Source organism: Pygocentrus nattereri, chromosome 2 (assembly GCF_015220715.1).
Source record: "Pygocentrus nattereri isolate fPygNat1 chromosome 2, fPygNat1.pri, whole genome shotgun sequence".
NCBI classification, from domain to species: domain Eukaryota; kingdom Metazoa; phylum Chordata; class Actinopteri; order Characiformes; family Serrasalmidae; genus Pygocentrus; species Pygocentrus nattereri.
In genome coordinates, this window is record NC_051212.1 from 5812202 (window position 1) to 5884290 (window position 72089).

The following is a 72089-nucleotide window of genomic DNA, read 5'->3' on the forward strand; positions in this document are numbered from 1 at the left end:
GTGACTAAGTGATAAAAATCACATTAAGTTGAATATCATTCTTCCTAATTAATAAATAAAGAGATTAATAGCAGCATTAATAAAGGATGAGGGTGGAAACTTACAGCACTCCAGCTCTTGGACAATCAGCACTCGTTTCTTCATACTGAATAATGAAAGCTGCAGGGATTGGTCTGGTGTAGAAATTGAAACAGCATCCACGTACTTTTGCATCTGTGTAATAATAATAACAGTAACAAGAAGAAGAAGAAGAATTAAGAATTAGAAGTATTAAAAAGAAAACATAGACGTCCAGTGCTTGGTTGGAACGTACAGAGTGAATATGTGCTCAGTGCAGTCTAACCTCAAATAGACCTGTCATTATTCTTTTATTTTCTTCTTGATTGGCCAGATTTATGAATTCTTTAGCCAGAGTCTTTTGTGATTGGTTCCCATGTAGAGAGGCAGGAGAATTTGAGTGTGTGAGAAAATAGAGATCATATAGGGAAAGAGGGCTCAAGGATGGCAGGAGAACAATGGAAAATAAATAGTTACTTCCAGGTATTTGGAGTAAAATAGACTTACTGCCCACAGTAAGCGTTGGCTAGATAACTTCTTATGCTGTGTAGTTTCATTCCTGCAGTGCATTTTCAAGTTAATGGCCTTGCTTTCAGTTTGGAGGTTGGCAGGCCCAGAGTGGTCTTGAAGCCAGGTTTCATTTAATGTGTTGCGTCAGCCTGGCGGGCTCAGATTGCAAGTTCCACCATACACTACCAGAGAGAATCGGTTGTGCCAGAGCAGAGGGTTTTAGCCAGTGAGTGTCACATGTAACACCCGCCTTTGCCACCAGATGTCAGCCTCACCTGAATACTGACGTACTTCCTAGTTAATACCTGACACCTCTCACCTGCAGCTCATTTAACTAACTATTTAGATAGATAGATAGATAGATAGATAGATAGATAGATAGATAGATAGATAGATAGATAGATAGATAGATAGATAGATAGATAGATAGATAGATAGATAGATACTCTGTTGATCCCAAAGGAAATTTGAGCACCTTTAGTACACTGGCTCATTGTGAAGTATCGCCAGTTCTTTCTGCATAGCAAGTCTTGCTTCTTCACTGTTGATGACTTTGGATTATCTTGGCCTTTTCTGTATTTTTGGATCTCCCTTTGGTGCTTTTGCTGTTTAGTGAACTTTTCTGGTGTTTTGACCTTTGGACTGTTTTGACTGTGATTCTGGTTTTTGTGTGTTGGATTAAAACAGGTACATGGATTCCAATCAGTCTGGAGAGTCTTCCCTACAGTGTGACTGAAACTGAGAACTCTACCCAGCTTAACAAGGCGGGACGAGTGAGACATTGAGCAGGTGTATGAGGTACTGTAACACTACTCATTTGTTTTCTTTTATTTTGTTTCTTCTGAAGAGAAGTGGTTTGTGCAATCATTGTTTTATGGCTTTTCTCAAGCATGGGAACAGGCCTGCAATGGGGGTGAAGACTAAACAATCAGAGTTGAGCTTTGTTGTTACGGAGTGCATACCTGGCAGCATAATTATCCACGCTCACACCACAACCACAACAAGTTCTTGATCTGTGTGGGAGCAATTCATTGGTTTGATTTAGGACTTTTGGTTATTTTGTACATGTTTCCAAGGAAATATCAATAAACGTGTGCATCTTAAAATGGTATAAATGCGTGCAATTCTAACTTGTACTGTAGTCTAATTTATTTGTGCTATTAATCTGTCGGGGGCACATTCGTCAATAGATCACAAACACATAAAACAAGCACCTCAGGCAGATGTTCTAGCAAAGGTACCAGGGCCCTGTCCTTATTACCAGTGTGTAGCTTTAAAAATTCACTTTAAAGGGTTAGGGGCGTTACACTACCACAGTGTTGTGCTCTAGCTAACCAATCCATGAGAGACAGATTTCTTCAGCAATGCAAATGCAGACTACATTACATGGACAAAAGTATGTGGACACACCTTCTAATTATTGAGTTCAGATGTGTCAGTTACATTCATTGCTAACAGGTGGATAAAATCAAGTACATAACCTTGCAGTCTCCATAGACAAACACTGGCAGTAGAATGTCTTACTGATGAATTCAGTGACTTTAAATGTGGCTCTGTCATAGGATGCCACCTCTGACACAATTTTTGCGCTGCTAACTCTGCCCGTGTCAACTGTACGTGCTATTATTGTGAAAAAGAAGCCTCTAGGAGCAACAACAGCTCAGCCATGAAGCACTAGATCATGCAAACTCGCAGAATGGGGCTGCTGAGTGCTGAAGGGCACAGTGCCCATCCTCTGTTGAGTCACTAAAGAGCTCCAAATTGCTTCTAGATGCAACATCAGCAAAATAACTGTGTTAAGAACTTCACAAAATGGCTTTCTGTAGCAGAAGCAGCTATACACAAGACTAAGATCAAAATGCACAATGCCAAGTGTTGGGAATGAGAAGTCTGGGTTTGGAGAATGCCAGGAGAACATTACCTGCCTGACTGCACTGTTCCAGCTGTAAAGTTTGGTGGAGGAGGAATAATGATATGGGGCTGTTTTTCAGGGGTTGGTCTAGAAGCTTTAGGTCTGGTGAAGGGAAATCTTAATACTTCAGCAGACCAAAAATTGTACAACTGTACACTTCCAGCTCTATGGGAAAAGTTGGGGGAAGAACCTTTTCTGTTCCTGCATGACATGCATGACCTGCATGAGTCCCAGCGCACAAAGCAGCTCCATAAAGTCATGGCTGGGTGAGTTTGGTGTGGAAGAATTTGACTGGTTGGCACAGAGTCCTGACCTCAACCCCACCTCCTTTGGGAAGATCTTAGTACAGAGATTGTGAGCCAGGCCTTCTCGTCCAACATCAGTGTCTGACCTCACAAATGCTCTTCTGGATGAATGGACTACAGTCCCCACAGACGCACTACAAAATCTTGTAGAAACCCTTTCCAAAAGAGTGGAAGCTGTTTGCGCTGCAAAGGAGGACCAACTCCATTATAACGCCTATGAATTTAGAATAGGATGTCATAAAAAAACCCTGTTAGTGTAAGTGTCCCAATAATTCTTTCCATGTACACTCACCAGCCACTTTATTAGATACACCTTGCTAGTAAAAGGTTGGACCCCCTTTCACCTTCAGAACTGCCTTAATTCTTCATGGCAGACTTTCAACAAGGTGTTGGAAACGTTCCTCAGATATTTTGGTTGGTTATTTGAGTTCCTGTTGTCTTTCTATCATCTGGAACCAGTCTGCCCGTTCTCCTCTGACCTCTCACATCAACAAGGAATTTCCGTCCACACAACTGACCGCTCACTGGATATTTCCTCTTTTTCTGACCGTTCTCTGTAACCCTAGAGATGGTTGTGTGTGAAAATCCCAGTAGATCAGCAGTTTCTGAAATACTCAGACCAGCCCGTCTGGCACCAACAACCACGCCACGTTCAAAGTCCCTTAAATCCCCTTTCTTCCCCGTTCTGATGCTTGTTCTGCACTTCAGCAGGTTGTCTTGACCACCTCTACAGGCCTAAATGCAGTGAGTTGCAGCCGTTTCAGAATAAATGAAGCAGAGAGTCCTCATGTCTAAGTCTGTGCCTGAGTAGCAGGAGTTACGAGAGGGGGGAAAAAACACGTCAGCTTCATTCTCTGTTAGTTGTGAGCTGAGAAGTGTTTAAACGTCATTTATTTGACTACAGTAAAGACATGTGAATCCCCAGTAATGGGTCAGCAGAAAGAAAGAGGCAAAAACTCGAGGATGACTGTTAACTTACTTTGTCCCACTGCACAGGACTGAAGGTAGAGGATGATGAGCAGAGCCAGGAGGAGAGAACGAGGACTGACGCTCATGACTGCAGCTTCAGCTCCAGGAGATGATCGTCAGTGATCTGAACAGCCTGTAATGAGGTGATTTCATCTTTCCCTTGGTTGTATTAGTAGATGGGAGGTTCGGGGGTGGTGGTTAGCATGTAGCTTAACCACTAAAAGAAGAGAGCCCTGCTTCTTCCAAAAACACACCTGTGGTTAACACCTAAAGTGAATCTACTTGTGCACAGACAAAGAGCATGAGTCATTACCAAGAACTGGACAAGGCCAATAATACAGAAACCACACAATAAATGAAGATGAGAATCTACAGCTTTATTTCTGGCCCTATAATTCTGTACATCCTACAAGTCATCTGTGAAATGTTAATGTTAAATTTGCTATGACTAAACACCAGTACATCAGTATACCAGAAACGCCATAACTTTGGGGTAATTTAGCCCTATTAGTGCTGTATAGAGTGCTATATAGAGTAAATACATATTTATAGAACCAGCAGTATTACAAAATAACGTTGATTAACTATGATTGAATTGATTGTTCACTGGATAATGCTGGTTATCAAATGCAGGTCCACATAAAGACGACATCTACCTCAAGCCAGAGATTTCTGAAAATATTCCTTACATTAACAGTGTGTCATCGACTGTCACGGTTGGCTCCTCCCACTACTCCATGTGCTCCTTTGTTTTGATCTTCCATGTGCTTCTTTGTTTTGGTATCCATAGTCCTGCCCCTCGTTTCATGTCTCCGTCCATGATTGTTTTCACCTGTCCCTGTGTATTTAAGGCCTGTGTTTGGCCCTTGTGTTTACTGGTCTTTGTCTCTTTTGTCTCTATTGTTGAATCTTGGAATCTCTGAATCTCTGAATCTCTGTTTGGTGTATGTTGGTTGTGTTGCTTGAATCTCTGTCTGTGTTGACTGAATTGTTATCTGCTTTGTTGGTTATTCTGGTTTATTCTGTCATGTCTGTGCATCATTCTGTCCGTATTGGCTCTATGACCCTGGTGACCCAGCTTTGGTGAGAAGACTAAAGGGAGATTTCCATGTGACTGCAGTGAAACTGGAGTGAGATCATCAGTCTGACACACATGCTCACATATCCGTTAATAGAGCGCTTAACTCATTTACACCACAACTCAGCCTTTAGCATGAAGACTTGAGGTCCTCAAACCAGTTCAACACAGCCTACATCGCACAGTAGTGGCTCAACACATCCTACACTGCCCTCCACAAATATTGGCACCCCTGGTAACCATGAGCAAAACAGGCTGTAAAAACATTCTTTATAGCTGATCCTTTTCAGCTTTAATTCAAAATATTAACAATATTTTAACAGCATAGCAAAGGATCTGAACCCATTCCTCCACACACTGTTACATATAAAGGTTCTGTTCAGGTACATTTTTGGTTCATTAAGGTAGAATCAGTGTGAATGTTCCCTCAAAGCTCCAGCAGTGGTTTTAAGGTCTGATTGTGAAAAGTTCCTGGTGAAAAGTTGGTATTTGTTCCTTTTCCTCACCGAATGTTTTAAAACAGAACAGTAGAATAAAAGCCTGGAGGCGAGGCAGGGTGTGTGGAGTCAGTACAGCTTAGAACAGATAATTTCAGTGGATTATGGTTCAGTTACGATCCCTGACTGAAGGTACTGAGATGGACCCCTGAGGGTCCCACCCTACTGACAGAAGGGCAACTGTCCCAGAGACAGTTCAGTACCTTTATTTCTGAGAGTGTGCAGAACCGCTCCAGCTCCCTCAGATTCTGAGCTCCACCCTGTGGACATCCCACACGTTTTCTATAGGGTTGAGGTCAGGGGGCTGGGGTGGCCACGGCAAAACCTTAATTCTGTGGTTAGTGAACCATTTTTGTGATCATTTTGAGGCGTGTTTTGGATCATTGTCCTGCTAGTAGATCCGACCATGGCCCAGTTTAAGCTCGCTGGCTGAGGCAGTCAGGTTTTGATTTTATTCCAGCTGGTTCTGGATGGAGTTTGTGAAAACATGTATCTGAATAAACTGTCCTGGGCCTTTGGAGATCCAGCACCATAGTTCTCTGTGAGGATGAGGTACTTTTCTGCATGGCTGTCTCCAAACTCACCTCTGGTGTCTGTTGCCAAAAATATCTATTTGGGTCTCATCTGATCACAGAACACAGTCACTGAGAGCTCTGTAATATCTATCAAACTGTAGGTGCTTGAGTTTGTTGGTTCATGACAGCAGAGGCTTTCTTAAAGCAACCCCACCCCCCCCCACCCCCCCCACCCCCACCCCCAAACAACTTGTGGTTATATAGGTGGTGTTTGATTGGTTTGAGAGACATTCTGACCCCAAGACCTAACTAATGTCTGCAATTTCCTCATCTGTGATCCCTGGAGATTCTTTGTCCACGCTCACCACCCTCCTCACTGTGTGTGGTATCAGTGTAGACATATGTCCTGTTCCCGGCAGGTTCTTAATATCTCCAGTTCTTCTTAATATTTGCCCCTGAAGTTCAGGACTCAAGTTTTCCTCCCCAGGAAAAAAATGAGTAATTTTGACAGGAAAATGAAAAAATACAGTACATTGAGACTAAAAGCTCTTAGACTCATCAGTGTAGAATGATCCTGTACATTGTATCAAATGCAGTATAGTTAAAACTGCACTGCCCTCCTGAGACTTTTCCTTATTTGCCTTATTTGTTACGTTTGTTATTTTACCAAAGTTAAAAGATCAGATCTGATAGAAATCTTATTTTGAGACCCCTCATCAACAATAATCATAAATAGAGATGTTTCTTTAAACTCTAGCTGCTCATCATTTTTGTTCTGTCTGCTAATGGCTGTACTGGCTCATTAGGCTTCCTGTTAGTGTGTCTGTGTGTGTGTCTGTGTATGTCTGTGTGTATTTGAGCACGAGGCTGACTAGCCTGTTGACTTTTAATCACATTTTATTTATTTTGGATGATGCCACTCCAACAACAACCATCAGTGTGAGCTTTCCAGCCATCAACTTCACCCCCGCTCCATCCAAAAAGTCCACCGGGCAGCGGGCCGCACCTGACCTGCAGAACTGTGGTTTAGCTCCGAGGGACATCCCCACCTCCAGAAGACCATCCGGCCAAGCTCCCTCCCAGACCCACACCCTGAGCGATCAGCCTGAACCCCCACGAGAAACTGCCGATCAAACACCACTGATCACCGAGCCGCGACTGCATCATTTACCCCCGCAACAAACCCGCAGGCCTCAACAAACCACCCTCATAGTTGGCGACTCGATCGTCAGGAACATTCAGCATCGCTCAGCTGCTGTCCACTCAGTCTCTGGTGCAAAGGTCTCTGACATTATGCTGCAGCTTCCCAGTCTTTTAAGAAAACACCACTCAGTGGAGAGGATAATAATCCATGTGGGATGTAACGACATCAGAAACCAGAGCACAGAACTGTTAAAAAAGGACTTCACGTGCCTGCTGTCCTCCATACAAAACTGTGGTAAATCTGTTTTTATTTCTGGACCAATTCCTTCACCAGGAAGAGGCTCAGGTCATTTTAGTAGACTTTTAAACCTTCATACCTGGCTTCAGAATACCTGCCTTTCCAAAGGTTTGACTTTTATAGACAATTTTAACCTCTTCTGGAACCGCCCCTCCTTCTATAGATCTGATGGGATTCATCTCAATAGGCTGGGTTCTCAGATTTTAGGACATAATATGTTTTACTCTGTTTTTAATTTGAAATGACAACTCAAGACCTACAATGCAAGTTCAATGACTATACCAGTAGTCATTAATAGTAGGAGACCTAGGACCAGCATTTTTACAAGAAATACCAAGAATCTTCATAATTTTAATGTTTTTATTAATCGTGATAATCTTATCAGCATTAAGCCATATCAAATTACCATAAACCCCCAAGAAAACTGTACTGATAACCCAATGAGTAGTCTTGAGAGTTTTAAGAAAAGAAAAGGTTTAGGTATAATCCATCTGAATATTAGAAGCCTACTACAAAAAGATAGAATGGATCATCTTAAAATCCTGGCTGCACAGTCTGATCCTGATATAATCGTTTTAACAGAGACCTTGCTTAGAAACTGTACCACTGATGAAGATATAGCTTTAAATGATTTTTATCCTCCATAGAAAAGACAGAGTTTCAAGGGGAGGGGGAGTTGCTATTTATACCAGTGTAAATTTACAAGCTAATGTTTTATGTGCAGTATCCAAAGAAAAATGTTAGGAGTTCTCAGCCCTCCAGGTTTCTCTCGGAAACAATAACTCTTTTGTTTTAATTGGGATATACAGGCCTCCCTCTGCCCCACACTCTGCAGTTGAGGAATCAGCAGATCTTTTATCCAAATTTAGTGCTTCTGAATTGCTGGTCCTTGGTGATTTTAACCTCAACTGGCTTTCTAATGCATCCGATGACTTAAAGGAAATATGTGGCAATCTTAACCTAACAGTTAATCAGTGAACCGACTCGCCCAAATCTGAAAGAACCCACCAAGTCAACCCTGATAGATGTAATACTTTCCAATAAAGCTGACAAAATTACTGCCTCAGGAGTTTTTGAACTTGGCATAAGTGATCATTGTCCCATCGGATGTATTAGAAACAGTTGCACAAACAAAACAGGCTCTCGTTGGTGGTTAGAAGAAATTTTAAGCATTTTAATGAGCAAGCTTTCCTTTCTGACTTAGCAATGAGTGAAATCCACCTTACACTAGAAATCTCAGATGTTGATGGGGCACTAAACCACTTCAGTAAAACTTTCCTAACAGTGGTAAACAAACATGCCCCATTCAAAAAGTCAAGAGTCAGAGACAGATCAAGTCCCTGGTTTACGGGTGAGGATTCCTCATTGTTTAAGGCCAGAAATAAAGCTTGGTCAACTGCTAGACGCTCAGGGGAGAGAGACCACTGGCTTAGCTTTAGACAGCTGAGAAATAAATGTACTTCTGCTGTTAGAAAAGCTAAATCAGAATATTACCTCAGCTTAATCACCAGCACTAGAAACCCTCAAAACCTCTGGAAAATAGCAAATTCTCTAAAAAATAATTCCCCCCTTTTTCCAACAAGCGTTTTAGTTGACGATCAGCTGATTTCTTCCCAGAAGGAAATATGTCAAGCCTTTAACTCACATTTTGCTGCAGCCGGCCACATCTTTGATAAGAATAGCACAAACCTATTGAATAAAACTGAACTCAACTCTACTGTTTCTAAAACGCATGGTCTCTTCTCACTCCAGCCATTTTCTCCTTATTTAGTTGCTAATGCCCTGGATAAAATTAATCCACGAAAAGCCACTGGAGAAGATGGGCTGGACCCCTTTTTATTGCGTCTCGCAGCCCCGATTATTTTAGAATTCATTTTATACATTTTTAATCTTTCAGTTTTATCTTGCAGAATTCCCAGTGTCTGGAAAACAGCTCATGTAATTCCTCTGCATAAAGGTGATGAGACAACAGAGTTGATCACACTCTTCTTTTACGGAACTTAGAAAAGATTGGCTTTGATGCAACTGCGCTGGACTGGACCCAAAACTACCTCACTGACAGAAATCAATGCATGACATTGAATAATTATAAATCAGAGTTGGTATCTGTATCTAAAGGTGTACCACAAGGTTCAATTTTGGGTCCAGTCTTATTTAATATCTACATAAATGATATTGCTACCTCTGCTTCAACCTCAGACTGCAAAATTCACCTTTATGCAGATGACATGATTTTATATTGCTCAGCTGATTCTATTCATGCTGCAACAAGAAAATTACAGAGCTCATTTAATGCTCTGCAGGTGGCGCTATATAAGCACAAACTAGTTTTAAATGCCACGAAAACTAAGTTCATGCTGTTTTCCAGATCTTTTAATATTGATTTTAGTACTGTAAATATTACTACCCTGAGAGGATCCACTATTGAGAGAGTCACGGAATATAAATACCTTGGCATATGGCTGGACAATAAACTCAGTTTTAAACCACACATAAATAAGTCAGTAAATGCCGACAGAAGCTGGGTTATTTTTATAGACATAAGTCCTGTTTCCCCACGCATGCCAGAAAAAGACTAGTTGAAGCAACTTTACTATCAGTGCTGGACTTTGGTGACGTTATCTATAAATATGCTCCCTCCAGCTCTCTCAAATTACTGGACCCAGTGTATCACTCTGCCCTGAGGGTCATCACTGGAGATCCGTACAGAACTCACCACTGTGAGCTGTATGCGAAAGTTGGGTGGCCCTCTTTAACGGGACGAAGGGAAAGACATTGGTTGATTTTTATTTATAAGACACTTTCCGGTCATTTGCCAGAATACATCACTTCATTGATGATTACAAATAACAGTAATTATCAGACTCGCTGTAGTAACTGGATCAGCTGCCAGATACCAAGAGTTTTTACTGAACTGGGAAAATCTGCTTTTAGTCACAGCACCAGCTGGAATTCACTACAGGACCCACTAAAACTCGGCTCACTGGCGTCACTCAGTCATTTTATACTTTTAATATCAAACCACCTTCAGAAAGCCTGCACCTGTTTTACTTAATCATATTTATTCGTAACTTTTATTTTTGTGTTAGTTCTCCTTAGTTCTTTATCTCTATTTATTTATTTATTTATTTATTTATTTATTTACTCTCATTTTATTTTAAAGTTTTTTTTATCATTACTTTTTTTTTATTTGTGATATTGTATTATTACCTTACTAATTTCTTATCTTACCTTTCTTATTTCTTACTTTTTATCTTAATTTCTTACCATTTCAATCTAAAATCTTTTATTCACTGTTATTTTAAATTATCTTTTAATTTAAAATGATTAAATGTAGTTATTATTTTCTTTGTCATGTCAATCACTGTTTTTGTAAATGCTCGGCTACATTGAAAATGAGGGTTGCCTTCAATGTACTTCCGAGTCAAAATAAAGGTTGATTGATTGATTTGTGTGTATGAGCCTGTGTGTATATGTGTGTCTGTGTATGTCTGTGTGTATTTGTATGTCTGTGTGTGTGTCTTTGTGTGTGTGTGCGAGTGTGTATGTGAGTGTGCATGTCTGTGTGAGCGAATGTGTATGTGAGTGTCTGCGTGTGTATTTGTGTGTGTGTGTGTGTGTGTGTGTGTGTGTGTGTGCGCGCAAGTGCAGGTTACACAATTAATAATGTCATTAAATACAAATATACTTAGATATACACTAAATATTTAGTTATATACTAAATATAACTTTAGGTTTTTTTTCTTTGTCTGAACAGAGACGATCAAACTAAATTAAACTTCTGTATTATTAAAGGAAATATAGTGTAAAGAGAAGATAAGCCAGTCTCCCAGTAATGTAGAGAGAATTTAACCACACAGTCCAGTTTAGGGAGAAATTTCAAACATCTTTAATATCAGGTCTTAACAGTTTCACAACCCATTTTCTTCATGATCCGCTGCACCCACTTGACACCGGGGTCCACACACACCTGCTTCTTCTTCTTGATGGTAAAACTAGGAGAAAAAAAAGTAAGATAATCCTGTAAAATGTGCCTGATAGAATTAAAATGAAAGTTTAATTAAAGTTCAATAAACTTCTGTTGCAAAAGATCAGGCAGTGAAAGCGTACATCACTCTTGGACAGTCAGGTCCCATTTCTTCACACTTCATAACGGCACTGATAGGGATTGGTCTGGAATAGCAACTCAAACAGCATTTGCATGGTTCAGGTAGACCTGTGAGAACAGAGTAATAATAATAATAATAATAACAATAATAATAATAATAATAATAATAATAATGAGTAATAATAACATTCGTCATCATCATAATAAAACGTTGCTTTCATGATTTCAGTTAGCCTAAATACTGAAGGATCAGGTGACCACTAGTTAAATTATATATTTACAGTATTACTGTATCTATTGAGTTAAAGGTGTTTTTAGTATGAGATTTAAATTTTCTCAGTATCTGAATAAAAAGCAAAAGTGAAATATTAAATCAACAGAAAAGTTTACAAAGGAGAAACAACAAAAAGCGCACAAACTGTTGAAATGTGATGTTAAATAAGTGGGATTTAAATTCTCTATATTTGTTGTCATGGCGACGTCTGGTTCCTATCACCACCACTGTAAAGACATCCGAACCGTTTCATACCGAACCCACTCTGAGTCACTCTGTCTAACAAACAAACTAGGTGTGAAAGAACAAGTAAGACCACACGGACGCTGCAGACTGAAGTCTTTTCTTCATACGTGACACAGATCTGTTTTTGAGTTGTATGGAAAAAATGGAAAAACACACCAAATCCGAATGTTTCAATTCTGATTTGAGCCTCTTTCATACAGTCAGATCCATGAACACTGTGAGGTTTTTAAACACCTCAGTGTCTCTGCTGGACTGAGAACAGTCCACCAACCAAAAACATGCAGCCAGCAGCGTCCTGTGACACTGATGAAGGACTAGAGGATGACCGACACAAACTGTGCAGCAGCAGATGAGCTGTCGTCTCTGACTTTACATCTACAAGGTGGACCGACAAGGTCAGAGTGTCTAATAGAGTGGACAGTGAGTGGACACAGTGTTTAAAAACTCCTGCTGGGTCTGATCCACTCGAACAAGCACAACACACACTAACACACCACCACCACGTCAGCGTTACTGCAGTGATGAGAATGACCCACCACCCAAATAGCACCTACTCTGTGAGGGTCCATGGGGGTCCTGACCACTGAAGAACAGGGTAACAGAGTATCAGAGAAACAGATGGACCACAGTCAACTAAACCACAGTTCACTTGTAAGTGAACCGAGGCCCAACATTTCTGAAGTGCTGTCCTGAGACTTAATACTAATAAATAAAACAATTACAAGTAGCAAATTACATAATCACAGCAGATACAGTCATTCAGGGACTACACAGGATACTCTGTGGTATGAAGGAGCCAAAACCTTGAGGATGGACTTTAACCTACTGTTTCCCAATGCACAGGACTGAAGGTAGAGGATGACCAGCAGACCCAGGAGGAGAGAACGAGGACGGACGATCATGGCTGCAGCTTCAGCTCCAGGAGGTGATGATCTATGATCTGAACTGAACTGTAAAGAGGAGAATACCATCTGACTCTGAGGCTTTTATCTGAGCCAAACATCTCTTGGACTGATGCACAGTACTGATAAAATAAAATGATAGAAAATTGGACGTGGCTCCTTTAAGGCTGTGAGATCATGTGAAAGTTATTACACGCCTACAGTGAAGAAGGAAAAGAGGGAGGAGAAACCACTGGTGAGTCACTTTCACAGCTCACAGGAAGTCGCAGGAAGTTGTAACTACACCCATATTATTGGTTTCTGTATGGAGTTCAAATCTTCACATGACCTCAAGCAAAACTGTATCTCTTAAACTATATTGGTCTGTATGTGACACTTTAATTTCTCACTCTCATCACTACAGAACTTATCTTAGATACCTTAGTTTCAAACTAGTTACAGAATATTTCATAGTAACTTCTGAATTGTTTTTAGTAGTCAATGAATAACTCATAGAAGATACTAAATCATGTAATTGTAGTAACAGTTACTGAGTAATTCATTGTAAATACTAAATAACTTATACTAGATAAAGAATAATTAACAGTACATAATTAATGACTAGAGAATAAGTAGATACAATTGGTCAAAAATTAGTTCCATCCATCCTCAACTGCTTATCTGAATCCGGGTCGCGGGGGCAGCAGCCTAAGCAAAGAAGCCCAGGCCTCCCTCTCCCCCGCCACCTCCTATAGCTCTTCTGGAGGGATACCACAATAAGGCAAGACCTTATTTCCCATTACGAGCCATCACGACTACTCAGATCACAGAGTGCTGGCTTATTAATAGTCCCCAGAATTCCTAAGGCTGCAGCTGGGGGGGAAGAGCTTTTTCTTATAAAGCCCCCAAACTCTGGAACAATCTTCCAGAAACTGTTCGGGACTCAGACACAGTCTCAATCTTTAAGACTAGGCTGAAAACTCACTTGTTCAGTTTAGCTTTTGGTAGCTAATGTTCCCCCTTAGATAAAGGCAGCAGATCCAGGGGTCCATGGACACAGGGAATTATAGTAAACTGAGACGCTGGTGCCGTCGTCCCGCTGCTCGCACGCGGTCACTCAAGTTTGTGGACGGTGGAGTGGAGGGATGCCGAACTGTTTCAGAGTGCTGCCGTGTCTGTGTGTCCTTCTGGTTCTCTCCTTTTAGTTAAGCTGTCATAGTCAGATCTGCCGGAGTCGTTAGCCACACTCTGTAAATGTTTACATCCCCTGTTTATGTACAAGCAGACAGAATAAAACTAATTCCCTCTCCCTGCCTTTTTTCCGAGTATACAATCACCCACATGTCCGGCCGGACACTGATGGATGACTGACTGTCAAGCCCTCCTGCTACCAACTTCAGACCAGCTGCCCACGCCCAGCTACCACCACCTACCTTGGACCAACTGCCCACCCTACACTGATGTTTTCATAGACTCTTGGCTATTACTGCTATTAATACTACTGCTATTACTATTAGTAGTATAATCACTTGTAGGTAGTTTGACCAGAGGAGGATAGATTTGATTTGATTTGATAACGAGGCGTTCCCAAGACAGTCAAGAGATATAATCCCTCCAACGTGTCCTGGGTCTTCCCCGGGGTCTCCTCCCTGTCGGACATGTCTGGAACACCTCCCTAGGGAGGCGTCTAGAGGCCATCCTTACCAGATGCCCGAACCACCTCAACTGGCTTCTCTCAACGTGGAGGAGCAGCGGCTCTACTCCGCGCCTCTCCTGAATCGCCGATCTTCTCACCCTATCTCTAAGAGAGAGCCCAGTGACCCTGCAGAGAAAGCTCATTTCGGCCGTTGTATCCGCGATCTTGTTCTTCCGGTCACTACCCAAAGCTTGTGACCAGAGGTGAGAGTCGGAACGTAGACTGACCGGTAAATTGACAGCTTCGCCTTCTGGCTCAGCTCTCTCTTCACCATGACGGACCGGTATAGGGTCCGCATCACTGCAGACGCCGCACCAATCCGCCTGTCAACCTCTCGCTCCATCCTTCCTTCACTCGTGAACAAAATCATCATTTAACAAAATCAGATTTAGAGGTGATGGGCCAGACAAAAGGTGATCCAAAAACCCCATATGATGAAAAAGAACAGGACCCAGTTTGCCCAGATTAGGTTTACCGGGGCCTCACCCTGGAGCCAGGCCTGGGGGAGGGGCTCCTCGGCGAGCGCCTGGTGGCTAGGCCTTTACCCATGGGTCCTGGCCGGGCTCAGCCCGAAAAAGCAAGCAAACAAACAAAATTTATTTATATAGCGCTTTTTACAACAGGTGTTGTCACAAAGCAGCTTTACAGAACAATCAGTATTACAGAGAGAAGAGAAAAGAAAAGAAAATCCGGGTCAGAGCCCCCATGAGCAAGCCAGCGGCGACGGTGGCAAGGAAAAACTCCCTAAAAGAGGAAGAAACCTTGAGAGGAACCAAGACTCAGAAGGGGAACCCATCCTCCTATGGTCGACACCGGACAGCAAACATTATTAGTATGAAGTATTATAGTAAAGTGGGAAAGAGAAGATCTGAGGGTGAGGACTGCACAGCGCTGTACAGCAAGAAGCTCAGTGGTGGTCAAACCGGTCCAGAAGGCTGGTGAGCAGCGGCACCAATCAAGGCAGTAGAGGCAACAGCATCAGGCGCACAGGATGGGCAGCTGATCAGCTCGGCAGAGAAAGGAAAGAAAAACACAGAGTTAGTACTGTAAAGAGTGGCTGACCAGAGATTACAGTATAACAGAGCAGCAGAGACTCCAGCAGGTCTAGACCAGACAGGGAAAACTAGTCACCAAATGCTTGACTGTACAAGTAAGTTTTTAGCCTAGACTTAAAGACTGAGGCTGTGTCTGATTCCCGAACATTGGCAGGAAGATTATTCCAGAGCTGGGGGGCTTTGTATGAGAAAGCTCTCCCCCCTGATGTAGCTTTATTTATTCTAGGTACCAGTAGTAAGCCAGCACCTTGTGATCTAAGTAGGCGCGATGGTTCATAGTGGGAGAGGAGCTCACTCAGGTACTGAGGGGTGAGCCCGTTTAGAGCTTTATAGTCAGTAATAGAATTTTATAAATCAATGTGAAGTTTAACTGGTAACCAGTGCAGGTTTGATAAAACTGGGCTAATATGGTCGAACTTTCTGGCTCTTGTGAGACTCTAGCTGCAGCATTCTGGACCAGCTGAAGCTTGTTGAGGCTTTTGCTGGGACATCCAGACAGCAGGGCATTACAATAATCTAGCCTTGAAGTAATAAATGCATAAACTAGCTTTTCTGCGTCCTGTAGGGATAATGCATTTCGTAATTTAGCGATATTGCGGAGATGCAGGAAAGCTGTTCTAGTGATATTAGTTATATGTGTGTCGAAGGACAGATCAGCGTCTATCATGACACCAAGATTTTTAACAGATAAGCTTGATGCAGCTGAGAGATTGTTAAGTGTTAAGTTAGACAGTTTGTTTCTAGCTAATTTTGAACAAAGAAGCAGGACCTCTGTTTTATCTGAGTTAAGTAGCAGAAAATTTCTTGACATCCAATCTTTCATGTCTTTTATACAGTCCTCACTCTTAACAAGTTTAATTTTATCATCCGGTTTGCTTGATATATATAACTGGGTGTCATCGGCATAGCAGTGGAAATTTATGCCGAGTTTACTGATAATGGTGCCTAATGGTAGCATATATATTGTGAATAATATAGGTCCTAAAACAGAGCCTTGTGGAACACCTTACATTAGTTTTTCAAGAACAGATGATTCACCCTTTACATTAACAAACTGATAGCGATCAATGAGGTAGGACCTGAACCAGGAAAGAGCTGTTCCTGTTACCCCTACAAGGTTTTCTAGTCTATGTAGTAGGAGAGAGTGGTCTATTGTGTCAAATGCTGCACTAAGGTCAAGGAGGACTAGCAAAGACACATTTCCTTGGTCCGTGAATAATAAAAGATCATTTATAATTTTTACTATTGCTGTTTCTGTACTTATCAGATGTGGCCTAAAACCAGACTGAAATTTTTCATGTAGATTATTCCTATGCAAATAAGAGCTTAATTGTTTGGTTACCACTTTTTCCAGGATCTTAGACATAAAGGGGAGATTTGAGATAGGTCTATAATTTGATAGTTCACAGGGATCAAGGTTAGCTTTCTTAATCAGCAGTCTAATTACTGCAAGTTTAAAAGTTTTTGGGATGTATCCAAGACTAAGACAGGAGTTTATTATTGACATAATAGGCTTGGTTATTTCTGGTAAGATTTCCTTGAGTAGACCTGTAGGAATTGGGTCCAAATTAGAATACTTCGTTTTCTTGAAGTAAGGTAAACGATTCCAGCCTCTCTGCAGTGACTGTAATATTCTCAGGGTCTAGACTGGAATTATAAGCCAGCAGGTTTGTGGAGTTTAACTGTGTGTTCAGAATTTTTTCAGAAGGTCTGGAAGGCCATCTGCGGCGCTGGCGTTCCCAGGGACCAGGTGGGGCTGGGGCTGGCGTGAGAACGGCGTCTCCCGGTGTTCGAAGAGTCGAAGCTGGCGCAACCACAGAGGGGCAAACTTCCCGGGAGGCTTCGAGCTGTGACTTCTGCTGAAGGAGCTCGTCCTGCCTCTTCAGGAGGGTGGTGATCTGCCGGTCCAGCCAGGCCAACTCAGAGCTCAGGGCCTGGAGAGCTCGGTCCTGGCAAGACACCATGTTGAAAGGGCTGAGGAGAACCTGTGTAAGAGAAGAGAAATAGAAAGAGAGAGGGAGAAAACAAAAAGAGGGAAAAGGCGTGAGGGGTTAGCGGTCTGAAAGTGTTAATTAAGTGAAGTGAAGTGAAAGTTGAACGCTGCTCAATCTGAAGTTCTAAGCTGTGGTGCTCTCTGTTGCTCTCTGAAAGTGTTAATTATTGAAGTCTACATGGGACCAGTCTCCCATGGACCCACCACCCGTGGGAGAGGCGCTTATGGGGGCCCTGTGCAGTGTGTATGGGGTGGCGGCCGAAGGCGGGGGCCTTGGCATTCTGATCCTTGGCTACTGAAACTGGCTCTTGGGATGTCATTAAAGCTCCTGTAAATGTAATCCGTAGGTGTTCCAATACTTTTATCCATGTAGTGTATTGTGTATTCTGTGTGCCTTAATGATCATTAATATTTGTCATTTTTATCATTATAGTATCTTTCACTCCCATTTTTTTCTCCAAACCAGAACACAGAACTCTAAATCACAGCCCTAATGTTACTGAGATAGCACTCTCCTTCTCATGTTCTATTGCTGACTTATCTCCCAATAACACTGAAGTTCCCCAAATAGCTGTTTATAAGGATGTGAGATGTCTGGATGTTGTTAACAGTCTGCAGTGTATGTGTCCTCAGTAGGGCAGCTGTGCTCTATTGTAGTCCACTTTACAGGGTGACTGGAATTCACCTATACAGGAGGTGCCTTCATGTTGCCCTCATAGTTCCCTGCAAAATGTAAAGTGCAGATTTAAAGGTATTTTTAGGGTGATTCTAAACCACAGGGAGTATAAAATGTTCCATTGGAAAGGAGCTTCAAACTGCACAGGAAGCAGTGAACAACAAGTCAAGACAAAGTTTATTTATATAGCGTTTTTTACAACAGGCACTGTCACAAAGCAGCTTTAGAGAAAAATCCAGGTCAGAGCCCCCATGAGCATCATTAGTGATGACAATGGCAAGGAAAACTCTCTAAGAACAAGAGGAAGAAACCCTGAGAGGACCCAAGACTCAAAAGGGGAACCTATCCCCCTCTGGTAGACACCAGATATCAAAACAATAACTTAAGAGCAAAAGTATCGTTTGTTTACCATAACAAAGTCAAAACATCATTATGTATGAAATTCAGCAGGCATCTCTTTTGGAGATCCACATCTATTATAAGAGGAGGACATTCTGTCATTTGTGATCTACTGGCTCCATAATGGCATATAATGCTTGGACCCCGGTGATTGCAACATGCCATGTATTTTGTAGAACACGTGTCAGACTCTGGTCCTTGTGTGCCAAAACACTCCAGAGGGAACCCACCCCCTTCTGGTTGACACCAGATAACAAGCAGTAACATGAGCGAAATGAACAGAGAATAAGATTTTAATGTTAGTATAAGATACGGAAAAGAGGTAAAGCAGGAGAAGCAGTGTCTATGATTAAATAGTTCATTATGAGGAGGGTCAGTTCATGCAGGGTGAGCTTTGCACAGCATTATCCCTTTGCAGAAAGCCTCAGGAAAGTTTACCCACCAGTCACTCCATATCTCTTGAAGATGTGAATTGCTTGGTGTTTAATTGTAATTCTGCAGGACATTCCGAAGGAAGGAATTTAGTCACTGTAACTCATATCCCGTCTTCAAGTGTACAGGGAATATAACAGTACTGCTTAGCAACCGTGTGTTGTGGAACATAGCTAGGATGCATAATCTACTTTACTGAAGGAAAATTTGTGTTATCATGGATACCGGATGTCATAATTGGGGTTTCGCATCATTAAAGCTTGTTCTACAGTTATGGTAATGTTGGAATTCAGAATGTCTGTGTCGCGCTTCTAATTCTGCTGCAGGGTCTTTATCTTAAGACCAGCTTCAGACCAGCTGCCCACCCTACACTGATGTTTTCATAGTTTCATAGTAGCTATTCCTACTACTAATACTACTGCTATTAGTATTAGTAGTATAATGATCTGTAGGTAGTCTGACCAGAGGAGGACGGGTCCCCTCTGGTGAGCCTTGGTTCCTCCCAAGGTTTCTCCCTCAGCTCTGAGGGAGGTTCTCCTTGCCACTGTCGCCCCTGGCTTGCTCACCTGGGGGTTATTACATTCTTGTTAAAACTTTGTTTTTACTGGAATTCTGTGAAGCTGCTTTGTGACAACATCGGTTGTAAAAAGCGCTACAAATAAATTTGATTTGATTTGATATCTTTGCTCCCTGGTCTTCACATTGAGGGCTGTTTGTACTTTGTTTACTGTACATTTTAACATTTGCATATCACTTCATATCAAGATAGGAAATGAAGGCAATTCTCTAAGGAAACCTCATTGGGGCTGGAGAGTTAGGGTGGTAATGTTAGCTTGTGCCCTATTCAGAAACGGTAAGCCAGCATGTAGCCTGCTGTCTGTTTGAGGACCAGGTGTGATGAACCTTCTTCATTGTTTAGCTCATGTTACACAGCAGTTTCTAGTTTCTATGGTTTAAGTGTTTTACTATGAAGGTTTTATCACAGATTTATAAACCACAGTGTCAAAGGGCCTTGCATTTGGTCTGTGGTGGACAGTTAGTGTTCAAGTGTTAGCATTAGCTTGTGCCCTGTGCTAGCATTAGCTTGTGCCCTACCAATTGCATGTAGCCTGCTGTCTGCTATTTCACAGATGTTAATCCTTGGCAAGCTAATGTTACACAGCTCTTTCTGTCTTAAACTTTCATTTATTTAGTATTTTTTGTTATAAATTTGTAAACCACATTTCAAACACTACTGAACAATGTGATGTAAAGTTAGCTCGTTAATGGATCAGGGTTGGGAGGGTTACTTTAAATATGTAGTCCAGGACAGATTACTGACTACCTGTTAAAAACTTTATCTGTAATTTGATCCAAAGTATTACTATAATAATAATAATAATAAATTATATTTATATAGCGCCTTTCACAAACCCAAGGTTGCTTCACATAGCAAAAATAAAAAATAAAAAACTATACAGAGGAGGAGGAAGAAAAATGTGCATTAAACAGAAAAGTTAGATTTAAAAGAAGAAAGAGAAGAGCCTCCCTGAAGGATTGAGGACGCCAGAGTTTGGGGGCCATGGCACTAAAGGACGTCCCTCCCAAGGTGGAAAGTCTGGTGCGTGGAACAGCAAGTAAGTTACTGCAAGAAGACCTGAGAGAGCGAGAGGGGGTGTAAGCGGTCAGCAGCTCTCTGAGGCAGGGGGAGCAAGGCTATGCAAAGCTTTGAAAGTGAGAAGTAAGATTTTACTTCTCGGGACGGGACTGGCAGCCGGTGCAGCTGAGAGAGAACGGGGGTGATATGAGCTGAACGCTTAGTGTGGGTGAGAACTCCAGCTGCAGAGCTCTGAATGTACTGTAGCTTTTGGACAGACTTTACAGGGAGACCAACAAAGAGGGAGTTACAATAGTCAATGCAGGACATAATGAAGGAGAGAACCAGAGTTTTGGCATCTTTATCAGACAGGAACGGTCGGAATGCAGGAGAATGCAGTCTTGGTGAGGAACTTGATGTGCAGATCAAAATTAAGTGATGAGTCGAGGAAAACACCAAGATTTCTAACAACAGGTGCAGGCTTAACGAGCAGGCCATCAATACTAACTGAAAAATTGGATGACTTTGATAGTGAAGGTTTAAGGCCAACCAGTAAGACTTCAGTTTTATCAGTGTTTAGCATGAGAAAGTTAGAGCTTTTTACCAGAGACTGGACCAGAGACAGAGAAATCATTCAGACCAGTAGAGCAAATCAAATCAGAGTAAATCAAGAGTATGACCATGATGGTGAGTTGGAAAATCAACATGCTGCATCCAGTTAAAACACCCTAAAACGGAAATGAACTCAGATGTGAAACAACATTCAGTATCAACATGGATACTGAAGTCATCAAGCACAATTACGGCAGAGCAAAGAGATGAGATGATTGTGAGGAGTTCATTAACTTCACACAAGAAGCTTGCAGCAGGTTTGGGAGGGTGATAAACTAACAGGAACAGTAAAGGTGAGGAGGAAACAACCTTCAAGGCAATATATTCAAAGGTTGTAGTACTGAATAGGGAAAGTTCTTTGACCGTTAAACTGGAATGATGAACCACAGCCAGACCACCTCCTCTCCCTTTAAGTCAGGGTTTTGAGAGATAAATGTAGCCTGGGGGCGTCAGCATGTTTAAATGTAGGTAGTCACCGGGTTGTTGCCAGGTTTACGAAAGAAAAAACATATCCACTTTTTTCTAGGTGATGAGGTCGTTGATTAAGGAGGCTTTATTGGTTATGGATCGTGCGTTAAGATGGGCGAGGTTAAAGCAGCGACGGCTGGGAAGAGAAGGTTCAACCAGTTTTGAAAGTGGACGGAGATGGCCATGATTTACTCCACGGATGGCTTTAGTGTCACGCTGGCGAGCACGATTATATGCCCATAAAGGCCAGACCAATGTTTATTAATAAACAAATCTCTATTTGATGTGATGTGTTGGCTTGCATGGCATTATGACCTAAAACTAATGAAGCCTGCATGTTCAATTCCAGAAATGTCAGTGTAGCTCCCTAGAGTCACCAAAGGAGACTGTATCAGAAGCATGAGGTTCTGACCACTGAAAGGTTCCAGAGGAAAAACACTTTAAGAGCATAAGAAAGAATAATTCAAAAGGAAAAAGACCCAAAAGGAAAAATATCCTAACAGCAGGAAGGGGAACCACTGAGGGGAACCAAGTTGCAAAAAGACAAATTCCCTAATAAAATTAAGAAGAACCACTGAGAGGAAATAATATTCAAAGGGAAGAATATCCTAGGAGCATGAGGAAGAAACATTGAGATGAGCCACAAAAAGAAAACCTCCTTAAGAGCATGTAGAAGAACCACTGTTAGAAGCCTCAAAATGGGAACCCATTCTTCTCTGGGCCACATTGGTTAGTGCAGTTAGGATACCAGTAGGACCAGCTTTTAAGGCAAATTAAACAAAGGCTGGAAATATGAGAATACAGGATGGTAGATATGAAATACGTTAAGAAGTTCAGTATGAGTATAAGTAAGGATTACAACATCTAAAAATAGGTTAAGATGCAGCATGAGGTTCATTACAAATCATAGATAGATAGATAGATAGATAGATAGATAGATAGAAGTGGAATACCGTAACCAGCATGCTCAGCTCTGCCACCAGCACACTCTCCATTTAGCCTCTACTTCCCTGGGAGCAGCCACCTGACCAACCACACTGCAGGCACCTGAAGCGTTGCTGTAGGGCCGTGGTCAATGTCACTAAGTCATCATATTATCTGGTTTCCTTTTCTTTCTTCCTCACACAGACATGTAACTCCTGGCTTTTCGGCTGGCTGGACCTGTTGGGGAGGGGGCAGGCATAGCACTCAGTACCCCCTTCCTCCAGGCTATTATTTCTTCGCCATCTGTCTTCAAGTGTGGTGATGCGCTACTTGGCTTCTTCCAATTTCCCTGCCATTTCCCACCTCTGATACCAGTGTAGCAGTGTAGAATAAGACATAGAAAACTGCGCATACTGGCACGATGCTTTTTTTTTCTTCTTTTGAATAGTCTCATCAAGAGTGAGTCTTTACAAAGACCAAAAAAAAGCCCTACCCAGTACTCCCCAAAACAAATTTTGGGAAGGGTGTAACGTGTGGACATGATGCACAAGGAGGACAGACACTTCCAACACACTGTACCCCACCCTGCTCGGTAACAATCACACTAAAAACTTAACTATAGACTATAGCTAAGCCACAAACAACAGCAACAGTCCCTTTTTAAACTGGGATCATGGCACCTCTTGAGAGATAATTTACATAAGCCCCTTACAGCAGCACTGCCTGTAACAGACACCACAATTCTATTCATTAAACTCATTAATTCAGATATTTACTTTATTTATTGCACAAGCTTTTTATTATGAACTTGTCAGCCAAGTGAAGCATATTGAAAATAAGAATTCATGGAACAATGTGTCCATATCTGTGTTGTTCTATGAAATTTTGAGTTTGAGGTTTCAAATTTTGCAGAACCAGTTGGGCTCATTAGAGTCAGGCCTGGAGGTCTCAGGTGTAGGACGGGTTTGAGTTTCAGTCTCACATTCATGTCTAACTGGAGTCGACTCTGGTTTCGAGGACTTGGTTTCAGGTTGGGTTTGGACTTTGGTTTCATGTCCATCTGAAACTGTGGTTGGGTCAGGACTCAAGGTCTCAGATGCAGGCCAGGTTTTGGTTTTAACTTCATGTTTGTGCAGCTTACTGGAACTTTCCAAACGTTTCCGGTCAACTGTGTGCATAATCTGCTGCACCCACATAAGGCCAGGCTCTGCACACATTTGACGACCGTTCAAGGTGGTAAAACTGTGGTAAAGAAAAGTTTCAATATTTAAGATTCTGACAGATAATCCTGTAACATGACAGCCTGATACAATTCAAATTCAGTTAAAGTGCTGTTACAAGATACATTATGTCTAAATGACACCAATCACAGTAATCAGAACAACAATTATAAGTGAATATCATTCTTTCTCCTACAATATTAATAAAGGATGGTGTGGAAACTTACATCACTCCAGCTTTTGGACAGTCATTTGTAGTTTTCTTATACATTGTTACTGCTCTTATAGGAATTTGAGTCTTAATGAAAGTGTAACAGCACGACAGGTAGTATGAATCTGTATGGAAATAATAATAACAATAATAATAATAATAATAATAACAACATTAAATGATGTAGTAAAGACTGAGGAGGTGATGTAGTGTAGTGAACTGTAAATGACAGTGTTATTGAGTGTAATGATGCTACAGCAGGTGTGATCGTCTCTAACTTTACTCTTCTTGTTAATACTGTGAATAAAGCTGCAGTCTGTCTGAATGAGGGAAACAATGTTCCCCCTTCATACTCATATATGCTAGAATAGTGAGCTGTGCAGTAATACAACGTGTAAATCACCACAACAAAACCATGAATTCACAATGACAGGTAAGCAAAGCGAAAGAGCCAAAAACTCGAGGGTAAACTTTAACTTACTGCCAGCCATCAAACAGGACTGAAGGTACAGGAGGATCAGCAGAACCAGGAGGAGAGAACGAGCACACACACTCATGACTGCAGCTTCAGCTCCGGGAGGTGATCGTCGATGATCTGGCCAGTGCTGTAAGGAGGTGATTTCATCTCTTTCAGACAGGCAAAGATAAAGACAAACAGAAAGTAAAGGCTTGCATTCACAAAAAGACTGTCTGTGGTTTAAGAAGAAACAGGCAGACTGCCGGAAACATCTCTGTGGTTTTAACACCTAAAGTGAGTCTGATTGGGCCCAGAAAGAGCACAAGTCATTAGAGAGGACTTAACAAGACCAATCAAAAAAGAATCAAAGTTGGAAGTCTTCAGTTTTATTTCTTACACCATACTTCTATACATCTGCAAATTCACAGTATTTTGTTGAAACTGATATGCGGCATTGTGGACACTGTGTACCAGCACTGCCAAATTAATGCATACAATAATCAACCGGGGTTGATTTCAAAACAAAAAGGAAGTTCTGAAGGGTGTGGTGGGTGAGAGCAAGAATTGGCAACCGCACAAAATTAAAAACATAGTGGTGAAAGTGTCACAAGTCCCTTCTGGCCCCAGCTCACATAAGAACCCCATTTCCCAGAATACTATGGGAGATCACATGACCGTTGGACTTCCACAATCCACCAATCACCATTCACATTCACCTGAATACTGATCTGTTGCATCTGCAGTGTTTGTGATGTGACCAGTCTTAGTTTAGGCTTAAGGTTAGTTACTTAGGTCTTGCTTCTTCCAGTAGAACTCCTGAGCGTTTCCAGATTGTTGTTTAGCCTTTGTTGTTTATTCAAATAGTGATGATGTGAAGGTGATGAAGGACGTGAAGGTGATGAGCCAATGAGCATGCGCGTGAAGCCGGAAATGGGAAAACTAGAGGCCAGCGGCCTCTTCTGTCTCCTTCACATCATGGCAGATTCATGTGGTGTCACTATTACAGCCAGCTGCACTGAGGGGATGCTAGATCTGAAGCAGAAAACAAAGTAGCTGCTACCAAAAGTGAGTAGAACTGAGTCGACTTGACCTGTAGTCCCTTCCAGAGGGCAAGAGGGTGAAGAGGTGGTGACCTGGGTGGGATGTGCCTCTTATAACGAGTGTTGTAGGTGTCCACCAGCACAGGTAGCTGTGTGTTGATGACTTCTTGGCTGATTTGTTGACTCTGTGAAGAGCCTACTAGTCTGCTATGCTTTCTATGGGGCAGCAATGGAAGATCACCAGAAGCTGCTGGGTTAAGTTGGCCTTCTTTAGTGTCCTAAGGAAGTAGAGCAGCTTCTGTGCCTTCTTCACCAGTAAAGTGGTGTCGACAGAGCCACGAGCGCTTTTTCCTCATGTGTGACACAGATGTGTGTCTGTGTGTCAGTGTGAACAGATAAACACACCTGAATCTGATATTTTCTTTTTATTCTTCTTTCTTTTTTATTTGAGGAACCAAACAGATACATCAGACAAGTGGAGAAAACAGGATGATAAACAGTAGAGAAAACAACGAATAGCCTCTAATGGCTTAGTTCACTGGTATGATTACATATACCCTACAACACCACACACACACACACACACATACACACACACATTCGTACACACATTGACACAGCAAAACTTTCCATCCATGCATTCAATCCGGCCGCATAACCTGGAGTGTATCAAAAAACAAAAGAAAACACTTCCATTTAGCATAAAATGCAGCAGTGTTACCCTTTACTGTGAATCTAATCTTCTCCAATTTAGAGTGAAGAGGTGCTGTAGTGAAGGGTGAAGAGGCGATGTAGTGAAGGGTGAAGAGGTGATGTAGTGAAGAGTGAAGAGGTGATATAGTGAAGGGTGAAGAGGTGATGTAGTGAAGAGTGAAGAGGTGATATAGTGAAGGGTGAAGAGGTGATGTAGTGAAGAGTGAAGAGGTGCTGTAGTGAAGAGTGAAGAGGTGCTGTAGTGAAGAGTGAAGAGGTGATGTAGTGAAGGGTGAAGAGGCGATGTAGTGAAGAGTGAAGAGGTGATGTAGTGAAGTGTGAAGAGGTGGTGTAGTGAAGAGTGAAGAGGTGCTGTAGTAAAGAGTGAAGAGGTGCTGTAGTAAAGAGTGAGGAGGTGCTGTAATAAAGAGTGAGGAGGTGCTGTAGTAAAGAGTGAAGAAGTGCTGTAGTAAAGAGTGAGGAGGTGCTGTAGTGAAGAGTGAGGAGGTGCTGTAGTAAAGAGTGAGGAGATGCTGTAGTGAAGAGTGAGGAGGTGCTGTAGTGAAGAGTGAGGAGGTGCTGTAGTAAAGAGTGAGGAGGTGCTGTAGTAAAGAGTGAAGAGGTGCTGTAGTAAAGAGTGAGGAGGTGCTGTAGTAAAGAGTGAAGAGGTGCTGTAGTAAAGAGTGAGGAGGTGCTGTAGTAAAGAGTGAAGAGGTGCTGTAGTAAAGAGTGAGGAGGTGCTGTAGTAAAGAGTGAAGAGGTGATGTAGTAAAGAGTGAAGAGGTGCTGTAGTAAAGAGTGAGGTGGTGCTGTAGTAAAGAGTGAAGAGGTGCTGTAGTAAAGAGTGAAGAGATGCTGTAGTAAAGAGAGGTGGTGCTGTAGTAAAGAGTGAAGAGGTGCTGTAGTAAAGAGTGAGGCGGTGCTGTAGTAAAGAGTGAGGCGGTGCTGTAGTAAAGAGTGAGGAGGTGCTGTAGTAGAGTGAAGAGGTGCTGTAGTGAAGAGTGAGGAGGTGATGTAGTAAAGAGTGAAGAGGTGCTGTAGTAAAGAGTGAAGAGGTGCTGTAGTGAAGAGTGAAGAGGTGCTGTAGTAAAGAGTGAAAATGTGATGTAGTAAAGAGTGAGGAGGTGCTGTAGTAAAGAGTAAAAAGGTGCTGTAGTAAAGAGTGAAGAGGTGCTGTAGTAAAGAGTGAGGCGGTGCTGTAGTAAAGAGTGAAGAGGTGCTGTAGTAAAGAGTGAGGAGGTGCTGTAGTAAAGAGTGAAGAGGTGCTGTAGTAAAGAGTGAGGAGGTGCTGTAGTAAAGAGTGAGGAGGTGCTGTAGTAAAGAGTGAGGCGGTGCTGTAGTAAAGAGTGAGGAGGTGCTGTAGTAAAGAGTGAGGAGGTGCTGTAGTAAAGAGTGAGGAGGTGCTGTAGTAAAGAGTGAGGAGGTGCTGTAGTAAAGAGTGAGGCGGTGCTGTAGTAAAGAGTGAGGAGGTGCTGTAGTAAAGAGTGAGGAGGTGCTGTAGTAAAGAGTGAGGCGGTGCTGTAGTAAAGAGTGAGGAGGTGCTGTAGTAAAGAGTGAGGAGGTGCTGTAGTAAAGAGTGAGGCGGTGCTGTAGTAAAGAGTGAGGCGGTGCTGTAGTAAAGAGTGAGGCGGTGCTGTAGTAAAGAGTGAAGAGGTGCTGTAGTAAAGAGTGAGGAGGTGCTGTAGTGAAGAGTGAGGTGGTGATGTAGTAAAGAGTGAGGAGGTGCTGTAGTAAAGAATGAGGAGGTGCTGTAGTAAAGAGTGAGGTGGTGCTGTAGTAAAGAGTGAGGAGGTGCTGTAGTAAAGAGTGAGGAGGTGCTGTAGTGAACTGTAGATGACAGTGTTAGTGAGTGTAATGGTGCTACAGCAGGTCTGATCGTCTCTAACTTCATTCTTCTTATTAACACTGTGAATGAAGCTGCAGTGCTACAATCTATCAGTTCATCCACACACACAAACACTACAGCCTGAGTGAGGAAATAAAGTGTGTGCCCAGTTTTAACTCATTTATGTTAGTTAGTGAATAAGCCAAGATGTCATTCAATGGATAAATTATTTCCCTACAATAAAGATGTTCATTCCCATAACATGTAAGCAGATGTAACATCTGACACATGTAAAACACACACACACACACACAAACACAAGACTTCAGGTTTTTGTGGTTAATGCAAAGAAAAAGACACAGGGGAAAAAGCTCAGCTTCTACCGGAAATGTCACTGTGGTTTTATCACCAAAAGAGTCTGATTGCGCACAGATAAAGAGCATCAGCCATTACAGAGAACTGTACAAGACCAACAATAAGCAAATGACACAATAAATAATGATGAAAACTTCAGCTTTATTTCTGATATTGTAGTTCTGCACAACCCCATTTCCACAAAAGTCGGGACACTGTGCAAAATGTAAATAAAAACAAAATGCAATGATGTGCAAATCATTTAAACCCTATATTTCATTGTAAATAGTGCAAAGACAACATATTAAATGTTGAAACTAAGAAATGTAGTTTTTTGGAAAAAAAAATTGCCCATTTAGAACTTGATGCCAACAACATGTTCCCAAAACGTTGGGACAGGGGAACAAAAGGCTGGTAAATTTGTGTAATGCTAAAAACAACACCTGGTGTCTCACTGGCAACAGGTCAGTAACATGACATGATGATAAAAGAACATCTCAGAGAGGCGGAGTCTTTAAGAAGTAAAGAAGAGGAGAGATTCAAGTTAATTAATTGTAATACCTTATTACATAATTGGGAATGTATTATATCTATAATACAGTGCAGGCTGCAGATGTAATGTAATGGGAAGAAAAGAGGCAGCATGCAAGCAAAAGTCCTTGTCTTTACTAAAAGCCATGATGAAAGAATCCACAAAGTAACAAAATAATAAGACTGAAGACAAAAGAACACGAAGAGGACTAGAAAACTAACGAAGATAATGAAACCAGGGCCTCAGAACACAAAGCACCGACAAACCAAAAGGACCCAACAAGAGGTATAAATACACAAACCAGAAACACCTGGGAAAAATTAGGGGGTGCGGCTACAGACACAAAGGTAGGAAAGTGGAGGAGACAAAGACCAGAACGACAGGAGCACATGGAACAAGAAAACAAAGACTGAAACAGAGAAAGACAAGGGCACAGAAAGATAAGATGTCACATCAGACCTCTCACAATAGCTACATTAACATGTGGCCTAATAATCTGAATACAGTTTCTATCTGATTGGACAAGGTGGGTTATCCTGTACATATGATAGCCATATAAACGCCTGTATCCAATTACATTCCCTATCGGAAAGTTTAAGTCTGTTCTGCATGTTCGTCACAGTGAAAATTTATATCTGATCTTTAAAAGACGGCGGTGGGACGGACGTCCAGCTTATGTGTCTCAGAACACGACGTCTTCCTCTCGGCCTTCTTTAATAAGGACATGTGAAGGACGTTTTCCTGAGTCTGACATCATTTTAAAGCAGTTAAAAACACAATCACTGCACACTGCTGCTCATCTCACTCTGACTGGACTCACAGGAAGTGTTGCTGGTTGTCAAGGTAACTTCTACACTAAGTGGTTCTCCACGCATGTGCATCGTTTTGGTTCTGATTACTTGTAGTGAGCAGGTAAATGAAGATTTTCTATCAGATTGCTCAGTAGAGTGAGAATAAACACCTCAGTCTTAATCTGTAATCCGAATGTGTTCAATCAAGCTACAATCTTTGCATGTAAACACAGACAATGGAAACATTTATCAGGAAACAGAATTACAAAGACTTAATGCTTTGTTTTGCCATAATATTCTATACTTAAAATATTGTTTCTTGTTTGTTTTTTGCAAGAACAGTTTTATTGAATAAGTATTTAGCTTGAAAAAAGTATATAAAACTGTAGATAAAATGTTCCTCTGTCAGCAGGACATTAGGGAAGAGCTGTGTAGAAGATACTGATGTGGAGAGAGGGAAATTTGAAGCAGACTTTAATAATGACATTGAGGAAACATCTACTTCTTTTTACCCTTTTGTTACAGTGGTTCCCTGGTTTGTTTTCATTTGTTTTATGTGATTGATTATATGAATCACATATAGATATATAGTTATAGACACTCTTTAAAAATCCTCACATTTAATTAAAAAATAACAACAATTAAAAAAAAATCTAGGGGAACGATGTTCCAATGAACTGAGCTGAGTTTCAGATCTTTACATGCCCAGCTGACACCACTACTTTTAGTTATACTGAAAACTAGAAAACTAAAGAATATCAATCAATCAATCAATCAATCAACCTTTATTTTTACTCAGAAGTACATCGAGGGCAACCCTCATTTTCAATGTAGCCGAGCATTTACAAAAACAGGGATTGACATGACAAAGAAAATAATAGCCACATTTAATCATTTTAAATTAAAAGAAAAATTAAAATAACAGTGAATAAAAGATGAAAATAAAAAAAACTTGAGGTTTAAATGATAAGAGAATCATATATCAATATAATATACAGGGAACCCTGACCGGCTCACTAGAGAGCTAAAAGGATAACTAATGTTTTTTACACAGAAAGTATAACTATGAGAAGCTTGAGAGGCCACAGAAACCCTGATAAGCAAATCCCAAAGGGATTAGTGGTTGGATAGTGTAGTGGGTAACACCTCTGCATTCTATGCTGTAGACTGGGGTTCAATCTCCCACCAGGCTAAGCACCCTACACTATACCAATAAGAGTCCTTGGGCAAGACTCCTAACACTACTTTTGTTAAATGATCACATTATAAGTTGCTCTAGATAAGAGTGTCAGCCAAATGCTATAAATGTAAAATGATTAAGTCTGGAGAGTATCAGAACGTCAAGAGACCAGGAGACCAGAGAGTAAACTCAGAGGCTTTCACCAAATTACCTGCCAGTCTGGTAAACACACTCTAAAAGGAAAATGTCAAGACTGAGCACGAAACTGTAGGGCAGCTTCTCTTTAGTAGAGGCAGGATCAGGTACCACTGCTGACCCTACATTACAGAGGATCAGCTCTGTGCCTCCCTCTGGTGGCTGGGGTAGCCTAGCATTACTGCACTTAAAAAATAAGTTTATTAAAGTGTGCCATTAGTATACATCAATTAAACCAAATATGAGGGCATGTACTCTAATTTTACTTTTTATGTATTTATTACAGATATATTATACAAAAATATATGTAAGTATACTTGGTTTATACTTACAAGTACGCAGAAAAGTTTAAGTATATTTGGCCTGTACTTGTACTTATACTTGTATACTCACATACTTGTTTGTGCTGATTCATATACTTGTGGCCTGTACTTGTAATTATACTTATATAATAGAAATTCTAAATCTATAACATGAAATATACTTTCATGAAATAAAAAGTAGGCTAGAAGTATATAACTAGTACCTATAAGCTCACTTATCGGTGCTGTCAACAAAGCCTTGTATGTCCATTTTTGTTGCTTTTTTGTTACTCAATACATCATCTTTAAATTTTATGAAGAATGGTCCAAAAGTAAAGGCCCAAAATTACTTGTATAAATATCTGGTTCCATTGACTTGCATTAAAAGTAAAGTATATTTATTTGAGATCAATGGTGAAAGCTAGATCCGTACCCAGAGACCTTCGTGCTTCAAGTACGGCTCGACTTGACCCACCATCTTGCAGATCACAAGGAAAACATGCCTCCAGACTGTTCTCTGTCCTGGCACCAAGGTGGTGGAATGAACTTCCCCTAAGTGTCCGAACAGCAGAATCACTTGCTGTCTTTAAACGACGTCTGAAGACCCGTCTCTTTACACTACACTTATCTAATCACTAACACCGTCTATTAAAGATCTTCACCTCTTTTATTGTTCACTGTATTTTATTACAAACTTTTTTTTCAGCAGGTTTAGTGTTGTGTAGACTCCGTGTTGAGTTGTAGGTATTTTTCTACTTGTTCTATTTGTTTTAGGTCTCAATGCACAGATAACTTCAGGTAGCAATTTAGAGCAAAGCTCTTTAAAATGATGTCGACCTTTATTAATATGAGATATTCTGAAGTAATGACAAGCACTTTTGTAAGTCGATCTGGATAAGAGCGTCTGCTAAATGCCATAAATGTAAATGTAAATGTAAATATATTTTGTCCTTCTCCTTTAAAGTTACCATTTTGAAGATACAAGGTTTTGTTCTGACAACAGCGATATGCTGTATTTCACAGTATAGTTGAAGTAGTAAATAAAACTTGTGTCCTCAAAGTTTACAACTCTTACACCTAAAGAATACTTAAAAATATACTTTTTTACTGATTGAGTAAAAAAAAAAGAGAAAGTATAAGTACACTACAAGAACATTGATATGTAACATTCAAGTATACTTACTACATAAAGTATATTCAAGAAGTATACTTAAACTTTACTTAAGTTCACTTAATAAACTGAATTTTAAGTATAGCTTTTTTTGTAAACAAAATTATACTTATGTATACTTGGCTTATACTTACAAGTATACAGAAAAGTTTAAGTATATTCAGCCTATACTTTTACTTAATCTTTTGAGTGAGTGGGTAGCACTGTTACCCCACAGCAAGAAAGGTCTGGGCTTGATTCCCAGCTGGGCGACCAGCATCCTTTCTGTGTGGAATTTGCATGTTCTCCCCATGTCTGTGTGGGTTTCCTCCCACAGTCCAAAGACGTGCAGTCAGGGCAATGGTTTTATATATAATTTTACTTGTGGTATATGTCAATCACACATACTTTTATGATTAAAAAGTGGGCCAATTTAGTCCCAACTAGTACTGAAATAGTACACTTACAAGTACATTCACAGGCCACTTTATTATTTCAGTTGCTTGTTAACACAAATAGCTAATCAGCCAATCACAGGGCCGCAACTCAACGCATTTAGGCATGTAGAGGTGATCGAGACAACTTGCTGAAGTGCAGACCGAGCATCAGAACGGGGAAGAAAGGGGATTTAAGGGGCTTTGAACGTGGCGTGGTTGTTGGTGCCAGACGGGCTGGTCTGAGTATTTCAGAAACTGCTGATCTACTGGGATTTTCACGCACAACCATCTCTAGGGTTTACAGAGAACGGTCAGAAAAAGAGGAAATATCCAGTGAGCGGTCAGTTGTGTGGATGAAAATGCCTTGTTGATGTGAGAGGTCAGAGGAGAATGGGCAGACTGGTTCCAGATGATAGAAAGGCGACAGTAACTCAAATAACCAACCAGAATCTCTGAGGAACGTTTCCAACACCTTGTTGAAAGTGTGCCATGAAGAATTAAGGCAGTTCTGAAGGCAAATGGGGGTCCAACATTTTACTAGCATTACTGTACCTAATAAAGTGTCCAGTAAGTGTGTATCACTAGTATATTGGTATTAGTATACTTACTACATAAAGTATTCTTAAGAAAAATACTTGAACTTTACTTAAGTTTAATTTATAAAATAAATTTAAGTATACTTTTTTGTAAGGCAGTATTTCTCAGAATAATTACAGTATTACAACAAAATACTGAAAAAAAAAAACACTTCCAGAATCAGTATAGCAGGACGTGACATCTTTTTTGCATAATGTAATCTGAGAACACGAACCAAAGAAGTGGCCATGGCTGAATAATGTGCACTTTTTATGGCGAACTCGAACACATTTTGGGTGGTGAGCCCAGCTGTCAACCAGCTATTAAGCTCCTGTGATGCTGGCTAAGACCAAACTGAAACTCCAGGAGTGACAAGCATTTGACATCATCTGGACATCATGACTGTTTACCTCTGGACGAGCCGCCTCGTGAAGCTCTGTTCTTTTGCACATGCGGGTCGGTTTAGGAGCTGATCTGTTCAGAATGATGTCGCATACAGATCACATTTAAAAGATACTGTGAACAGCCAAACAAAGAAAATCAGATTTGGTGTGAACAGAATTTCTGTGTGAACGTAGCTTAAATGTAGTTTTTCTTGTCAGCCATGAACACATTTTAACTTACATTCATCGTTTGGTTCTACATTTACTTTTTTATCAATACAGCCCATTTTGCCATTCGCAAATCGGATCTGTTATACACACCAATAAAACCATTAATTTTAAGTACAATAGAAAATCTATAAATAAAGTCACATTTTTGTTTAACTTGTACATAAAATTAAGTTGTATCACATTAAGTGCCTTGATGAAGAATGACAACATCTCAGCCTTCAGAGGAGCAAGGACCAAATGCTGGTAAGTTCTGCTCTTGTTCAGCAGTGCTAATTTTTTGTTAGCTCTCCTCTGAACTGGTCAGCCTGCTCTAACAAGGGCGGAATACCTTCTAACTACAGCAAATGTAGAATATTTTTTAAAAGAGTTATTTATCAGTAACCAGCTGCACTGTCAAGCTCTCACTCGTTTACATTTGAAAGGCGCAGATTTCAAAGCTAACAGCTACACAATGTGTTAGGATCACCTGTGTTTTTGCAACGATTGCTGTTTAGCGTGTAAATAAGGCACAACTGTAGCATAGGCTGTGCTGCTATGTTGAGTTATGAACATCTCATATCATTATCAGGGTATTTACCTTTACATTTTCCTTTCCGATTGAAGGTTTTTCTCTACTCTCTGAACAGGGTTGGGTAGCAATGGAATACATGGTGCTACATGATCAGGATGACTGTATTCTGTTGTATTTACAGTAAAAAGTACAGTAATCAGATTACAGGTACACTGTGAGAACCGGGTGATTATCAGCAGGATTACATTTAAACCACATACACTCAAAAAAATCACCATTTGTAATGGGGAGTGAGGAGGCGGACGCATATGTGGAGATAAGCAACGTTTATTAAGGGCAAATCTTGGGTCAGAGACTAAACGGTCCAGGGTCATAGAGCCAACACGGAGTGATCGGGGTTGGGGGGCGACATGACAGAAACTAGAATCAAACATACAAACAGAACAAACAACAAAGACCAGCGACAACTAGAGGCAAATGCAGGGCTTAAATAATAATAGGGTAAATGAGGAACAAGCTGGAACACAGGTGGAAACAATCAGGGGTGATGTCACGAAACAAGGGGGCTGGACTAAAAAACAAAACAAAGAACACCCAGCTAAACTAAAACACAACACATGGACAGGACTGGGAGGAGCCAATCGTGACACCATTTCAAACAACAAATATGTCTCATAAGTTGTACAGAGATTTTCATTTTGGGAAGCCGGAAAAGGGGAGCCTGCTGCCAGCAGTGAAACTAAGCACAAGCCCTCTCACACAGGGGTTCACACTGTTTTATTCAGCCAATTAATAGCCATTATCATAAGTGTTTTATTTTTATGTGCAGAGCTGAAATGTGCTGTGTTTTTCTATGGATATTTAAATCAGGAGTTCCACCTGATTTTACATAATGCCTGATTCTACAGCAGAAAACTGGAAATAAGTGAGGTGTCTTTACACTCATTTTGTATTTGTTATGTTGTTATATTCATGTTTTCCTTTATATTTGCATATCGGTTATCTTTACGGACTGTTAAGCTCTCTTTTCCTCTATCTTATTCATAGCACTATCTTATTCATTTGAAATAAAGTTGTTCATGTTTAATCCAGATAGTGTCTACAGAGCTTTCGTCTCCCCACCTACACCACTGAGAATCAACAACAGTAGCTTTTTATTGCCACTTAAAGTTCTACAGTTTGACCAGTTCTACATCTAAGTTTTGCTGATGTAGTGAAGCGAGCGAACAATAACTAAGAGGAATAATGTAAAACAGAATAATAAACGTGAGATGAGTCTTTTGAGCGATGGCCAGATAGCAAATAGTAATTAAAGCCATGTTAAATCAACACTAAAGCAACAGTGTTTACTTCAGGGATCGGAACGTCCAAGAAGTAGGATGTTAGCCATATTTTGTTCTAGAGAATATTAGGCTTGTGGTTTTATTTCAGAATAGTTTTTGTAGACACTTTTAGATTCAGTGATGGACTCAATGGCAGAGGGGCGACAAAATAAAAAGGGCACGTACTGCATGACATGGGGCCCCACCAGCATGTGAAAAGCTATGATGCATCATTTATGATGAAATAGTCTTGATTAAGATGAATATTATGATATTAGGCAATACAGTTTATACAGGAAACCTTGTATCTCCATTTTTGTCATTTTTCACTTTTTTACATTATTCAGAAATACATATTGTCCTTTACATTGTGTGTAAATTTCATGAAAAACTGACTAAAAGAACCAGCCCAAAATGACTTGGGAAAAATTCTGGTTCCATTGACTTACATTAAAAGTAAAGTATGTTTTTTCCTTCTCCTGTAAAGTTACCATTTTGGACATACAAGGTTTTGTTACAACAGCGATATGTTTCAAAAACACATGCGCAGAGGTGATAATATCAGTGAGGAAGCTTGGTAATCTGTAGTCACTCTTAAGTTAATTGAAAAAGCAATCACTCCAAACTTTAAAAATGGCAAATGAAAAACGAAATTTGAAAAAAGCTAAAAATTCATGATTTAAATAAATGTTCTACATGAAAGAATGCATTTTTGTTTTGAGCTACTAAAATGAACAAAGAAAATACATTTACAGAAAAGAATTGAACAGAAGATTAAGAGGAATACTGTGATCGAGTATTAATTAAAAACAATATAAAAATATTTATTTTGCTTATAGCACCAAAAGTAATACATGATATTTCACATATCATCTAACAGCAGCCAAGCAGAGAAGTGTAAAAACATGAAAGAAGCTGATTATACATTCAAATTTGGCAGAACCAGATTGGCTCAGTTGGGTCCAGTCTCGAGGTCTTTTGTACAGGTTGGGTTTGGGCTTCAGTTTCACGTCCATGTGTAACCGTTGTTGGGTCCAGTCTCGAGGTCTTTTGTACAGGTTGGGTTTGGGCTTCAGTTTCACGTCCATGTGTAACCGTTGTTGGGTCCAGTCTCGAGGTCTTTTGTACAGGTTGGGTTTGGGCTTCAGTTTCACGTCCATGTGTAACCGTTGTTGGGTCCAGTCTCGAGGTCTTTTGTACAGGTTGGGTTTGGGCTTCAGTTTCAGGTCCATGGGGAACTGTTGTTGGGTCCGGTCTTAAGACTTTGGGTTCAGTCAAGGTTCTGGTTTTATGTCCATTAGATTTTGGGGTTGTTTTCAAAAGTCGGGAATCAATGTTTTTCATGGCCCGCTTCACCCATTTAAGGGCAGGGTCTACACACATCTCACGTCTGTTCTTGGTGGTAAAACTGCAGTGAAGAAAACGTCAGGATCAGTGATTAACTGTGACTTATAGAAACAAATGTTAGGCTAGTAGACCTGACGGATAGTCCTGTTTAGATTTGCCTTATACAAATAAAATTACAGTTCAGTTAAAGTGATGTACCATTCAAGGGTGTGACACGCCTAAGTGATAACCAGTGTGATAGCAGTAGTAAAAAAGAAATGCAATATTAATAAAGCAGTGAGGTGGTTAAACGTACACGACACCTGGTTTTAAACAGCCGGTTCTCTTGTCTTCGTATTTCGTAATGAAACTCACAGGGATTGGCTTGTCAAAGAAATTGAAACAGCATCCTATTGATATATCTATAAAAAAGAATACATAAAAAATACTAATTATAATAATGATCTATATTGAAGCTCAGTTAGGCTTAACATGAAAGGATGTATTAAAATGAACAGGTGTTATCGTGAAATGGTCTGTAGATTAAATTCTTAGTGTAACGATGATACAGAAACTTTACTCTTCTTGTGAATTGAACAAAACACAATTCTGGAGAATAATTATTGATATTTGAACTCAATAGCAAAACAAATACACTCCAATTTCCTAATCGCTAGCTTCTTGTTTGAATTTTCCCATTCCACCTTAAATGATGCAGCAGTTAGGCTATATTCAAGTGCCTCGACTTCTTGCTAAAATTTTTTCCATTCCACCTTAAATGGTGATTGAATAGATTTTTTCGACCTGGTTTTGAGTGTAATCTAGTGTAAACTGATCAACCACTCGATCTGAAAAGATTCCCGTAACAGCCAATGAAAACTAAGAGTGAGAAAGGAGAAAATAGAGCAAGTAAACAAAGAAAAATGGTGAAAAGTCTCTCAGGTGTGGAGCGAAGCTGCTTCCTGCTGCTTCTTTACTGTTTCAGTACAAACAGCAGAGAAAACAGCAGCAGCAGCTCCAGCTTTATTGATTTGCGTCTCCTAGTAATGGGAGAACGCGAGAGCTTCGGTGAGTTCCGTTTGGTTCAGCAGCAGCTGAAAAGTTGAGTAGTTTCAGATTCCTAATCATTTACTGTACGATCCCCAATGTTTCAGTCACCACACAAAATCTGCAGAAACCAGTCAGATGGTGTGAGATGCTTAGTCTTTCATAATCTGCTAAGACTTTAAAAGCCATGCACTGCACTAGGCCTAAGGAAATAAAGCATGTGCCCTCTTATTCACACTCGAGTCATATTGAAACAGCGACTGAACTGACTAACTGACTATAACGAGGGATAATGACAATTGCTAAAGTTATTGATGGACATAAACTTCAGAATGAGCATTAACTTACTGACCCACTGCACAGGACTGCAGGAACAGGACGACCAGCAGAACCAAGAGAAGGGAATGAGGACAGACGCCCATGACTGCGGCTTCAGCTGCAGGAGATGATGACCAGTGATCTGAACTTTCATTTGATAGTATTTCAAGTAAAGAAGTTTTCTCTACCCATCCGCTTATCTATGGCTCAGGCAAAGCCAAGGAAACAGCTAAAATTAAAAAGAGAGGTGAGAAGTGAGAAAGACAGAACGTCCCACTGCCACAGGAAACGCTGCTGTGGTTACAACCTTAGTAGTGCACAGATGAACAGCCACTGCAGAGAACTGGACAAGGCCAGGCAAGGCAAGTTTATTTATAGAGCACATTTCATACACACAAGCAGTTCAATTCAAATGAACGCAAAAGGAACTTCAAAAGGACAAATAAAGACAAAGTGCTCACTTGAGTCTTTTCTAGCACCCTATGCCAGGAGTATCACCACCGGTAAGATGTCAATCAATCCACGGCATAACACGTAACCTCCAGGAGAGCTGATCAAAACGATGATGACACTGGGATCTACTGGAGTCCGTTCCAGCACTCTGAGTGAGGAAGATCATTGAGTGGTTATTGATTATACTTTGAGGTAATACACAAAACCTCTAATATAATGATCAGTCTTTGGGTAAAGATTAAACCTAACCTAATTAAACCAAAGAAACCCACTGCATTGACATATTATAATTAGAGCCTTTCTCAGCACCCTGAAGAAAATCGAGCTATTCTTCAAAACACAATAAGACATCTAAGATACTGTAAAGTCACCCAACAAGAAAACACAGGAAAGTATGGAGAACCACCCCAGAGCTCCCTGACACAGCCAGGAAATAGGCAGGTCACTTCTAACCACACATCACTCCTCGACTAACACTGCAATACTGTCCCACAAGCCAGCACGAATAGCATGGGCATGCACTTGTAGCCCAGTTGCAGATGCTGTGTAACTAAAGTAAATGTTTTAGTGTTTAGTTTCTTACACAGTCCCGTTAAGAGATGCAAGTTTGCTTACACTTGTAAAGTGGAGGAGATGAGATAATTTATCATTTTGCAGTATGCTCACACCAGCAGTAGGTTACTCTCTGTCAGTCGGACATCTCCCGTTTTGATTGGCTGGGAGTTGGAGAGAGAAGGGGAGAGAGAGGCAAAGGAGAGTCAAGTGAGGATAGTGGGAAAAACGAGAGCGAGTGGGAGAAAATAGAAAGTAGTACCCTAACCTTTCTTTGCGGAGCTAAAAGTGGGTGGAGTTTGGGTGCTGTTTGTCGCTATTTCATAGACCAGTTTTGCAATAGTTGAGAGAAATTGCTGTAGAACTTTCTGAAACTGCTGAGGCCTGCTGGTCAGTGCTAATTAATAGTGGTTTAGCATTATGCACTTGCAATTGGCGGCACTCAGGAGGTGGACTGCCCTGTAGTATCGCACCAGGAGCTGGGAAGCTCCCAAGACCAAGGTCAGGCAGACTGCGCAGCAGCTGAGGAGCAGTGTGGGTCCTCTGATGAAGATTCCTCTGCAGCCGCTACCTCCCACCACCCACGTGTCCTCACCCCTTCATATGAACTGCCGAACTGCGAGGAGAACCGTGGTTTGCCTATCTAGAAGAGGCTTACCGTCCAGCCACACTGCACCCAAGCATCGGGCCTGCAACGGGTTTCCTGTTTTGTGTGTGTCTTTGTGTGTGTGTGTGTGTGTGTGTGTGTGTGTGTGTGTGTGTGTGTGTGTGTGTGTGTGAGTGAGTGTGTGTGTGTTTGTGTGTGTGTGTGTGAGTGAGTGGGCCCACTTTCACCTTTGAAGGCGCTGAAGGTTTGCATAGTTCTGTATGAATGTTGTTTGGGCTGTTGATTATCTTACATTTGTGAAAGCGATAGTTAGTTTCTTATAGAAGCTACTGTTCTTTGATCCTTCTCTCCATCGTTTGGAGGGAGAGCTAAAAAGAGGAGAGTTTCCCCATGCAGGCTCTTTGTTTAGGAAGGCCTGTGTACTGTATTTTGGTTGGTTAAGCATTTTGGGGACCGGAAAAGTAATTTTCTAAGAACACAGTTTGCCTATAGCTCAAACTTTAAGTTTTATTAGTTTATTTTATTTTTCATTTATTTTCTTGCTCTGTTTGCCACTGATCAAACAATACTACGATCAATAACACTACTGTTATTTTACTGCCTGTGTCGGGTTTGGTTTTTTTAGTAACAGATGTTCATCTGTTCTTTGCTGTAGGTTGAATATTTTGTTTCACGTAGTACAAAACCACGTTAGCTAACACTTCGAACCCATAGCCCCCTCCTCTAGATTTTAAACCCGGCTAGTGCTAGGGAAAGGGGTGCTACACACTCAACTAGCAACAACAACTTATTTAGAGATTAAAGTCTCTCTTGATGCAGCTCTGGTGCGCCTGCCAGGCACCGTTCATGGCCAGTCTGTGTGGCAACGCCTGCCATGCACCCACAGGAAGTAGCAGGCAGCTGCAATTTTAATCAATAACAGTGTTGTCATTTAGCCTCTAATAGAACTGATTAAGGCCACAAGAGAAGGGAATGCTTTGCAACACGAAACTGTGGTTGGGTCTCATGTTCTCTGCTGTAGGCTGGGCTTCAGTTTCATGGTTGTGTGGATCTGTCACTGGATCAGATCTCAAGGTCTCAGACACAGGCCAGGTTTTGGTTTCAACTTTACGTTGGTGCAGCTCACTGGAGCTTTCCAAAAGTCAATTCTCTGCATAGTCTATGCACCCACATAAGGCCACAGTCTACACACATTTGTCGACCTGTCAAAGTGGTAAAACTTGTGTCGCTGCAGGCCCACCTGCCTCCGTCGACATCGCTGCAGGCCCGCCTGCCTCCGTGAAAGTTGCTGCAGGCCCGTCTGCCTCCATGGACATCGCTGCAGGCCCGCCTGCCTCCGTGGACATCGCTGCAGGGCCGCCTGCCTCTGTGGATGTCTCTGCAGGCCCACCTGCCTCCGTGGATGTCGCTGCAGGCCCACCTGCCTCTGTAGACGTCACAGCCCCTTTGTTCCCGCCCATCCTGCCCTTGCCTGTGTCTGCTGCTCCCTGTGAGCCTCCTCTCTCTCCTGTGTCTGCTGCTCTGTGTGGGCCTCCTGTCTCTCCTGTGTCTGCTGCTCCCTGTGAGCCTCCTCTCTCTCCTGTGTCTGCTGCTCTGTGTGGGCCTCCTGTCTCTCCTGTGTCTGCTGCTCCCCATGAGCCTCCTGTCTCTCCTGTGTCTGCTGCTCCCCGTGGGCCTCTGTGTGGGCCTCCTGTCTATTTAAAAGATAATAAGAACAACCAAACAAAAAAATTGAGAGAATCAGATTTTGGTGAGAAAATCAGATTGTGGCGCTCCCTCCATTGATGTAGAGTGAAGCATGGTCCTTCTTTTGCTTCCGGAAACTGATAATCAGCTCTTTGGTTCTGGAAATGTTGAGTGCCAAAATATTAACAGTACACCATTCTGAGAGTTTGCTGACCTCTTCCCTGCAGGCAGACTCTCATCGCTATTGTGCACCAGCCCCACCAAGTAGCAACACCACTTCACTTCACTTGCACCTGCAGGAAAATGAGTCCAAAAATATCTGGTAAAAAGCAGTCATCGGGCAGAAGGCAGGATACACCCTGGACAGGTCGCCAGTCCATTGCAGGGCAGACAGACAGACAGACAGACAGACACAGACAGTCACTCAGACACTCAATTTAGCATGTTCAATTGGCTTGACTGCAACTACATATTATGTAATCTGTATCGGTCCCTTGATTATCCTCTGCTTTTCATTTCATTTACATTACAGTATTGCAGTGCTCACCTCCAGCTTCTGTCTGCAAGCAAATCACAGCCATGATGTTGCTGCCATGACTGCCAATATGCAAACCCAATTCCAGAAAAGTTGTAAAATGGCAAAATTCCAAAAGAGTAGGTAAAATGCGAATAAAAACAGGAAGCAGTGATTTATCAATTCACTTTAATCTGTATTTGCATTAAACAGCGGAGACCAGATATTTAACGTTTTACCTTTTAAATTTCATTATATTTTGTAAATATACACACATTCTGAAACCGTGGCCTGCAAACACTTTCCCAAAAAATTGTGACAGGGCAATTTAGGACTAGAAAAGTTTCAAAAACATCTTAACATCTTAAACGGGTGATGCAATCATGCAAGGGAGCATCCAGTTATACTCTTTACAAATCATCTCAGAAGAAGAATGTGTCCTGCTCAATAGGAGGATGGGTTCCCCTTCTGAGTCTTGGTTCCTCTCAAGGTTTCTTCCTCTTTTAGGGAGTTTTTCCTTGCCACCGTCGCCGCTGGCGACGCTCATGGGGGCTCGGACCCGGATTTTCTTTTCTTTTCTCTTCTCTCTGTAATACTGATTGTTCTGTAAAGCTGCTTTGTGACAACACCTGTTGTAAAAAGCGCCATATGAATAAATTTTGCTTTGCTTTGCTTCTGCTCATTAAAAGTAAACGGTTCATTAGTCAGGTTGCTTACAGTACTAGCCTTTTTTAAATGGACCTTTTTCAACGTCCATAAGTGAGATAGATACTTTAAAACACCAGGTCCTTTCAACAATGGTTTTCTGTCCTTACCTCAGGTGCACAGCAGGCAAGCAAAGCATTGTAAAACTGTCTCTGTAAGACTGTGTGTCCATGTTTGTGTGTGTTTGATGGGGAACTGAGGGATTCAGTTTTTAATTTTGGCAAAACCAGTTGGGCTCAGCTGGGTCAGGCCTCACAGTCTCAGGTGTAAGTTGGGTTTGGTCCTCAGTTTCATGTCCATGCAGACCTGTTTTTGGGTCAGATCTCAATGTTTCTGGTGTAGGTCGGGTTGGAGATTTGGTTCCATGACTGTACAGATCTGCAGTATTTTCTGAAAGTCGGCGATCAATTTCCTCAGTGGCTTCCTGCACCCACCTAAGGCCGGCATTTACACAAACATGGATGTTTTTTTTGGTCGTAAAACTGCAACAGAGAAAATCTTGTGTCAGTTGGTAACTGATTGACAAAAAAGAAATCTGAGAGAAAATCCTATTAAATATGTACGGTGCATTTAAAATGAAGAGTTACATAGTGGAGTTATGACAGAACTGAAGTTTGAGGAAAGACCACACCTAAACTCCTCCTTCTCAGTTGCAGCTTCCTATAAACATCAGTCCTTCACTCCTCCTACTCATGATGAAATTTTGCACCCCTCCTCCTCCCCTTTCTCCTCCACCTTGTCCATGCCCACACTTGATCTTTAATATAGGGGATTCGCCCTTCTAGTGACCCACAGAAACCATGCTGAACTCCAGCCCAAAATCCCACAGTACCCCTCCTCTTATTATCTCACTTACCAAGGCGTGGTCTGCATTCACAAAGTAGGTCTAAGAGACAAAGTGAATATTTTTCTTTTCACTGTAATATTTATATATTATAACAGGAATGAAACTTACACAACTCCAATATTTGGACAGTCCATTCTTGTTTTTTGGTACTTCTTAATGACAGTTACAGGAATCACTCTGTTGTAGAAACTGACACAGCAATCTAGTGGTGGGTATACACCTGTGTGGGAATGTAAAAAAATGATAAACAAATAATTTATTACATTTATAATTGATTAAAATGAAAGTCCAATTAAATTGACAGTCTATTATTATACTACTAGATCAGTTGTAATAGGGCTTTAGCACTTCCCGACAACAGTTATTTAACCCTCCTTCCCAAATAAATACCATAAGTTTTAAGTCAGTCATATCAGACCTCACGAGTTGTAAGGCAATCATATCAGACCTCACGAGTTGTAAGGCAATCATTTCAGACCTCACGAGTTGTAAGGCAATCATATCAGACCTCATGAGCTGTAAGGCAATCATATCAGACCTCATGAGCTGTAAGGCAATCATATCAGACCTCATGAGTTTTAAGGCAATCATATCAGACCTCACGAGTTGTAAGGCAATCATATCAGACCTCATGAGTTGTAAGGCAATCATATCAGACCTCGTGAGCTGTAAGGCAATCATATCAGACCTCATGAGCTGTAAGGCAATCATATCAGACCTCACGAGTTGTAAGGCAATCATATCAGACCTCATGAGTTTTAAGGCAATCATATCAGACCTCGTGAGCTGTAAGGCAATCATATCAGACCTCGTGAGTTGTAAGGCAATCATATCAGACCTCACGAGTTGTAAGGCAATCATATCAGACCTCATGAGTTGTAAGGCAATCATATCAGACCTCGTGAGCTGTAAGGCAATCATATCAGACCTCATGAGTTGTAAGGCAATCATATCAGACCTCATGAGCTGTAAGGCAATCGTATCAGACCTCACGAGTTGTAAGGCAATCATATCAGACCTCATGAGTTGTAAGGCAATCATATCAGACCTCGTGAGCTGTAAGGCAATCATATCAGACCTCATGAGTTGTAAGGCAATCATATCAGACCTCATGAGCTGTAAGGCAATCGTATCAGACCTCGTGAGCTGTAAGGCAATCATATCAGACCTCACGAGTTGTAAGGCAATCATATCAGACCTCGTGAGCTGTAAGGCAATCATATCAGACCTCATGAGTTTTAAGGCAATCATATCAGACCTCATGAGCTGTAAGGCAATCGTATCAGACCTCGTGAGCTGTAAGGCAATCATATCAGACCTCGTGAGCTGTAAGGCAATCATATCAGACCTCACGAGTTGTAAGGCAATCATATCAGACCTCACGAGTTGTAAGGCAATCATATCAGACCTCGTGAGCTGTAAGGCAATCATATCAGACCTCACGAGTTTTAAGGCAATCATATCAGACCTCATGAGCTGTAAGGCAATCGTATCAGACCTCGTGAGCTGTAAGGCAATCATATCAGACCTCGTGAGCTGTAAGGCAATCATATCAGACCTCACGAGTTGTAAGGCAATCATATCAGACCTCACGAGTTGTAAGGCAATCATATCAGACCTCGTGAGCTGTAAGGCAATCATATCAGACCTCACGAGTTTTAAGGCAATCATATCAGACCTCATGAGCTGTAAGGCAATCGTATCAGACCTCGTGAGCTGTAAGGCAATCATATCAGACCTCATGAGCTGTAAGGCAATCATATCAGACCTCATGAGTGGTAAGGCAATCATATCAGACCTCACGAGCTGTAAGGCAATCATATCAGACCTCGTGAGCTGTAAGGCAATCATATCAAACCTCATGAGTGGTAAGGCAATCATATCAGACCTCACGAGCTGTAAGGCAATCATATCAGACCTCATGAGTTTTAAGGCAATCATATCAGACCTCATGAGCTGTAAGGCAATCATATCAGACCTCATGAGTGGTAAGGCAATCATATCAGACCTCACGAGCTGTAAGGCAATCATATCAGACCTCATGAGTTTTAAGGCAATCATATCAGACCTCATGAGCTGTAAGGCAATCATATCAGACCTCATGAGTTTTAAGGCAATCATATCAGACCTCACGAGCTGTAAGCAAATGATGGTTTTTAAATCAATCAAACAATTTTCAGCAATTTCAACTACAATAATCTATACATGGCTATAGAATATATAAATTAAATGACATAAAAAAACACCAAATAAATGTTATAAAATATATAATGAAAGTTGTGGTCCTCAGGAGTCGTGTCACTGGTGTTACCTCATAACCAAAAACTCACTGATGACATCAATCGACTTCCTTTTACCTGTTTTCTGAGGATCCGTGAAGAAAAGCTCATGGTGAGTCCACTGTGTGTTTCAGTTCTCAGAGATTTTCTCATTCAGCTCATGATCTCATATGAAGCTCTTAGCTGACGTCACTGGTGTGACCGACTTTATTCTGAGATAATTGTGAAAAAATAAAACACAAATGGATTCAATTCCATATTTTAGTGGATGTTCCAGGATGGACCATGATATGGTTTGATGTTCTGTAGCAGCCATTTTGTAAAATGCATTGTTCATTAAAAATGTCTCTGGTGTTTCCTTTATTATGTGTAACACCAGTGACTCCTATGGAGAGACAGAAAGTGGACTGTAGAATGGCCCAAATACAAACTGCAAAGAGACGTGTGTTGTGAACAGACATTTCAGGGCCATTACAAAAATCTCCTAGGGGAACATGCCCTCAAAGCCCCCAGTATAGGCTTAGCCCCCAATCCATGAACCTGTAGTGACGCCCTTGTACATTACAGTGGACTAGAATATAAGGAAAAATCAACATCCTGATTTATTCTACTGAGTTCATATTAAACTAGTGATCTGAACAGTAATTGAACCTGTACACATAGTGTAAAAGAGTCAAAAACACAAGGATGAACCTCAACTTACTCTTGTCCACTGCACAGGACTGAAGGAACAGGACGATCATCAGACCCAGGAGCTGAGAAAGAGAGTAGATTCTCATGGCTGCAGCTTCAGATGATGCCTACGTGCTGTAATTAAGCAAACTTTATTTAACCTCAGCTTTAGCGGCAAATCAGGCAAAGCTAAGAGTGCAGGTTACGTGAAAAATGAGAGAAAGAGAAAAAAAGCTCTGCTTCTACAGGAAATGCCTTTGTGGTTGTCACCTGAGGCCCAACTCTGCACAGATGAATGATTATCAAAGCCTGGACTGGCTTAAACCTAATAAAACGTGATAAAATCAAACAAGATATAAAAGCTAAAAGCTATAACTTGATTTGTAAAATCCTGTACATTCTTAAATCTCACGCTGCCAAATACTTATCATAACATACAATGTGTGGACGGCTGTGGCAACATCTCAATTTAAATACTACAAAGTGCAGCTATACAGTAAGTGGAGCTGATAAAATGGACAGTGAGCGTAGAAACAAGGAGGTGGTCAGAATGCTATGCCTGATCAGTATATTCACAGTGAGCTTTACAGTTATATGCTCATTGGAAGATGTGGCTATGCTTCATGTGGGCCTCAGGAGTGCAGAGTAAGGCACTGACAAACCACTCAGTTGTTACCCACATAGGAAATTCTCAGTTACATCAAAGGAATTGAAATAGCTTCACTTGTTAAACATGTATGAACCAGTATTTTAGGAACTGTTATTATATAAGAAGCTATAATTTTCTGTTTATTGGAATTTTTGTCACAACAATACTTTGAACAGCTGTATAAATAGCGAGATTTGGTTATCGCTTTTCATATATGAGGCGTTGTGAAGGTCAGTTTATTTATAAACTGTACAGATTTCTCAATTATCATGAAATCACCTACAGCTGTTTATCATCGAACACTGATAGCGTCTTCATTCATACATGTTCTTAAAAACTGTCAGGAACTTGTGAGAAATTGTGTTGTTGTAGAATCATTTAATACACATATATTGCATATATATTAGCACTTTATTAGGAACACCATCTTGTTTCTATGCTCATTGTCCATTTTATCAGCTTCATTGGCCATATAGTTTCACTTTGTAGTTCTACAGTTACAGACTGTAGTCCATCTGTTTCTCTGATACTCTGTTACCCCCTTTCACCCCCGCAGGGTACAGATCAGCCATCGTCTCTGACTTTACATCTACAAAGTGGACCAACAAGGTAGGAGTGTCTAATAGAGTGGACAGTGAGTGGACACAGTGTATAAAACTCCAGCACTGCTGTCTGATCTGCTCATACCAGCGCAACACACACTAACACACCAGCACCACCTCAGTGTTACTGCAGTGCTGAGAATGATCCAGTAATGTCAGGCCTTGAGTGTCATCACCATATAAATACTAACTCAATGTGTAACATAACATAGTCACCACAAATAGGAGCCAAGTGCAGATACATCTTCGTAGATGTAGCCAAGTTTAAAATACAATGTCTATTAAAATTGTATTGCGAATTTCTCTTTATCTTTGTTTTAAATTATTAAAGTGTTTATTCTTTTACATAAATGGCTGCAACTGTAACAACTGCAATTTCCCTCTGGGATCAATAAAGGATTCTGATTCTGAAAATGTATTATGATGGTATGCTGTCCATAACACTTAAATCCAGATTCAGTGACGTTCATTTTTATCTGCTTCAGCTCCAATGAGCTTCTTTCTATGGTGTTCTTAACCTACTAGAGCTGCAGCACTGCTCTGCCTCAGGGTGGTGCTGTAGTAGACTGGTTCATGCAGTTGGTCTTTCATAGCCTAGCAACTGTAACTCTGCCCGGATTCAATCTGCAAAACTTTATAATGTTTTGCAGATTGAATCCGGGCAGAGTTACACATCAAATCTGAAAACTCGCCCAGTTTCCCAAGAGTTTGGTGTAAAGAGTGACTGTTCCTCATTTCACACACTGAGAACAGAAGAGGAGATGAGGAAGATCTCAATTAATATGAGGAAGAACCACACTAGAACAGAGACTTTACAGAAGAAGAACTATTTACTGTTTTGTTGCCTTTGAAGCATCTGTGCCACTATAGTGAGTGAGTTAGCAGCCAGCCAAAGATGCAGTAGCCAGTCAACATGGGACTCCCTGAATACCAGGGAGTATTTCACACACTGGATGTAGGGCATACTAGGCAATAGCCCCAAAAAACATTCCAGAGTCAACTCAGTAAAACATGAGAACAGAGTCAAAGAAAAAACAAATAGAAAAAAACTAAACTGTGCAGAACTGACTGGAAAAAAACTTTATTTGCAAAAGAAACAACTATGTAGAGGACTCTAAATGAGAGTTGGCAACAGATGAGAGAAAACCAGCTAGTACTGTGGTGACAGCAGCCTCTGCAGTCCTGGAGTGGAATCTCCAGTCCGAGATGTGAAACCATTTTTACAAATAATGCTACCAAGAGGGAGCATATGAATAAAAGTGAAAGTAGCACAAGTAGAGCGCCCTGTGGAACACCATAGGTGGCAGCGTTGGGGGCTGACTCCCCTCTTAATAACTTTCACAAAGTGCTGTCAATTATTCAAATAAGACTGAAACCAAAATAGGTCATGACCATTAACATCCACAAGACTGCGCACGTGCTACAACAAAGCCGGGTGCAGCTGTCAAATGAAGCTGAGAAAGCCCAAAGGTGTTGGATGGGGTTGAGGTCAGGGCTCTGTGAGAGCCAGTCAAGTTCTTCCACACCAAACTCACCCAGTCAGGCTTTTATGGACCTTGCTTTTTGCACTGGGGCTCAGTCACACTGGATCAGATAAAGTTCTTCTCCAAACTGTTCCCACAAATGTGTTGGTGCTGAAGCATTAAGATTTCCCCTCACTGGACCTAAGGATCTTAGGCCAGCCCCTGATAAACAACCTCATATCATCATCATCCCACCTCCACCAAACTTTACAGCTGGCACAATACAGTCAGGCAGGTACCGTTCTCCTGGCATTTACCAAACCCACACTCGTCCATCAGACTGACAGATAGAGAAGTGTGATTCAATCACTCCACAATGCATTTCCACTGCTCCAGAGTCCAGTGGTTGCGCTTTACACCACTCCATCTGACACTTGGCATTGTACTTGGTGATGTAAGGCTTGCATGCAGCTGCTCTTCAGACTGATAAACCAATTAGATGATCAGTTAATAATATCTGTGGTACTGAGCTCTGCTAAAGCCTGAGTAGACTGATAAATCAATGTGATGGTCAGTTAATAATATCTGTGGTACTGAGCTCTGCTAAAGCCTGAGTAGACTCATAAATCAATGTGATCAGAAGCTGTTCTGGTGGCTCATGGTCTGGTGGCTCATTTGATCTGCATGATTTTATTTCTAATTCGAGTTATGAGGCACTAGATACATGCAAAAAGGACAATCTGGTCTCTTTAGCTGGCCACTTCAATCTCTCGATTTCGAGGGCTTTGTTGAAGTCTGAGATCCGTAAGCTTGTGGCGAAGTGGTTAATAGAGGTGGGTGTGTTGGCTGTGACGCATATGGTTGACACAACCACAGTCAGTTTGCTTGAACCAGCGCTTTCTCCTGAAAGGGAGGTCTTATCTGCCCGGGACGTCGGATTGGGCAGAGCCGGTTGTTTCTGGGGAGCCGGGGAAACCGGACATGAGTGCTGTAGTCAATGAGGAGCTTGGAGTAAGAGCTACTCTGCCTCATTGTGCACCATCTTCTCCCATGTTCTCTCACACTTCTGTGAGACTTCTGGCTCGTCTTGAGTTAGAGGCGAAAGAAAGGGCTGAAGCTTGGAAATCTGAGTTTAACTTTAAGTTGGCTTTACGCAAAATGGAGCTGGAGTGCAAAAGGAAATCAGGTTGCGCGAGCTGGAACTGAAGGTGAGGGAGCTCGCCTCTGACCAGCAGAAGTGACCGGTTTCTCTGGTGTACTCCACCCCCACTGTTTCTCCTGCTCAGCCTCAGGCTGGTACACAAGAGGCTGCTGTGTCTTCTGCACCTGAGCCATACACCACCCCTTTTGATTTAACTAGGTATGTTTCGCTGGTTCCCCCGTTTAAAGAGAGTGAAGTGGACAACTATTTTAAAATATCTTAGAGACTTGCTACTACTTTACGTTGGCCGAAAGACATGTGGGCAGTTCTGCTACAATGTAGACTAGAGGGGAAAGCCCAAGAAGTCTGTTCAGCTCTTTCACTCAGTGAAAGCTCTCAGTATGAGGTGGTAAAAGCTGCTTCCTAATATTTTAGGAAGTTTAGGAAAAGTTCTAGCTAAACATTTGTAGAATTTGAGCGAGAGAAGGGAGTAATGTTTGATAAATGGTACAGTGCCAGTAAAGTTACTCATTTTGTTGGAGGAGTTAAAAAATGGTGTTCCCGAACGTGTCGTCATGTATTTGAATGAACATGCAGTTTCTACTTCGTCTCAGGCCGCAGTTTTAGCTGATGAATTCGTTCTTACTCACAGGCAGGCTTTTAAACCAGTGAAAGCGGAGCAGTTGGCCGACAGCAAATTTAAAAATCACCCGCTAGGCGATCACCTCCTCGGCTGAGTGATGTAAAAGAATGTTTTTATTGTCATATTGGACACGTAGCTATTAACTGTTTGGCAGAATAAACAAAGTACTAGTTCAAGTCAGGCGAAAGGCGTAGCACTCACTGATTCTGGAGCGTCTGTCTCTAGTTCAATAGACCTGTCTGGCGTGGCTCCATGTTATCAGCCTTTTATTTTAAAGGGCAGTGTTGGTTTGGAGGGTGACGCTAGTCTTAGGACTATACAGGGTTTAAGGGGCTGCTCAGTCATTTATTTTAGCTGATGTGCTAAGGTAACTGCTATTGTCGACTTCCCTACTCCGCCACGTGACGTGAACTGCACCGGTTTCTAGGTATGGCGTGGTACTGTATGGGGTTTTGTAGAATCTTCTCTACTGTTGTTGAGCCACCTGTTCTTGCTGCTCCAGATTTTGTAAAGCCATTCCAACTGGAGGTTGATGCCAGTACAGTTGGTGCAGGAGCTGTATTATAGCAGGAGGATAGTTATGGTGTAGCGCATCCTTTGTGTGTTACTGTAACCCTTGTGTCAGGTGCGCACCACCACCCGCACACTCAGTCCACCCTCAATGGCACTTTTCCTCTGCGTTGAGTATTTTGTGTCTTTTGGGGAAGGAGGGAGACTGGACATGGGTAGAGTTCTTTTAACGCAGCACAGTAGCAGCAGTTTAATCGACAACTGGCTTTTCACACACAGCACTTTGGACGACCTGGAAGCCGGCATTCATATGACCCTGCATAGCAGCCAGGCACACATTCATGGCACAGTCCTCCTTCACAAAGCACAACACAGGACTGTCCCTTCACAAAGCACAACACAGGACTGTCCCTTCACAAAGCACAACACAGGACTGTCACTTTTTTAGATAATTAAATGAAAATTAATAAAATAAAATAAATAAAAGAACAAACAATGCATCCATACCATGCAAAACAATGGCTCTACTGTCTTATAACCATCCTTGTTAATGTGGCTGCCTCTACGGACACATATTTAACTAGACTAGAGAAAATAACGCATCTTTTCACAAAAGGAACAAAATACTTTTTGTAGGTGAGTCACAAAACATCTTTCAGCATTTTTTAGCAAACTCTGAACATGGATGGCTTAACAAAGCAATTTTAGCTGGATGCAGAACTAAACATCTAACCTTCACAAAGCACAACACAGGACTGGCACTTCCTGCTACCTTTGCAGAAAATTAAACAGAAAAAGAAACAGCTTGGGGCAAAAATGCCACCTAGTGGCAGGGAAAAGGACCTGCGGCCTACATTACATTTCCCAGAAGTTGAACAAACATCAGCTTCATTATTCTACCATCGAAAAGGAAGCTTTAGCCTTACTTTTAGCACTTCAGCATTTTGATGTGTGTGTTGGATCGAGTAGTTTGCCTGTCACAGTATATACTGATCACAACCCTGTGGTGCTTTTGTCCAGGGTGTATAATCATAATTAACGTTTGATGAGGTGGGCCCTTTGATACAAGATTATACACTGGATATTAAACACAAGAAGGGTGTCCATAAGGTTGTGGCAGATGCTGTTTCTTGAGCATAAATTTATTAGGACCAGTGGTTGTTTTTGATTCTGTGTATGTCGCAAAGTAATGTTGCTCTCTTTTTTTTTTTTTTTTGGGGGGGGGGGGGGCGTGTCAACGTGCCAGTATTGCATGTATGTTTTTTTTTCTCTTTTTTCTACCCCAACCAAATCAGGTGCAGCTTTGTGCATAATGGACTATTGTGGATCTTGGTTGTGCTTCTGTGGATTCTCCTGTGGCCAGTTAGGAAGAGAGCATTTAGCATGTTTGAGAATCCTAGGGTAAAACGGTCCTAGTGTAATTGTGAAGATGTACCCAGTAACATGAGTCTCTTGTGCTCGGTCTCTTTCTAGCTCTCTCTTTCTTTTTTTTCTCCCCTCTTCAGGTGTGGACAGGCAAGTTGGGCATGTTTATACATATATGCATACAATACAGTCACTGGATTGTTTACCTACACTGCTGCTGTTAGAACAATACTGTTTACATCTATTACTGCACAGAACAGCATTGTTTACTGTTTACATCTGTTACTGCACAGAACAGTATTGTTTACTGTTTATATCTATTACTGCACAGAACAGTATTGTTTACTGTTTATATCTATTACTGCACAGAACAATATTGTTTACTGTTTGCATCTGTTACTGCACGGAACAGTATTGTTTACTGTTTACTGTTTACATTTGTTACTTGATGCACTTTATGAACAGCTGCTCTACATATTTACACATATGCACGTGTAACTTGCATTTAATTGTAATTTTATTTCTACTTTGCACATACTGTACATTTTTACTTTTACTTTTTACTACTGTTTTTTAGAGTTATTCTTATATTTTCTTTTTTATTCTCTTAAGATTATATTCGGCGAATGGAGGAACACCAAAATAAGAATTTCATTGTACAGTGCAACTGCCTGTTCTGCTGTGCACACGACAATAAAACTCTTGAATCTTGAATCTTGAGTGCCACCCACTGTATTTTGGGACAGGATTAGATTTACAGCTAAGCAGGTTAGATTTGTTTCCTTGGTTTATTTCTTTGGCACCGTCCATCATCCACCCTTGTGGTTGGGCTTCATTAGTTAATGTTTTGTATGTTGAACGGTTAGTCATTCTTTTTCTTGTCTTTTGATTTATATTAAGTTTTATTATTTGCTCAGTGTATTGCATCAACTCTCTGTTCTTATAAGTAACGCTCTTTTATCGTACACTATTTCAAGTGGGAAGCAAAGTAAAAGTCCTGAATGCAAACGCTGCTGCTGTGTACTGGTGTCCTTCCCTTCCATCTCCCGTTACATGCCATGTTATTTCCCCTCTCCCCCTAGCTACATCTGAGGGGAACGTAACATGTAACATGGTTCAGTGATTGACTTTGTAGTCGTGTCATCTTGCAGACGTGTTTTGGACACTTGGGTAAAGAGAGGAGCTGAGCTGTCAACTGATCACCACCTGGTGGTGAGTTGGATCAGGTGGTGGGGGAAGATGCCGGTCAGACCAGGCAAGCCCAAACGTATAGTGAGGGTTTGCTGGGAACGACTGGCAGAAGAACCTGTCAGATTGATCTTCAACTCACACCTCCATCAGAACTTTGACCAGATATCGGGGGAGGTGGGGGACATTGACTCAGAATGGGCCATGTTCCGCTCCTCCATTGTTGAAGCGGCTGACTGTAGCTGTGGTCGCAAGGTAGTTGGTGCCTGTCGGGGCGGTAATCCTCGAACCCGGTGGTGGACACCCCAGGTGAGAGATGCCGTCAAGCTGAAGAAGGAGTCCTGTGGGACACCAGAGGCAGCTGGCAGGTATTGACAGGCCAAGCGATCTGCGGCTTCAGTCGTCGCCAAGGCAAAAACCCGTGTGTGGGAGGAGTTTGGTGAGGCCTTGGAAAGTGACTTTAAGCCGGCTCCGAAAACATTCTAGCAAACCGTCAGGCAACTCAGAAGGGGAAAGCAGTGTGCCACTAGCACTGTATATAGTGGAGATGGTGTGCTGCTGACCTCGACTGAAGACGTCATTGGGCGGTGGAAGGAATACTTTGAGGACCTTCTCAATCCCACCGACACATTCTCCAGTGAGGAGGCAGAGTCTGGGGACATGGGAATAGGCTTGTCCATTACTGAGGCCGAAGTCGCTAAGGTAGTTAAGAAGCTCCTTGGTGGCAAGGCTCCAGGGGTTGATGAGATCCGTCCCGAGTTCCTCAAGGCTCTGGATGTTGTGGGGCTGTCTTGGCTGACACGTGCATACATACATGCCTGTATGACCTCCCTACAATGCCTGGGCATGCTCCTGATGAGGTGGCGGATGGTCTCCTGAGGGATCTCCTCCCAGACCTGGACTAAAGCATCTGCCAACTCCTGGACAGTCTGTGGTGCAACGTAGCGTTGGTGGATGGAGCGAGACATGATGTCCCAGATGTGTTTAATCAGATTCAGGTCTGGGGAACAGGCGGGCCAGTCCATAGCTTCAATGCCTTCATCTTGCAGGAACTGCTGACACACTCCAGCCACATGAGGTCTAGCACTGTCCTGCATTAGGAGGAACCCAGGGCCATCCGCACCAGCATATGGTCTCACAAGGGGTCTGAGGATCTCATCTCGGGACCTAATGGCAGTCAGGCTACCTCTGGCGAACACATGGAGGGCTGTGCGGCCCTCCAAAGAAATGCCACCCCACACCATTTTCTAATTTGAAAGGAGTAGCAAAGTAAAAGTGTTGAAAAAGCGTTCTTGCAAAATTTAAAATTAAAAAAAAAAAGTGAAAAATCAATCTCACAAAAAAGTCAAAGCCAGATGATAAACCAAACTTCAGTTGCAGGTTCGGTTCGAAGGGAAGAAAAGGCGTCTTTATTAGCTCCAAATGTGACAAGTTGGCGCCCGAAAGCCAAAATGAACAGACACTTCAAAAACCATACGTTTTATACCACTCATGAGCGAAGCCATCACCCCTCCCTGGGGTGAGAAGGGTGAGATCATTGCTCCACCTATTCTTGACACATCCTGAAATCACCAATCAATAGACCGGTTCTTCTAGCTTTCTTAGGAACCCCTGTTTCCTATATTTTATATAATTCCCTTATCCTGGCACATGAGGTCTTCTTAACCAAGTTAAGAAGTTAAGTTTTAATTTTTGAGAGAGTTATTTGTGCATTTATTTCCATAAGGTGCGATTATTGTTATTCACTATACATTGGTGCTGGTCATTTGTTGGTTGCTAAGCTACAATTGGTGCAGCGAGGCTTTTAACATGTACATCCCAGAAAGAACATATCACTCCGATACTGCCTTCACTCCATTGGCTCCCAGATGTCTTTAGAATTCAGTATAAACTTTTGCTTTTAGTGTATAAGTCTCTGCATGGGTTAGCTCACAGTTATTTAGCTGAAATGCTTGTGCCTTATGTTCCGGCACAAGCCCTAAGATCTGCCCCAAGTCGAGGCTGAAACAGAGGGGGAGACCGAGTGTTTGCTGTGGCTGCCCCGAAACTGTGGAATGAGCTGCCGCTGAAGATTATGAAGTTGACATAGAGGTGATTTAGCATGTCCAGTTGTCTTGACTGCATGTCTTTGAACTGTGGGAGAAAATAGGAGAACCCTGAAGAAATAACACACTGACACAGGGAGAACATGCAAACTCCACACAGAAAGGACCCTGGTTGCCTGGCCAGGGAATTGAACTCAGGCCCTTCTTGCTGTGAGGCTACAGCACTACCCACCACACCACCCAAATAAAACACCCAACATCAGTAAAATAATAAATAAATTGAGCTATAAATGGTCTGTAAAGGCCCAATGAGGAGCTGCTTTATATTTATAATGATCACGAACATCTTAATATGCTATCAGAACGACGTGAGCTGAAGATAAAATACAGACTTGAGAAACCACAAACAATTGTAGCTCACAGATGAAATTCTCAGTAACCTCAGTGGCTTTAAATTTGTTTGTCCTGTGTTAAATTAGACTGGACAGATATAAGACCCAGTTTAACCACAGCATTCACCACTTGGAAGTCCAACATATTTCTCTGTAGCAAAATTCAATTTAACCCACATCAGATCAATATTCAATAATTCTGTTATAATTCAAATTAATGAAGAAAGTTTACACAAAGAGTTTTCATTTAATATATGTTCATAAAAATAAAAGGTGAGTATTTACAGACAATCTACAGTTTAAAGTGCACCGTCCAAATGAACTGCTAGCTTTAGACCTGCTAAACCAGCTGAACAGCTACCATATAGTACTATTGAGTAAATATAATAAACTGGCTTTTCTCAAATAGTGCTGTGTTTAGTGATGATGCTCAATCACACTGATCTCAGATCGTGGTGTATTAATACAGTGATGGGCAGTTCTGTCACTGCAGCTTTTGTTCCATTATCACTTCTCATTTCCATGGTAACCACCTGAGAAATGTTAAAGTACTGTCAATGGTCTCTAAAACTATTGTTTAACTATTAACAGAACTAACAACAGCAGAAATGATCTATTGTTGTAGATGTACAGAGCTTTGAAATTTGAAAAATGATTATTAAGCTACTGTGTGAAAACACAAAGCAACGTGCAACAAATTTAATATATTTACTAGTTTATTACAGAAAAAAGTGACAAAACAGAAACTTTCACATAATAATTAGGAAAATTGATTGATTTCACAATTTTAGACTCCAATTCATCAAATAGAAGCTGCAAATAAAAATGTAGAAAAGTTAGACGCGTCCAAAATGATGAACATGATGAATTCAGATCCTAAAGTAACTGAAAGTCTGTAGAACATCAAGAATGAAATTCTGATAAAATGAACATCAGAAATGCTGCATCTTTAAAAATGATATTCAGATCTGAAGGTAAATAACTTGATTATATTAGTCTAAATAGAGAATTACAGTATAGGACTTCATTAATAAACCCTCAATCCCAAAATATCTAAAGATAAAAGTTGGTGTAGAGTTTATAATATTTGAATCATTATATAAACATTATTACATTTGTACAGCCACAGATTACAGACTCCAATACAAATATCTGTAAATGTTTTCTGTACGTTTAAAGTGTGAAAGGAAATCGTGCTGATGTAAAACACTGAATACATTTGATTCATGTATTATATTCTGATCTACACCACATTCCTCCAGTCTGTACTTAATGTTCAAAGATAACTTAATAAAAAACAGAAAAGCTTTATTCCTTCACCCAATCAGAGACGAGTACACTGCTGTAGTAATAAAGAGCTGGAATATTAAAAGGAGTTAGTTTCCCATTAATAGAGAGAAGATTTAATCACTCGACTGAGTTCAGGATGAACCTTCAACAAATCTACGATCAATTATGTCCTTGGCTCGCTTCACCCACCCAAAGCCGGGGTCCGCACACACAGGACCCTTCTTGGTGGTAAAACTGCAGTGAAGGAAAGATGAGCATCAGTGTTTTAGTCTAATAGAGCTGATAGATAATCATAGAAAATGTATCTGATTAATATATATAATATCAGGAAAGGTTTGTAGTGTTAAAGTTTGCAGTGGGTCAAAGTGACAACAGTAAGAGTGAATAGAGAACAGCAGCTTAAAGTAACTGTATTAAAGTTCGTCTTATTCCAATATTAATAAAGGAATAAAGGACGGGGGTGAGAACTTACATCACTCCAGCTCTTGGACAGTCACGTCTTGTTTCTTCGTACTGACTAATGACAGCTACAGGGATTGGTCTGGTATAGAAACTGAAACAGCATTTCTTTGGTGCATTTACATCTGTGTGAGAAAAAAATATAAATAATAAAATGAAGCAGAATGTAGTGAAGAGTGAAGAGGTGATGTAGTGAAGAGAGAAGAGGTGCTGTAGTAAAGAGTGAGGCGGTGCTGTAGTAAAGAGTGAAGAGGTGATGTAGTAAAGAGTGAGGAGGTGCTGTAGTAAAGAGTGAGGAGGTGCTGTAGTAAAGAGTGAGGAGGTGCTGTAGTGAACTGTAGATGGCAGTGTTAGTGAGTGTAATGGTGCTACAGCAGGTGTGATTGTCTCTAACTTTACTCTTCTTATTAACACTGTGAATGAAGCTGCAGTGCTACAGTCTATCAGTTCATCCACACCACATAATAAACTTGTGCCGTATGTTTATAATCTGATCGAGTCGGAACAGCAAGTTAAAGACCAGTTCAACATGTAATAGTTCCAGTTATAATAAACAGACAGAGATGACAGTTTGTGCTATGAAGGAGACAGAAACTCAAACATGAACTTCAACTTACGTTCTCCCACTGCACCGGACGGAAGGTAGAGGATGACCAGCAGACCCAGGAGGAGAGAACGAGGATGGACGATCATGGCTGCAGCTTCAGCTCCAGGAGATGATGATCAGTCTGAGCAGAGCTGGAAATGAGAGAGATTTCATCCTGCATGTGGTTTTATAGGTAAGTAAGTGGTGGGATGGTGTTGGGCAAAGTTACAAGGTGGATTCCACAGGAAACCCAACTGCAGTTCTCCCCTAAAGTAAACAAGCTGGTAAACATTTGTAATTAGAAATGATCTAATCAGTTCTAAATATGTCCTGCAGGGTGTGAGTTGGCCATAACCTGCTGTCTGTCTGAATGAATGCTGTTTAAAAGTGATCTTAGTGGTGTTGGATTGTGGTTAAATGTATAGGGTGATTCAAGTAGATTGATGCAATTTCAACAATATTAATTTCACTTGTAAATCGTTACAGATCAATGCAGTGAACTGTAAACGGTTTAAATGAGCATAAAGTTTATTATGTAATTGTACAAGGTCTCAGTCTGAACCTCCTCCAGCTGTACGGACAACATCAACACCACAGTCCAACTCATCCCATACTGGATTGAGCGTGTCGGGTGTTTCTGTACTCACGGCTCTTTCAGTGTGATTGTGGAGATCATCCAGTGCTGTGGAACCAACAACGAACGCTCTGAGCTGTTGGAGCTTCACTGCCCATGAAAATCACATCGGTTATGATGGATTCACTCTTATTGAAGTGGAGAATGCAGAACGCTTTATTCTCATGGGTCTCATCTCCTCTCAGACTGAGAGAAGCCATCTTCCACTGACAATCTATGAATCACTCTTTCAATTGGATTGTGATTAGTTCCTAGGCAGCTCACGGTCATAAAAATATGGCGCTTTGAAAATGGTTGAATCTTTTTTAATCACCCTTTGTACCTCCTAGTTAGCCCATACTTAGGTGGCCTGAGATCAACTTTATTCCAGTGGACAGGTCATTGTGATCTAATCCTCATCTTATTTAAAACATTAAAACTTTTAAAATGTACTTCAGTGGCCTATATTAATATTTGGCATTACAGGGCAAACTCAGAGTTGTCTCAAAGCAGCTTTACAGAAAAGCAGTTTACAGAATTAAAATGTTTATGTAAGGGTTATCAAAAGATAATAAAATAAAAAAAGAGTCCATGTATACATGTAAGGAACTACATCTGGGTCCAAGCCCCCCATGAGCAAGCCAGAGGCGACAGTGGCGAGGAAAAACTCCCTAGGAGTAAGAGGAAGAAACCTCAAGAGGAACCCATGCTCAAAGGAGGAACCCATCCTGCTCTGGTTGACACAGATGAAGAGACAAAGAGACAGCTAACCAGATTTTTTAACCAAAATACAACAAAGAAGCTTAGAGCTCGAACATCTTAACACCTTATTCTGAAGATTTGCACTGAATGGTGTCAGCCAGGTTTTTATAAAAGACAGGAGGCTGAGCTGGAGGTGGCGGAGATGAAGATGCTGAGATTTTCGTTGGGAGTGACAAGGCAGGACAAGATTAGAAATGAGCAGATCAGAGGGACAGTGAAGGTGGAGCAGTTTGGAGATAAAGCCAGAGAGGCCAAGTTGAGATGGGTTGGACATGTGTTGAGGAGGAATAGTGGATATATTGGGCAAAGAATGCTGGAGATGGAGCTGCCGGGTAGAAGGAGAAGAGGTAGACCTCAGAGAAGGTTTATGGATGTAGTGAAGGTGGACATGGAGATGGCTGGTGTAAAAGTAGAGGAGGCAGTGGATAGGGCAAGATGGAGGCAGATGATCTGCTGTGGCGACCCCTAAAGGGAGCAGCTGAAAGAAGAAGAAGAAGAAGGTGTCAGCCAGGTTTATGTAGTCTGGACAAAACTTTCTTCCTGAGTCCACTTTTAGCTGGGAATCATTGTAGTTTCTGCATATAGTTATTAAACGCCTCCCGATGTTCCCCCTCTTTGAAAGTTCAACGGCTACTTGGCAAATCAAGCAGATGCATTTGGAGTTTGACATTTTTAAAAAATAGTCCTCCTGCTCTGCATGGACGAGCTAGGTTTTTGGTTGCTCTGGCCAGATCTGGAACAGGTCTTGAAACCACAAAATATGGCACTGCATGAACCGGTTACTGATAAATAAAAGCTTTCTAGATCACCAGAGAGGCAAACTCACAGCAGGGGGCTGTGCACAGCTACGGTAACAAGAAGTCAAACAAAGAGGTACTGGCCAAATTTTACGTAGGTTAATCACGTTGACCTACCCGGCACCAGAAGCATGGTCTTTAAAGCCCCAGTGAGGAGCTGCTTTCAGTCTAGAACGAACTCAAGCATCATGATATGCTGTCAGAAGGACGTGTGGCTGAGAGTAAAAAACAGACTTGACAAACTACAAATAAACGTAGGTCTCAGAGGAAATTCTCAGTAACTTCAGCGGCATTAAATTAGCTCGTCCTGTGTTAAACCGGACTGGACAGACCTGAGCCCAGAATTCACCACTTGTGAGTTGAGCATTTTCACTGGCAAAATTAAATTTTACCCAAATCACATGAATATTTAATAATTCTGTTATAGTTCAAATGAATTAAGGAGGCTCAAGTGAAGAGTTTAATTTCCATCACTGATCTCAGAGGGCCTAATGTGATCTCTTGATCTCTTTTTTTTAGAACCATTAGCTTGCTGTGTTTTGCACACTGTGGAATTAGACCTCCACATTTAACCCATCCGTGCAGTGAAACACCCACATACATGCACACTAGTGAACACACACACTAGGGGGCAGTGAGCACACTTGCCTGGAGCAGTGGGCAGCCCTATACACAGCGCCTGGGGAGCAACTGGGAGTTAGATGCTTTGCTCATGGGCCATCAGCTGAAGGGGTTGAACCGGCGACCTTCTGGGCACAAGAGCTGGTTCCCTAACCTCCAGCTCACGACTGCCCCTGTTAGAACGTCTGGGGAAAACCATGAGGAATTTTGGGCTAAATATTGGTGGGAATGTAGATTTATTCGAGTGGGATCAAACTGAGTGTAAAATTTCTAACATTTAAAGTGTGAAAGGAAATCGTGCTGATGTAAAACACTGAATACATTTGATTCATGTATTATATTCTGATCTACACCACATTCCTCCAGTCTGTACTTAATGTTCAAAGATAACTTAATAAAAAACAGAAAAGATTTATTCCTTCACCCAATCAGAGACGAGTACACTGCTGTAGTAATAAAGAGCTGGAATATTAAAAGGAGTTAGTTTCCCATTAATAGAGAGAAGATTTAATCACTCGGCTGAGTTCAGGATGAACCTTCCACAACTTGACGATCGATTATGTCCTTGGCTCGCTTCACCCACCCAAAGTCGGGGTTGACACATACACGACCCTTCTTGGTGGTAAAACTGCAGTAAAGGAAAGATGAGCATCAGTGTTTTAGTCTAATAGAGCTGGTAGATAATCATATAAAATGTATCTGATTAATATATATAATATCAGGAAAGGTTTGTAGTGTTAAAGTTTGCAGTGGGTCAACGTCACAACAGTAAAAGTGAATAGAGAACAGCAGCTTAAAGTAACTGTATTAAAGTTGGTCTTATTCCAATATTGATAAAGGAATAAAGGACCAGGGTGAGAACTTACATCACACCAGCTCTTGGACAGTCATGTCTTGTTTCTTCATACTCACTAATGACAACTAGAGCGATTGGTCTGGTATACAAACTGAAACAGCATTCCTTTGGTGCATTTCCATCTGTGTGAAAAAAATATCATAAATAACTAGAAGGGGAAAGTTTGTGAACGAACTTTAAGTTGGCTTGAAAAAGCCTGTTAATTTAGTTAAAACTTTAAATTGGTTGAAACTGGTTGATAGTTGTTCAAATGTAAAAATGGTTGAAAACTGTTGATAGTTGTTAATGTTAAAATTAAAACTCAGTGCTATCTTGGTGTAATTCCACCTTAAAAGCACTTTAACCTTAACAGAACTGCTGAGAATTAGGCTGGGAGTTGGTGAGACATTGATTTAGTTAAAATGTTAAATTGGTTGAAACCGGTTGACAGTTGTTGAAATGATAAAATGGTTGAAAAGTGTTGATAGTTGTTGAAATGTTGTGAAAAAGTTGTAAAGCAGAAGCTGTAGTACTCATGATCGATGGTAATTTGTTGCTAGGTGCTAAGGTTTTCATTTTAGTGCTACCTTAAACTAAGTACCACTTTAAATTTGGTGCTACCTTAAAGAGAGTTCGATCCTAAATTCTGTGCCACCTTAAATTTAGTGCTAGGTTATTTGCAGTTCCGCCTTAAATTCTGTGCCTCCTTTAATTTTGTGCCATGGTAACTGAAGTTCCACCTTAAATTTAGTGCTAGGTTAATTGCATTTCCACCTTAAAGTCTGTGTCCCCATAAAAGAAGTTCCACCTTAAGTTGTGTGCCACCTTAATTTTGTTTCTATGTTAATTAACGTTCCACCTTAAACACTGTGCCATATTTAGTGCTATGTTAATAGCAGTTCCACCTTAATTTTTTTGCTATGTTAATTGAGGTCTCACCTTAAAGTTAGTGACAAGTTAATAGCTGTTCCACCTTAAACATTGCGCTATGTTAATTGAAGTTAATTGAAGAATAATAATAATATTCAGATGGCCGTGTGAATCGGTTCGACTGATTCATTGAAAAGAATCAGTTCATGAAAAGGATTCGTCGCTCGCGAGGCGGGAGCCGTCATTGCGCCTCTGCGTTCTGAGGTAAGTTGGGACCGAGTCCTGTAGCTCCGATAAATGACGGCTTTAAACTACATTTTACTGAACACACGAACAGAAGTCATTTCAGCTGGTGTCTGGGACGTAATTCGGTCTATTTTGATAGCATTTGTGGTTTTGCTAGTGGTGCAGTTCGTTATAAAACTGCTTAACCTTCGTTAGCTCGCTGCTAAGCTAACAGGCTAACCGAGAGGCTGCTAGCTAGCGTTAGCTCGCCGACTAACTACCGACTGTAGTTTCTGCCGGTTTTTCTGCAGAAGCTGCACGAAGCGACCAACTTGTTAAAGTTTAAAGCTACACTGAGAGCTTTAGTTTGTCTTGTTTTGCTTTGTAACCACATTCATTGTAGCCTGTACACATTATAACGTTAGCTTCATTAGCATACTTTAGCCCTCACTTTACCCCACACACTAGCTAACCTTAGCTAAGTTAATGTGAGGGCTAATGTAGTGAACAGTCCTGCTGCTGGTGAATATAACAGTCCTCACTTTACCTCACACACTAGCTAACCTTAGCTAAGTTAATGTGAGGGCTAATGTAGTGAACAGTCCTGCTGCTGGTGAATATAACAGTCCTCACTTTACCTCACACACTAGCTAACCTTAGCTAAGTTAATGTGAGGGCTAATGTAGTGAACAGTCCTGCTGCTGGTGAATATAACAGTCCTCACTTTACCCCACACACTACCTAACCTTAGCTAAGTTAATGTGAGGGCTAATGTAGTGAACAGTCCTGCTGCTGGTGAATATAACAGTCCTCACTTTACCTCACACACTAGCTAACCTTAGCTAAGTTAATGTGAGGGCTAATGTAGTGAACAGTCCTGCTGCTGGTGAATATAACAGTCCTCACTTTACCTCACACACTAGCTAACCTTAGCTAAGTTAATGTGAGGGCTAATGTAGTGAACAGTCCTGCTGCTGGTGAATATAACAGTCCTCACTTTACCTCACACACTAGCTAACCTTAGCTAAGTTAATGTGAGGGCTAATGTAGTGAACAGTCCTGCTGCTGGTGAATATAACAGTCCTCACTTTACCCCACACACTACCTAACCTTAGCTAAGTTAATGTGAGGGCTAATGTAGTGAACAGTCCTGCTGCTGGTGAATATAACAGTCCTCACTTTACCTCACACACTAGCTAACCTTAGCTAAGTTAATGTGAGGGCTAATGTAGTGAACAGTCCTGCTGCTGGTGAATATAACAGTCCTCACTTTACCTCACACACTAGCTAACCTTAGCTAAGTTAATGTGAGGGCTAATGTAGTGAACAGTCCTGCTGCTGGTGAATATAACAGTCCTCACTTTACCTCACACACTAGCTAACCTTAGCTAAGTTAATGTGAGGGCTAATGTAGTGAACAGTCCTGCTGCTGGTGAATATAACAGTCCTCACTTTACCTCACACACTAGCTAACCTTAGCTAAGTTAATGTGAGGGCTAATGTAGTGAACAGTCCTGCTGCTGGTGAATATAACAGTCCTCACTTTACCTCACACACTAGCTAACCTTAGCTAAGTTAATGTGAGGGCTAATGTAGTGAACAGTCCTGCTGCTGGTGAATATAACAGTCCTCACTTTACCTCACACACTAGCTAACCTTAGCTAAGTTAATGTGAGGGCTAATGTAGTGAACAGTCCTGCTACTGGTGAATATAACAGTCCTCACTTTACCTCACACACTAGCTAACCTTAGCTAAGTTAATGTGAGGGCTAATGTAGTGAACAGTCCCCCTGCTGGTGAATATAACAGTCCTCACTTTACCTCACACACTAGCTAACCTTAGCTAAGTTAATGTGAGGGCTAATGTAGTGAACAGTCCTGCTGCTGGTGAATATAACAGTCCTCACTTTACCTCACACACTAGCTAACCTTAGCTAAGTTAATGTGAGGGCTAATGTAGTGAACAGTCCTGCTGCTGGTGAATATAACAGCCCATAAATAACGGGGCTTTAGAGTCAGTAGGTACCTTCACATTAAATTAGCTAAGGTTACCTCACTTTACCTCACATACTAGCTAACCTTAGCTAGGCTAATGAGAGAGTTCCAACAGACTCTAATGCCCTGTTAATTATGGGGAGTTATTATATTATAATTATATTATTAGCACAACACATGTTCTATATGTGTTTTATTTATTGTTCTGCCTGTGTTTCTATGTATTTAACAGATTTTGTCATTGACTGCTTAACCTGTGTAAGTAAGAAATGTTGTCTTGGTCAAATCACCCTGTTAGTGTGTTTTTAGCCCCAGGTTTTACATTCAGGACATCTTTAAATCACACATTGCTATTCTGTGTAAGTTGTGAATATTTTTTGCTTGTTAGTCTAACAAAGTTGCTCTTTAATCACAAAACACAAGCATCTCCACATGTATAGACAAAAGCAAGTCATCATGTTATGCATGTGTGATGTTTTAGTAAGTTTTATCAAGAGGGAGTGCTCCAGTGTTTTAAAAAGCAAGCTTAGTTTGTTTTGGACAGTATGTTATATAAGCTTTTATGATTAATTGTCTTCGTTCTGTTTCTGTGGCTTCTGTTTTCATAGGAGATCTTCATTCACAGTAAGTGTTTAAAATTTCTATCAGATGATTCGTTGAGGTACTAGGCAAGCCTACCACACATACCACACTACAATGTGCATTTCAACAGTGAACAGCTCGAAAACCAAAAAACCTTTTCCAGATACATCACCAGCTTAAATGCATACCGAAGTTACTGATTTGTGTAGAATCAAAACTACGTTCTTCCTTTTTACAGTAATGCTTGTATCATATGAGTTGATTATGGAGATTAAACTTGATTCTCTCAATTTAGTTTTCATCAAGTATTGGTGATAAACAGTCATCAGTTGTTCCTGTGCAGCAACATACATATTTCTCTGCTTATTAGATGTACTGTTTATCCTTAATGGTGTATTTCTGTGTATTTACCTTTACAGACCTTCATCACAGACAGTGCTGCCCTGTGTAAGTGTTCTCCTTTTCTGTGTGTGTGCGTGCTACTGTGTTACGTATGTGGAAGGTTACTTATCTTTTAATGCCATCAATCCAGTAGAGGTGAATGAGTTGCTACAAAGACAGCTTTCTTTAACTTTAGACCATTTTTGTATGTTTTTTTTTTTTTCCTTCTCCCTATTGATGAAGCTTTGTTTTTACAGGCATTCTTCTTCACAAGCCTCGCTTCTCTCTAAGTTGGGAAAATTTTTCTTGAAGGGGAATTGCACTGATTTTTCAAATTTGCTACATTATTCAGATTCAGTCATGGTTTGTTCACTAACCAATCAACAGGTGAAATATTTGCATATAAACCGTTTAATTGTGGGTAATGCAATACATTCGGTAAAAGAGTACGAATAAAAGCATATGGTCTGAGTTTAATCTTAGTTTGACTGTTTTGCTCTGTTTCCCTAGAATGTTTTCGAAGCAGGACACGCCGTACGCTGCCACAGCTCCCGTCCGGGTGAAATGCGTGGCTAAATATGTGTCGACCAGGGCGGAGAGTTTTGAGGTGGTAGACGGTGTGGTGGCCATGAAAGCCTCTAAGTTGATGGCTGCGTGCGCACTCTCTGATGGAGAAGTGTGCGTCACTGCTCATCTTAAAGATGACGATTGTCATCGCTTGGAGGAGGGCCAGTCATATTTTATGAAGCATATAACAGATGTACGAATATGAATATAACAGTCCATAAATAACGGGGCTTTAGAGTCAGTAGGTACCTTCACATTAAATTAGCTAAGGTTACCTCACTTTACCTCACATACTAGCTAACCTTAGCTAGGCTAATGAGAGAGTTCCAACAGACTCTAAAGCCCCGTTAATTATGGGGAGTTATATGCACCAGCATTAGGACTGTTCATTACATTAGCACAACACATGTTCTATATGTGTTTTATTTATTGTTCTGCCTGTGTTTCTATGTATTTAACAGATTGTCATCGCTTGGAGGAGGGCCAGTCATATTTTATGAAGCATTATAATTTGACTGGTCGTTATGGACAGAAAAAGATGTTTATCTGTCCTTCGACGGTCATATTCAAGACCTCCTCTGTCGTTGTGTCTTCTGCTCTGGATGTAATGTGCCACCACGCCATCTGTCCACCCTCAAAACTATATGAAGACACATGAAGTGCAGATGGCTATTATACTCTGGAGTGGCACGTCGTCAAGAGTGAGTGATATGGGGCGGTAGTTTCTCCTTTTTCCCCCCGGAGTAATCTCTTTGTACGTAATTCTATAATTAAGTGACATCAAATGGTTTCTAATCCCTATTGGCGACAATATGGATAGTGTTTGTCTAGAACATCCTTCTGGTCTTCTGTTTGGGTCTTCATGCTTCTTAAATGGCTTCCTCACCATCATTCTGATTCTCAGTTGTTTCTATACCTTAGTTGAGCACCACGTGTCTTCAAGACAAGAAACGGACCTGTACCGGTCCAATACGTGACACTACAGTGTGGTCGGTCACAAGTTGAAGCTGCTTTGTGGCGAGAGGCGGCTCTTACCAATATTGCGCTGGGGGAATGAAGGGCTATAACTCATCTGAGGGTTCAGAGACGTGGGAAGCTGAATTCCACATCCTACACTGAGGTGAAGGTAAGTTGTAGGTTTTCAGTAACACTTATGTAATGATGAAGAGAATTAAAGCCCCTTTAATGAAACTTAACACTGAAATATTTTATATTTTAATCTTTTGTATGATTTATACAGCAAATCCCTGAAAATGATGTCAAAACAGTCATGTGCATAAATGCTGCTGTTTAACTCATTATTAGAAGTAGTTTTTCAGTATTAATAATATAGTTAGGTGGAGCTACTTTTAATGTAGAAAACACAACTGCTTAGGCTCCTCAGCGCTGCAGGTCTGAGAGAAAAAAAAACATAACTCCCGACTGCTTCTACATAACCTCTCCCATTTTTTCTTAACTCCACCCCCTTCACACACGTCACACTGATAACTTTCTTCATTTAACAGCGGCTAAAAGACTAAAACGTTCACAGCGTATTCCAACTAACAATTACTGTAATAGTTGAAAATGATTGCTTTACACTAAGATCAGAACAGATGGCTCTTATGGTTATAGCTTACCCTCATTGTATGCCTTGTGCTTTTCGCAGAAGATGGAGATCGCGAAAGCGTTTTTGGAAGTGGAGGCTGTAGGAGTTTCGAGAAAAGCGGAAACAAATGAAACGCTCTTCTTGACTGAGGAAATGGAAGAGTTGACGGTTCCTGCTACTTTGTGGAGCGGCGATATTGATGTGGTGGCCGAAGCTTTGCCAGCCAAAGTTTCGGTTTTAGTAGAAGGAGGGGAAGTGTGCGCCCTGGAAAGTGCACTTTTTAACGAAATGTGTTTGTTTTGTTTCGTTTTGTTCGTGTTTTTATTTATTAAACTTTTGTATTCTCTCTTTAAATGTGTTTGACACCTTTTAATAAAAATGCATAGTTTCTAGTTTTATCTTACCTTATAAAATCATCAAAACCATCAGATGTTTCTATTTGTTCCTGCTCGTTTTATAATATTCAGCTACGGTATTTCGTGTTTTTCTGATAGGTCTGTATGAAATAGTGAAGAACTGTAACGGCTTAATAGATAACATTTTAAATAGGTAAGCTGTCGCCGACTCTAGACACATCTGATGGTTATCTAATGGGAACTAAATCTGTTTATAGCAAGCTAGTCGCCTCTAATGGAGTTAAGCCAGTTTGCTTTAAAGTCTCAGTACATGCTGGAGTTTTTCCAGATTGGCTTTTTTTTAGCAGGGATGGACCAAGTAGTTTAGAGTCGTATCAGCTTCTGCTCTCTCATCATAGCCATTTACAGGCATAAAAAAAAAAAAAAATATATATATATATATATATATATATATATATATATATATATATATATATATATATATATATATATATATATATATATATAAAAAATATATATATAAAAATATTGGGCTGGAAGGAACACCTTAAACACCTGTGCTGCACACAAGGTTTCTATATGGAGAAATCCTCAGAAAATGATAAATAATAAAATATAAGTAAGGTGTAATATAAATCAATACCAACAAATGAGACCTAAGGTAAATTTTTAGACAAAAACATTATTTTCTAATGTGTAATTATTTTTCTAATATGTAAACTGATTTAAGGGCAATACTAAATTTGAATTTTAACATTGTTAAATGTCCACCAGCAGATGGCAGTATAAACCTGCGCTGTGTCTCGTCTGACGTAATATGGAAAAAGAAGAAAGCAGCTGGAAGAGGCTGTTTTCATAAGCCGGCTCCGCTGTTATAACACAACTGGTGTTTTGTGCCTACTGAGTTACAAGCAGTCAGTTTGGACTTAACTGACTTAATTGATTGACTGTTATCAGTGACCATCTCTTCATTCCAACGTTAAATCACATCATAGGTGGATGGTACCCCGTTACATCACTATGGTAACGTTGACACCGCAGGACAAACCAATCTGGTAGGGCGGCTTAAAAACATGATGTCACATGAAACCTGTGAATACACTATTAGCTTGAAGCACATAATAGTTTGGTAATATGAGTCTTTACACCAGGTTACATTAGCCACCACGTCCCTAGCTTATATTAATTAAAAATACAATATTAGAAAAATCTTGCTTATAGCATTTATTGCCCATAACGTAGCTTGCTATCAAGTAACACTGACAAATATTTCACAGTCAACACAAATTATATATTATTATCTATATTAACTATTAGGTCCATTTTAGGCATTTTGTTAAATTATGTTTCATTTAACCTCTCCTTGGATCACCACCTTATCGTGGTGGAGGGGTTTGCGTGCTTGAATGATCTTAGGAGCTATGTTGTCTGGAGCAAAAGCTCCTGGTAGGGTCTCCCATGGCAAACTGGTCCTAGGTGACAGGTCAGACAAAGTGTGATCCATAATAACCCCTATGAAGACACAAAAGCAGGACTTGTGTACCCTGCCCGGAACAGGGTTACCGGGGCCCCACCCTGGAGCCAGGCCTGGGGGAGGGGCTCGCCAGCGAGCGTCTGGTGGCCGGGCATTTACTCATGGTGCCCGGCCGGGCCCAGCCCGAAGGAGTTACATGAGTCCCCCCTCCCATCGACCCACCACCAATGGGAGGGGCAGTAGTAGGGGTTCGGTGCGTTGTGGATTGGGCAGTGTCCGAAGGCGTGGGCCTTGGCGTTCTGATCCTCGGTTGCTGAAATTGGCTTTTGGAACTTGGAACGTTACCTCACTGGCGGGGAAAGAGCCTGAGTTGGTGCGCGAGGTTGAGAGATACCGGCTAGATATAGTCGGGCTCACCTCAACACACAGCTTGGGATCTGGGTCCAATCTCCTTGAGAGGGGCTGGACTTTATTCTTTTCTGGAGTTGCCCATGGTGAGAGGCGGCGGGCAGGTGTGGGCTTTCTCATAGCCCCTCGACTCGGTGCCTGTATGTTGGGGTTTTCTCCGGTGGACGAGAGGGTAGCTTCCCTACGCCTTCGGGTTGGGGAACGGGTCCTGACTGTTGTCTGTGCTTATGCACCGAACAGCAGTTCAGAGTACCCAGCCTTCTTAGAGTCCTTGGGAAGGGTGCTTGAAGGTGCTCCTCCTGGAGACTCTGTTGTCCTACTGGGGGACTTCAATGCTCACGTGGGCAATGACAGTGAGACCTGGAGGGGTGTGATTGGGAGGAATGGCCTCTCTGATCTGAACCCGAGTGGTGTTCAGTTTTTGGACTTCTGCGCAAACCACAGTTTGTCCATCACGAACACCATGTTTGAACACAAGGATGTCCATAAGTGCACATGGCACCAGGACACCCTAGGCCGCAGTTCAATGATTGACTTTGTAGTCGTGTCATCGGACTTGCGGCCATGTGTTTTGGACACTCGGGTAAAGAGAGGAGCTGAGCTGTCAACTGATCACCACCTGGTGGTGAGTTGGATCAGGTG

The 72089-nt window shown here is 41.3% G+C and overlaps 3 long non-coding RNA genes across 3 annotated transcripts; all 3 read right to left on the reverse strand.

Moving 5' to 3' along the window:
* Window positions 1-11149: 11149 nt before the first annotated feature.
* LOC108412701 lies at window positions 11150-13300 on the reverse strand. Its single transcript, XR_001856684.1, has 3 exons — window positions 12739-13300; window positions 11395-11500; window positions 11150-11279 (listed from the first exon to the last, which is right to left on the reverse strand). It is a non-coding gene; the product is annotated as an uncharacterized LOC108412701 (long non-coding RNA).
* Window positions 13301-23366: 10066 nt separating this feature from the next.
* LOC108412702 lies at window positions 23367-24693 on the reverse strand. The gene is made up of 3 exons (XR_001856685.2): window positions 24537-24693; window positions 24072-24180; window positions 23367-23866 (listed from the first exon to the last, which is right to left on the reverse strand). It is a non-coding gene; the product is annotated as an uncharacterized LOC108412702 (long non-coding RNA).
* Window positions 24694-58329: 33636 nt separating this feature from the next.
* On the reverse strand, window positions 58330-59697 carry LOC108412703. The gene is made up of 3 exons (XR_005131340.1): window positions 59405-59697; window positions 58801-58912; window positions 58330-58562 (listed from the first exon to the last, which is right to left on the reverse strand). It is a non-coding gene; the product is annotated as an uncharacterized LOC108412703 (long non-coding RNA).
* Between the last annotated feature and the right edge of the window lie 12392 nt (window positions 59698-72089).